Raw genomic sequence first — 72,089 nt, forward strand, 5'->3', positions numbered from 1 at the left:
CCCACCGACCGAAATACAGTGTTTGTGTAATGACAATAAGACTGTATTAATTTTAACAATTTGTGTGTCGCGTGGTCTGAGGCGCCTTGCCACCATTCGGGAGGTTCGAGTCCTCCCTCGGGCATGGGTGTGTGTTTGTTGTCCTTAAGTAAGGTGTAAACTTAGGGTCCGATGACCTCATCAGTTTGGTCCCATCGAATGTAACCATACAAAAAGAAAAAAAATGTGATTTATCTGCTGTCAAGATCGAGGCCTTTGGGTGACCATGGGAAATACAAACAGTTTTAGGCGATAATGAGACCATGGCAATAATAGGCTCATTTTTTGTGTGGTGTCAGTGTTAATCTGCAACTTTGTTGCGCCAAAACTATGATGTGCTTTAGCATGAAAGTTCCATTACATTAATTACGTGATCAACAAGTCCAATTTACGCGCTAAACCATTTTATCAGTTCTCTGTAAGTATGAATACATTACTATCAGAGGTAATGATAAACAATGCTCTGCTTTTAAAGTTTTTTATAAGTAGGTAGTATTTATTTCTATTTAGTATTCATTTCTACTTAGCATCCATAATGAAACCCCACCATCTCATACACAGTAAAAAGAGTATTCTGAGCAGTTTAAGGGTGACATGTGACGAGGGGAGTGTAGTTATAGAAAATACGACGTATGTGGGCCGTGGCTTCTGTTCTGCAGAAGAGTCATCACAATTACTGATGCTAGAAAACAATTCTCAGTGTTCTTCCTACAATCTCTACGATTATTTCTTCTGTGTAGATATTATAATCCGTCATTTTCATATCAAAACGGAAATTTATTTCGCATGTCTTTAATAGGACAACAAGGAAAATTATATTCTAATGCCATTACTGACAAACAGACTGTGAAGTGAAAATAAAATCAGGAAACCGCAGTAGGAAAGTATGTAATCGTAGCTATCAGGAGCTAGTGGGTAAAGGAGGTAGAGATACTGCTGTACTTGTTCAGGCGTCTACAGCAGTCAAGTACTACTCTACAAGCGTCAATAGCAGATAGCAGGTAGCCCGAGTTAGCACGTCTCCTTCGAACTGGCGGGAAGGGGGAGCCTTGGGACGCTGTGGTGGGGGCGAAAGAAGGTATGGGGGAGGGAGAAGACTGGTGTGTATCATAAAAAGTTCACAGTATTCAAACGGCCAATAACTTTAGTCAGCAGTGAGTGGAAGAGGGCGCATGATACATAGAGAACTCGGATAAATCTGACATGTTTTACATCGAGAAGAGATTATCATTTGTGATTTATGGGTACACGTGTCACCTTACAGCTTTCATGTTTGTGGATTCCCAGAATCCCTATTGAAGTTGGTGTCTTCCTAGTCTAAAGCAACGGCTATAATTTTAGAAAAAATCAGACGCTCATGACACAGTAAATTCTCTAAAAATGGTATACTTTAGGTATTAAATTTTCCTTAAGAGACACGTTGAAGCCCGGGGATCAGTTTGGATAGCTCGTTAAGTAAATTTATGCTTGTTTATAGTTTTTACCACATTTATTAACGGTATGGTTTTTTAAGAAATACCTAGAATTTTAGGTAAGTTTTAACATCAGAAGAAGTTGCTTAGATAAATGGAAGTCACTGACTACTGGGAAGGAAATAAATAATTTAAAGCGTATAGGAAACTGACAGGGTGGGAGGCTTACGTGGGAAGTCATTGTTACTTGAGAACAAGCAAGCACGTTCCGTTACTAATCCAGAATCTGAGCGACAATACAGCTACAGACTAGAGCGCAAGTCTGGGATACGCCACGGGGGAAATCAGCCAGAGGCTGCCGTGTGCGCTTGTTTCCAAGTATTAAGGGCGCAGTATCACTCTTGGGGCACGAAATAGCGATGACCTGCGACCTACGCGCTACGCTCGGCTCACCGCCTTTTGCCCTCTTTTATTATGGGTCGGCAAATACTATCATGATCTTCGCAGCGCTTCTTTCAAACTGATGTTTTTGTGTGATGTAATGGTGAAACCTGCTACAGAATCAAGGAATCTGATTATATTCGTACTGTCTAATCCTAGATATAAATATTAATCGGCGGCTCAGTGAAAAAATAGAACTATTAAAGTTAAGCGTCGTGTATTTCACGTAGTATTGAAAGCCACTAAAAAATGGACATATATGGGAGGTCTGGACGGTTATTTGCGGATAGTTTCAGAATGAGAGGGAATTTCATGTTACGAGAATGAAGCAGCCGTGTGTGACATCTGTTGGATAATGACCTTAAAGGCGTGGCCGTAGCATCTCTGAGCTTGTGTGTCTTCGGCTCAGTTGTAGAGCGGAGAGTAGTCGAGTGTTGGACATGGGGTAAGCTGGCAGAACTTTTAGAGTTGAACATATTGGAGGAGAATTTTGCTGAAGGAAATTGTTCGGAATTATTAATCTGACGGAAAGACTTACAGATACAGCATTTTTGAAACAGAGGGAACGGGTTTGCATTGTTGATGTTTTGAAGGTAGTAATTTCTGCTAGCGCGTACTCGTAATGTTATGGATTCTTGCAACCGAATAGTCCAGATCACCTTTTCAGTGTAGGTCATTTCAGTACAGATCTAAGTCTACATATCTAGATCTACACAGTTCATTTCAATTTGTGTAATCGAAAAGCACTGCCTTGTAAGACTTTTGCAAAGAAGGTAAATTTCTGGTTTTCTGTGAGTTTTATGTTCATTTGAAGTAATTTCAGTATGCAGTGTTCCAATCTTTTGGGCAGTGTGTAGTTAGGTTTTGGTAGTGGTTTTTGAGTGACAGTTTGATTTAATTTCCTGCACAGTGAAATCCAGTTACTTTTGTCTTTATGTAAATCGTGAGACAAGCTGTTCGCAATAATAAAATGAGTTTGACCTTTTTATAACAGAGGGAAGTACATTCAGCTTTGGGTAAAAAGCAGGCTAACATTTTAATTCTCATGAAGAAACTAACGATCGAGTCACAATAAATAAGTTTCGCTTTATTACCGCTGCTTCAAATTTTCGTTTGGCACTATTGAAAAACATAATTTTTTTCTGTCTTTCCAGCTATATTTTTGTTCAAATGTTACATGTGAAATTTTCTACGTTTTCATGTACTTGGCGTGTGATGATTATTTATTACGCGTGACAAATATTCAGTAAGTGTGAAGAAGTTACGTTACGGGTAAAAATTTGATTTATGGATTTTGCTGTTAGGCACCGGTTTCGTCATATTTACATTTACAGCATTTTCTTTGGAGCAGTAAACCATATTACAATTATGGCATTTTTTATAACGGTTGTTAATCTCACTTTGTCACAACAATGAACACCAGCTGCGTTCAGTGCAGTGACGAACAGCAACAGAAGCTGACACACTACAGCATAATGAACAGTTACCTTTTAGCATTTATACGGTAACGGAAAGTAATCTAATTACGCGACCAAAGGGAAAGATTCCTACACCTGAAATAGAGAAAAATCCGAGAAGAGCGATATTTGTCAAACCGTACAGGATTCGCTAGGAAATAAGTCGCCAATTTATGATACGCAAACCAGACAACAAAACGTGAATAACACAGATACGGATATGCAGTTACATAATACAGATTAAGGTTTGCATCGCTTGTTTTCCGTATATCGGACTCTGTCAGTCTGTCGAACAATACGAATTCAGATCAAAACGTAGCAATGATATTTCAATCGCTACTTGAACAGCTTAAACAGTCGTAACTGCGACATCACCGAACAAGTGAAAAGATCAAACAGACGCAAGAATTATATAATGCACAGTTTGAACACCTGAGAGAACATAGTGAAAAGTCCCAAGAACAAGCTAATGATCTGTTTAAACAGACCAAACAAAAGGTACAGAACTTATCAGGCAAGCTGAAAGAAGAAATACAAAACGTTTTGGACTATATTAGTAACCGATTACAAGTCTGAGGCACCGACACTGGGCAAATTAAAAACGCGCAAGAAAACGACCGCGCAGAAATAATAGCGAAAGTTAGGGGGGTCGTCCCCAGTGTAATAGATAAAAGATGACACCGCAGTATTACAAGAGAATGTCAAACTAATTTTTTTTTTTAAATCGGAACCTTACACTTATGATCAGAGGTACAGAAAGAACAAATAAGTAAAATCTCCGAACAAATAGATGAACTACTTACAAAATGACACATTGCCGAGAGGGATTAGCCGAGCAGTCTTCTGCGCTGCAGTCATAGACTGTGCGTCTGGTCCCGGCGGAGGTTCGAGTCCTCCCTCGGGCATGGGTGTATGTGCTTGTCCTTAGGATAATTTCGGTTACGTAGTGTGTAAGCTTAGGGACTGATGACATTAGCATTTAAGTACCATAAAATTTGACACACATTTAAAAATTTGAACAAAATGACACATTTGTCTGCCAACAATGATCAAGATTCCGATGACTCAGTGCCTGTGCTCTTCGCCGATTACGAATGTTTGAAACATTTCAAGGAAAATCAGCTGAAAATCAATAAACAACGAATGAATGTTATGGCAACTGTACAGTCACAACTTCCATGTATTGAAGAAAAAACTGAACAATAAGTCATGGAAATTCAGCAAAAACAAATATTAGAAACAACAACAGACAGAAACAAGTCTATACGTCAGAACTCTGGTACGTCAACACCACAACGGCAGGTACAGATAGTGGAAGTTAAATCACCTCGACTTAGTGACAGTCAGCGAGACGGTGAAAACAATAATCAATAACTTCAGGTCCCGGCAGCTGAAGAGAAAAGACAGTAGACAGATGACTCTGCTGCCGTAACCATTAACTTTATGAAATTCGAAGATGTTAGCGACATTGTACTCCATGAAACGAAGTTGAATCAAACAAATTATACGCCCTGTAATCGACATTATCATTCCTAATAATAATTTTATCACAGTTTTGGGCTCAGGTTGCATGGTATCTGTTATCAGCGATTCAGCATATAATAAATGTTCAAAACCAATACTTTGCCTGACACTACTTCTTAGCAAAATTAAAATACAAGGTTGAATTTCGGGAAAAACTGTTTATGTTAAACATGAAATTTTTCTGGAACTTACTTGTCAGGGACATAGTTTTGCTGGGTACATTCTCATTTTTCTGTTGCTCTCTACTGAAGTAAATTTTAGCTGTCAGTTTTTTTAATCAATACAAAGCAATACGGAACTTTAATGATGCAGAAACTAATCTAAAAATTTAGGATCAACATGACGTTTTAAAATCTGAAGATTGGTTAAGTTCACAAGAAAAAGAGATCAACCACCTGTTTTCTATATAATGACTCTTTTTCAATCTCACCCGATTCCGTTGATAGTAATACAGCTTATAATTATAAAAACAACAACAGCTACGATTAGGTAGTCAATTTAAGTACATTAATCCAGCAAAACCTCGAGGAAGCCGAGAATATTGATGAACATGACAGAAAAGAGCTTCCCAAGAACATGCAGTTGTGTTTACACATAGCCTCAGCACCATCAAAGGATTTCCGTACCAGTTACCAGTTAGAGAGCGCAACAGATTCTGTGTAAGACAGTACATAATACTGGTTCAGGAATGAGACAAGGTGAAAGCTGTGATAAACGGTGTTACTGAGCCAGCAGTCGGCTCCTACAACAGTCTATTGCGTATCCTGGAAAAAAGAGGTAGTTTAATAAGGTTAGACTTGGACTTGTGTCAGATCAATACTATTATTCTACCGGAAACAGACACAAGCTATACACCAGAAGAATTATTAATAAACTTCTTTTGCATAAAATCATTGTCATCACTAGATTTATGTTTAGTTTTTGGCAAATAGAGTTACATCTGGACTAGAGGAAAAGCACAGCTTTTATATGCTCTGGGATGTGTTATCGATGGTGTAAATTTTCTTTTCGTTTAAAAATTTCATCATCAGTATTTATTCATGAATTAATCACAATTCTTCAAAAGTGTTTCGAATGGCTCTGATCACTATGGGACTTAACATCTGTGGTCATCAGTCCCCTAGAACTTAGAACTACTTAAACCTAACTAACCTAAGAACATCACACACATTCATGCCCGAGGCAGGATTCGAACCTGCGACCGTAGCGGTCAAGCGGTTTCCGACTGAAGCGCGTAGTATCGCATGGCCACACCGGCCGGCCACAATTCTTCCACTCAATGATGTTTTGATAGCAGGAATAACTTGGTCAATAAATAAGAAAACCTTAGAAAATTTGTTGGACGGTTTTGAAGTTTCAAGCTTGACACTAAACTTAGGAAAATCACATTCTGGTAAAACAGGTCTAAAATTTTTAAGCCATACCATTTCACCAGAAGGTATTGCACCTGACCCTGAAAACCTTGAAGCTACCAGAGCAATCCCACCGCCTACTACTAAACGACAAGTTAGAAGCTTTTTAGAAGTACTAAATTTTTACTGTAGATTCTTGAAATTGTTAATTTTGACAGCACCCTCATTACATTCATTGACTGGTAGAAACACAGTTTGTTACTGGAATGATCAAGCGCAATTAGAGTTCGATATACTGATAGAGGCACGCACTGCTCACTGCACCCATTTCAGCTGACCCTGATCTCTCAAAATATATTTGCTTATCTACAGATCCTTCCAAAATAGGACTAGGAGCTCATCTCTCCCATGAGCATATTGAGAATTGAGTCAATGTCCAAAAGCATATTTCGTTTGCCAGTAGAATATTAAGTAAATCAAAAAGAAATTAATCAGTCACAGCATTAGAGGCTTTAGCCATTACCTGGGCTCTCATGAAATTTAGATACTATTTACTTTGCAAGCATACAAAAGTATATTCAGACCACAAAGCCTTACAGTATTTAACGACCTCCAAGTTAAAACATCAAAGATTACATCATTTCGCACCGACCTTTTGGGAGTATAATTTGGCCATCTGTTGCACTCCAGGAAAAATCAACATCATTGCTGATGCTTTTTCTCGTAACCCAGTTGGTTTAGCTGATAACAACACAGATACTTTACAGGATACAAATTTTAGCTTGCTTTACCTACAAAAAGTAGCTCTTGAAAGTTTATCTCAAATTATTTACTCGACATAGCAGAGGAACAATGTGAAGACTCCTTTCTGAATGATTTTAAAGAATAATGGAAAGGCAGGAAAAACACAACTATCAGACAGTTTGATTTGGTCAGAAAGGGTATCCTCTCTAAACATGGCATTGTGAGTGGCACTCTTTGGATGGTGTGTATTCCAGAAGAATTTGTCAGTAAGTTGATATTGTACAGGAACTTAGGCTACTCGTATTTTGGACCACGGAATTTTTCGACAAATTGCGGCCGACATACTATTTTAGAAATATGGATAAAAGAATACGAAAAGTACTTGGGAAGCGTGAACTCAGTCAAGAAACCAAACCTTCCACCATCTCACATTTTACTCACTGTTTCCAATAATACCATTCAAGATAAAAGAATTGTCAGCCGTACATTTACTAGGACGACTAGTTAGATCCAGAAATAGTTTTTCTTATGTTTTCGTTGGAGTGGAGTTGATATCTAAATATGTATCACTCACTCCTCAGCAGAAGGCTATAGCTGCATGAGTGTGCAAAGCTTTCATTAAGAGCATTTCACACGATGTAGAACATGTTGATGAGGTCATTTCGGGTAATGGTCCTCAGTTTCAATCCACTGTTTGGCTACTACCATTAATGAGATACAAGACCCAGCCAATATTCACTTCATTACATTTTCCACATTCAGACCCATCAGCACGTATAATGAAAGAGATTAACAAGTTTTCCACACTCTATTGCCATAGCCGACACATTAGCCTTGACATATAAATCACTTTATTTCAAGAAATCTTAAATGAACTTCCTCACGACTCAACTTCTTTGCCACCAGTCTTCATGTAAAAGAACCAATAGCCACCAGACAAAATCAAAGAACTCGTACAGCTTTATCTCCTCAGAAAATTACGGCAAGGCATCAAACAACTAGCATTAACAAATATTGCAAGGACAGCTGCAGAATGCGTGAAAACTCATGACATGAAGTTGCAAGCAGGGAATTCCATGATGGACTAAACGTTTCCCTCAAATTTCATGTAATATCAAGGAAAGATAAGTTTCTTAGTCATAAATTCTTCATTCTCTTCAATGGACCCTACAAAGGAATGCACCACACATCACGCATAAAGCAATTTGTCGAATAAATATTAAGTTGGTATATGTATATGAATACAGTGCTATGTATGGAATTTTATGTAATTCATTAGGCATGAAATGAAATTTCGTTGCCTACTAAGTTGGTACATGATAAGGAATATACTAAGAGAGTTGTACAGAATTCCCTGAAGCATGTATGTTTCTTGGATTTAAGTGAAAAATCAAGTAGTACTGCAAATGATTTTCTTAGTAAGCAATTAAAAATGTGGTTTTTCGTATCTGTCAGTATTGAAGACTAAGCAGATTATAAGCGTTGTACTGGAAATGTAATGAAGTTTTATGTGAAATGAAGCTATTTGTGCGCTGAAGCCTCTGATCATGATGTATGATGAAGTCTATGATGAGTAGTACGACAATATATGTTGATGATATTTGAGGTAAAGGCGAATAGGCATTCGTTACCGAGTCTGTTGCCGGCCGAGGTGGCCGAGCGGTTCTAGGCGCTACAGTCTGGAACCGCGCAACTGCTGCGGTCGCAGGTTCGAATCCTGTCTCGGGCATAGGTGTGTGTGTTGTCCTTAGGTTAGTTAGGTTTAAGTAGTTCTAAGTTCTAGGCGACTGATGACCTCAGAAGTTAAGTCCCAAAGTGCACAGAGCCAACTGATCGGACTCTGTTTCCTGCTGACACATGTTGTTGGAAAAATAGTACAATTAGTAGGTTGTAAGCTAAGAAGTGAGAAACTGTTGATGTCATATGAAACGATATCTAAGCTTTACTGATACAAAATGATTTACACACTATATGAAAATTTTCTCTTGAACACCTGAAAGAGTTGATGTTTGAGTTACTGAAATGTTAGATGGAATACAGTTTTCCACTTAGATGTTTCTACTGACAATCAGTACCACATATCTTGTGATTGGTGTTCTGTGTGCATGGCAGCTATATTTCTTGCAGATTTTCATTACATACTTTTATAAACTTCAAAATAGCTTTACCACTTTTTATAAACCTTTAACTTTTCCCATTTATCAGACTTCTTGTAAATTCATGATGACGTATTTTACTGTAAAATGTTTACATACTGAAAGATCATTCGGAGAGACTTACTCGAAAACTACGAGAAATGAGAAAGTAAATCTGACACAAAGAAAAACGAGCAAAATGTTAATACTTTCTAAAGGTCTTTTCAGCAAATACTTTTAATGTATTATGTAACACATATTTAGTATAAGAAGTACCATGGTATGCCAATATATTTAGCTAGTGTATATATTCATACATTTATTCCTGTTTTCGTTTCAATGTCATCTTTCTTCTCTTGACAGGTAGATTGATTTATGGTGGTATGCAATACATTTTGCACTAGTTATACCAATTTTTGCTAGGATGTGATGCATTGTTGTATGTGCTATGACAACTTACTTTTCTATGTTTTTGTGTTTTGGATGTTTCTTTGTGGGAAATTGCGTAAGTGATAAAATTTCTATAAGATGTCATGCTGCATGGTTTACTTGGCGCTTATTTTGCTCGTAGTTAGATGCTCTACTTTTTTCGATGTTGTGTGAATTAGTGTGATATGCTACTCTAATTTTAGCGATACCCCCATACTTTAAGCAATAAATATGAGGTAAAATCACTTGAGTTAGCAATACATTGCCAGGGAAATGTGTTCATATGATGGTTAACTAAGTTTGAGGAAATGAGGGTTAAAGAAACGATTTGAAGTGATGATGCTAGGTATAACGTCTGATATGAGGATGTGGTTTTATATGAGCTACTGATTTGCACTGTTGGGAAAAAAAGATATTGAGGCTATGGTTTTAATAATGTGGATATCCTGAAGTGTAGATATGACGTTTAAGACGCGCTCTGGCCGTCGTGGTGGAAGGAGCTCTTAGCCGGTAATGGCCGGTGCATCGGTAGCTATTGGGGCTTAGGCCTCGCTGACCGCTCTGCTCTACAGAGAGTCTTCTTCCGAAGCGCGACAGTAGCGCCCGGTGGATCGGCGGAGGGTTGAGCTTGCTCCCTTTCGTCGAGAAACCGCGTAGTTGCGGAAAGCAGAATTGTCGTGAAGAGTGCTAGACTCACAGCAACCCCGTAACGTTTGTTGCAAACTCCCCAGAGAGGCTATCTCGTTCTTTGTAGGGTTAATCAGTGCCAGGGGCCCGTTCATGTCGGATCACCCCGCGTACTGTAGGCCGCTTCTCTTCTTCCGCACCTCCTTTAGGTGCCGCGCCACTGCACTAACGGCGCACGCTAGGCCGTAGGGCACTCCCCCCACTTCCGTAGGGTCAAACAATTAGGGCTTTTTCTTTTCAGAAAGAGCAAAATTGTCGTTCCCCCTTTCTCCTCCCTCCCAGAACACCAAGATGGCAGATTCCGCCGGTGCTTCTCCCGCCATAACCCGCAGCAAGGCTGCAGCGAAAGAGGCGCTCGGGTCGACTGTCCCCGTCGACGCCAGCGTCCCGCTTGCCGCCGTGGGGGAGGTATTGGCCGACAAGGATCGGCAGATCGCTGCGCAAGCGCAGGAACTGCTGGACCAACGTCGGCTGATAACCGACCTTTGCGGCGCAAACGACACGCCGAAACGGACTACATTGCACATCACGCTGCACTCGCCTGCTACTGGTGACTCCTGCACGACCGTCCCGCTGTCGCTGCTGACTCCAGTGGCGGAATCAGCGGCGGCGGACGAGGACACAGAACAGCACTACACTGGGCCCTGGCAGGTGGAGGGCCCACCACACAAACGCAGAAACACAACAGGCACAAGCGAGCAACCAAACTCACTAGGCAGCCGAAAGGCGTTGCTGCCTACACCAAAACAGACACTTCCGGCTAGGAACACAAACACTGAAACCAACATGAACCGACCTGCGGTCAGTAATAACACAAGTACACAAACCGCAGCTACGCCCGCACAACAAAAGACTGGTTTTCCCCCAGTCGTGATACGGAACTATGGGGACCTTAGCGTCCTCAACACTACATTCGAAGCGAGGCACACACCTTGCACGCTCCACACTAAATACTCTGGGGATAGGGCCTCACTGTACGTGGCTACTAACGCAGAATACAAAGATCTCCTGTTCTTCCTCAAAGAACAGGGGATCGAGCACTACACGTACAGAACGGCTGAAGAGCGGACACAGCAGTACGTGGTGAAGGGAGTGGACCCCAGCACACCGAACAAAACAGTTCAAGTGGCGCTCAACTTCCTTGGTTACGACTGCCGAAGTGCTAACCGGATGACGGGCTTCCGCACACACACCCGCCTACCACACTACCTGGTCGAGATGGCCGATACGGCCGCCTCCCGCGGCCTTCTGCAGATAAAAAGCCTTCTGCGGATGGACGTAAGGGTAGAGTTATATGAACCACCACTCGTCCCCCAACAATGCAACAACTGCCAGCGATTCGGTCATTCGGCCCTTCGCTGTCGCCTGGCACGCCGTTGCCGCGGATGCGCTGGCAAACACGCATCCAACGCTTGCACACAAGCACAACGAAACGTACGCCGTTGCGCCAACTGTGGTCAAGGCCATGCGGCCAACTAAAGGGGCTGCGACGTGTACAGAGAGGCGCAGAGGCGTAAAATACAACAAGCTAGAGGACTCAGCGCCATACCACGTCCAAGGCCCGCACCAAACCCTGTCAGGAACGGTGTAACGTTCGCCATGGCTACGAGCCCTGGAGGAGCGGTGCGGGCGGCGGAACCTCCGCGCCCATCACACGCGCAGAACACAACCGCTGCGACAACAATACAACCGTCTCAGCCAACAGAAAACACATCAACCACACCGGTTCCAACACCAGCTCCCCAAAACAACACGACCCCACTCCCTGAGGCCACGGCATGCGAAACCACGCAGACCGCACAGGAAGACGCACCCACACAAGGACCCCCAGAACCGAAAACCCAGAGAAGGCGTAGACGACCTCGAGGGAACAGGAACGGGTACACAAGATCGCCACAACAGACCACTCGGCAACAACAGAACACTGAAACGCAGGCACACAGTCAGCAAGCCAGCGACACAAGCACACACACTACTCCACCCGTCACCACAACTGTAACACAGGCACCACAAACTGCAGCACACAGCAGCAACACAAGCGACAGCCCACACACAACGCCAACACCCGCACCAGCGGCCGCTAACACCACAAACGAGCCACAGGCCGACTTGCACAACACAAACACAACACAAGGTGGAATATTGGAAACACTATTCCCCCAGCATACGACCAAAGAGATCCTTCTCAGGATCCTCTCGGTCGTCACTACACTGATCACACAGGTCTTGGATGCCCAACCCGGGCAGTTCTCGGCTGCCATACAAACAGCTTTCACCACACTGTACACATCCCTACATGGATAGTACGCCACACCCGGCCCCCTTCGCAAACAACCAGATACTATCACAGATCCTGTTCTGGAATGCAGACGGGATCAACGACAAAAGGGCGGAACTTGCCGCGTTCATGGAGCGTAAGGGCATCCTTATCGCACTACTGAGCGAAACTAAACTCAAACCGTACAACCACCTAAACTTTACCAGCTACTGCGTCTATCGTACCGACCGACCGGACGGCTCTGGTTTCGGTGGAACGGCCATCATTATACACAAAGACATTGAACACACTAACATAGTGCTCCCTGAACTTAAAAAGTTAGAGGCAACCGCCGTCAGGGTCAAGTTCAACGGAGCCTATACCACACTGGTGTCAGTATACAACAGTCCTAAGAACATTGAGACACGCGACATCAGCACTACACTCAACATATCACCGCGCGTAATAGCCGCTGGAGATCTTAGCGCGAAACACCCAGACTGGAATTCACGTATACGAAACTCCAACGGCAAAAAACTATACGAACACGCGCTAGGACGAAACTACATTACACTAGCGCCGACCGAACCGACGCACATTCCCTACCGGAGGGTACAGAGGCCAGACGTATTAGACATGGCCCTCATCAAGGGCATAACAACGACACTCAACGTTCTGTTGAAAACGATCTGCCCTCAGATCACCAACCCGTTATGCTATACATTGAAGAAACACTGCAGCACATTGACCAACGCAGGATGCTCGACTACAAGCGCGCGAATTGGACATTGTTCAAGGAAACGCTTGACAGTCACATCCCACCTACCCACGCAATTAATGAGACAGCCCAAATAGATGATGCTGTTGAAACCCTCACTAACGCCGTCCAAGACGCAATAGCCGGCACCATACCAATCCGCACACCACAACAATACAGTGCTGCCCTGCCCCAGGAGATCCTGGGCCTTATCTCAATGAGGAACCGCCTCAGGAGGTATTGGCAGCGTACCAGGCGCCAGCACTTCAAACGGCACGTTAACAGGCTCCAGGGAATAATCCGGGACAAAATACAAACATTTAAAACACAACAGTGGGACCAAAAACTCGCAGGCCTAGACACCACGCGACCTGGTGTGTGGCAGATGGTCCGACACTTCACCAGGGAGAAACACTACACACCCACGAAACAAGGGCCCGACAGACCGGCATATTCTGCGGAAGAAAAAGCTTAACTGATGGCCCTCACACTTGCAGCGTCATTCACACCGAACATGGACCCGTCAGATCCAGCGTTCGCACTTGCAACAGACCAGGAGGTCACTCGCATCCTGGCCCAACCAGCGCGCAACAACATCCGCCAGGCTAGCACAGCTGAAGTGAAATGGGCCATCATGCATACCACTGCTAGGAAGGCCCCTGGTCACGATGGAATTCAAAACCGTGTCCTCCAGGAGTTCACGGATAAAGCAATAGAATATCTCACGCACATCACGAATGCCATACTCAAACACCAACACTTCCCCGCCTTTTGGAAGACGGCCAAGGTCCTGATGTTCAGGAAGCCGGGGAAAGACCACTCCCTCCCACAAAATTACCGACCCATTAGCCTGCTGAGCGCGCTCAGCAAGATTGTTGAGAAGGTAATACTAAAACGACTCACTAGGCACTGCATTACAAATGACACCCTGAGGCCGGAGCAATTCGGCTTCAGGAATCACCACTCGACAACACAAGAACTCCTCCGCGTCGTCGAATACATCACACACGGATACAACATGAACAAAGCAACTGGTGCGGTGTTCCTGGACATCGAGAAGGCTTTCGATCGTCTATGGCACAACGGCCTCATACGCAAACTAAACGACGCAGGGTTCCCCGACGGGCTCGTACGTCTCATACACTCATACCTCACGGACAGGAGTTTCAACACTGACGTGCAGGGCAAACAATTAACACGACATGGTATACAGGCAGGGGTACCCCAAGGAAGCATCCTAGGGCCCTTACTGTTTAACCTCTACATTAACGACCTACCAGATACACATAACACGACGATGGCAATCTACGCGGATGACACTGCCATCCTAGCGCAAGATTGGAAGCCGTCTAACATTAACTCACGACTACAGACCGCACTCAGAACGGCAGAGCCCTGGTTGGTGAAGTGGCGTGTTAGAGTAAACGTCGACAAGTGCGAAGCCGTTCTGTTCACCAGAAGACCGAAACTACTGCGCAAACATCAGCACTGCAACCCAATAACACTGCACACACGCCCAATACGTTTCCGCGAGAAAGTCAAATACCTCGGTGTCTGGCTGGACCGGAAACTACTCTGGGGGGACCACATCCAACACATGACCAACAAAGCAAACGCGAGGCTCAAACAACTCTACCCTATGCTTAACAGGCGTAGCACACTGAATAGGAGGGTGTCCAGGTCCATGTACACCACACTTATCAGACCTCTGATGACGTATGCTGCTCCCGTTCGGGGATACGCTGCGCCCACACGTGTGCGCCGTCTGCAGCTGATACAGAACAAAGTACTCAGAATCATAAGCAACGCTGCGCGCTACACGCGCACCGCGGACCTTCACCGGGAATATCGGCTAGATACCATCTTGCAAGTATTCCAAAAACTCTCCACACGGCTATACAGAAACACGAGACACTCGCGTAACCCGTTTATCCTTTCTCTGGGTAACTACGACCACAACCATAGATGGAAACATAATAGACCAAAAACACTATTAGCACGAAACTGAACATCTATGGTCCATAGCACGCTAACATGACAGTACTGGCGATCCCCTGCAACTCAGCTACTACTGGCAACCCCAGATGCTTAACCCGCCGAAATACCGGCAATCGCAGGGAAACCGTACTGCACACAGCACGTAAACCAGCGACACACACCCCCCACACTGTGAGCTGATTTATGACCGATCGCCCACTAATATATGACGACAATGAAATGTTTCAGGGACGCAGCAGCAGCAGATCCTGGAACGAGCGCCAGCAACGACAACGGTAACGATGCACGGTACCTCGCACTAACATAACCACGCCTTGCATGCGCTGTCGCAGCTAGCAATCCGCTACTGCCCTCACTACCCGTCCTACTGTCGCAGAGGTTTTTTTCCCTTGGCGCTTGCCTTGGCACTTTTTTCCCTCTGCCCTTACAACCGCTACCCTTCGATCGTTTTCGACCACTTCTATCTCCTGATGGACCACGTAAATGAGTAATCTTACCCAGACGCATGGATAACATCACAGCCTGCATCCTGTGACTCCTGATTCTAAAACTAACGTTTTATACGGAGGTGACAGTAGAACTTTTGGTTTGGTCACCACGTTGGTCCGGGCGTGGAGGGGCCCCATCCTATGAGATATGACGTTTCAGCAACATTCGAAGTGTAATTTGAGTACAATTTACATTATCTTATTGAAAAATGAAATATTAGGATAATGTAAGTGATAAATAAGAGATTTTGGAAGTAAGTTCGACGAGAGTTAAGAAGTTGAAGGAGGGAACTAATCTGAGGAATGTTTGAAATATAGGTGATTAAGTACACATCTCATGCATGAATTCGGATGTCTGACAGTTTTGTTTGAACATGACTTGTTGACACACTTCACTGTGACAGTTCCCTTTTCCATTTCCTGAACTCATGATCATGAATCTAAGGCAGAAATCTGAAATTTTAAAATAGTGATAATTTTGGTAGGAAAGGATATTTGTTTCTAGAGATAGGTTTTATACTTTTGCTTTCCATGGCTCAAATGTAAAGATGCCAATTTCTAATATGTTTTCGATTTCTTCTGAACTCACATGGCTTTTTTCTTATTACACTACTATGTTTCTTGTTTTGTAGATTTATTATTTGTATCGTTGGCATTTGCTTGGCTTTTCCAGTGTTTAATATATTTTGCTTTATTATGAACATTTTATTTTGAATGTTCGAATTACCATGAGTAGCTATCTATTGTATAACTGTATATGTCATGTTTTACGTAATTTCTTGTATATTTTACGTATTTATTTTTGTGGATACAATTCTGTGTCATGTAAAAAGTTTGTACATTATTTCCACACTTAGTAATATTTTTGGAGGTACCAGGGATAAAACAACTAGTGCATACCTGTCTCTGATTCGTTAGTGAATTAAGGACTGTGTCGTTATCTGCACCGTGTTTTCTGTGCATCATGTAACTTTTTCTCCAGTATGTGACGTTACCAGGCAAGAGACACTTTACCTGCCAGTCAAAAACCTTAGTCGTTATTGCAAAAGACAGTTTTCAGTTACATTAGGAATATGTGTTGGACAAGATGTTAATTTGTTATGGAAAATATTATGTCGGTCTGTAAACATTCCTGATCTTGAAATTTCACTACTGCCAACAAAATGGGTCACTGTTGGCAGAAGGCAATTTTCTATGCTGCCTGCTTGCTTAGGCTTAGCTGTTGCTTAATGTTCCACTGCAATAGGTGTTTCTGTGGGTCAACTGCCCAGGTTCCACACACTATTTAATATACCACTTAAAGATGAGATTTTGCTGGTCTTTTGGATAAACTCCATGCCTCATGGGTCATTCTGCTGCAATATTGGTGATGCTACTTCACGAGTCGAAATCGAGAGACTGAAATGTCAGCTTCCTATACAAACATAGTGATGAATTGTGACTGAGGCAAATCACGGACTGCTAAGACGTTAGTTCTAATAGAAATTTATGTACATGTTGTTAATAAGTTTTGTAAAATTTTGTATAGTTATGTCTCTTAACAAATTTTCGTGGTTTTCGCTTTGTAAGACAACCTAAAAACGTACGAAAATTTTATAAAATTTGGTGGCGTTTTATGAGTAGTGAACGTATATTGACGGACTTTACATATATTTGCGGATCGGTTCAGAATAAATGAAACTTTCATGTTGCAAGAGTGAAGCAGTCGCGTGTGACGTCAGTGCAATAGTCGACTCATGGCAGTGACAGTAGTATCTATGAACTTGTGAACCTTGTGCTCAGTCGTAGAGCGGAGAGTAGTCGAGTGTTCGAAATGGTGTAAGCTGACAGAACGTTTAGCATAGCAGATGCCGGAGGAGGATTTTGCTGAAGAAAATTTTTAGGGTTTATTAATCTGATAGAAGGACTTACAGACGCAGCATTTATGAAGCATAATAAATGTATTTGCATTATGGACGTGTTTTTAATGTAATAATTTTTGCTGGAGAAAACTGATAATGTTAGCGATTCTTACAACAGAACAGTCCTCCTCTTCGCCTCAATTTAGATCGTTTCAGGGTAATTCATTTCAATTTGCATAATCGTAAAAGCAATGCCTTTATAACTGTTGAAAGGAAGGTAAAGTTTTTTTTCTATGAGTTTTATTTTCTTGTGAAATAAGAGTTTAAAATACAACATTCTCATTACAGTAAAATGATTAGTATTTTCCTTTCACGTAAGAAGGTTGTCTTTCTTTCTCTTTTTCCAGTATGAGAAATTCGTGTCACTCTCCCTTATTATGATGCAATTTTTTAGGTTAAGATTCTTTTCGTATTTTGTTGGTTCTTTCTCTTCTTTTACCATGTTTTCTTTGCGCAAATTCTAACCGTTTTCTTTGTAATTCAGATTTTTAATTCGCCTGTAAACGGTGTGTGTTTCATAGTCTTTCTGCGTATTTTCAGTGTTTCATTTTCTCTGGGCAGTGCATAGTTTGAATTTGGTAGCTGTTTTTGAGTAACTGTTTGATTTAAATTCCTGCACAGTGAACGTCAGTTAGTTTTGCCTTTACGTAAATGTGTTCTCTGAGACACGTTGTTCGCAGAAGTAATTTCAGTTCAGTTCCGCAGTACATTCAGCTTTGAGTAAAAAGCAGGAAAACATTTTAATGCTCATGAACGAACTTTCAACACATATCTCACAATGAGTGGATAACACACAGGGCGACATTCAAACGTTGTTCGTGTTATACTGTTTAGGAAATTCGGTCTGTGAAGAACGCTATGTTGAAATGTTTCTGCTTGTCTTTAGTGAGTTCTTTTTCGATATATATCAATTACAAAAACCCTGAAGAAGTGGCCTGACACAAACAGTAAAGTACTCACATGAGAAGGTGTGATTTCAGTAGAACTTCATACAAGAGACACCACCTCAGAGTATGTAAATGATTAGAATTACAGTTCTTTGGCGCAAGTAGAACGACCTCCAGAATTCATGAGTGTTGTTCATATGTACTATTGTTACCAGACTTGGAAGGATATCTAAGAGACATGAACATCATCAGATATTGCTTGACGACTGTGATGCCATGTACTAAAGTGAGTCAGCGTTACCAGTATCTGCTAGAGTTTGGAAGGGGCCTCATTGTTGGTTTCCATTTGGTTGGCTGGTCGGATCGTGCTATACCCAGATATTTAGGGCATTTGATGTGGGCCCGCATCTCGTGGTCGTGCGGTAGCGTTCTCGCTTCCCACGCCCGGGTTCCCGGGTTCCATTCCCGGCGGGGTCAGGGATTTCCTCTGCCTCGTGATGGCTGGGTGTTGTGTGATGTCCTTAGGTTAGTTAGGTTTAAGTAGTTCTAAGTTCTAGGGGACTGATGACCTAAGATGTTAAGTCCCATAGTACTCAGAGCCATTAGATGTGACATCACCACAACATTGGGCTGAATGGAAACGTGTAAGCAGGTATATTGATTGACTAGTTTCCTGTCAACCAAGTCTAATCATCAAAGTGTAAGATCTCCGTATTTTGCACCAGTCACGTCATTGTCCTTTCACATCAGCGCCTGCCATCAAAGAAGAAGTAACGGAATCACTGCAAAATGATGTCTCATCCAGGCCCATGGAAGGATATTAGCAGCAAAAGACTATGGGATTATCGACCTATGTGTAGGCTGCCATTAACACCACAACAGAAACGGCATATGTTGGGAGTATGCTGTGACCGTGAAACATGGAATGCTGCTGAATGGCACCGTTGGGTGGCTTGCGGAGTATGAATGTAGATGTAGATGTTGTATTCAGCAATGAATTGCAGTTCTGCACTAAACAGATGACCATCATCGACGAGTATGTTGGCGACCTGAGGAGAGGTCAAATTCGCAAAATGTTTTGGAGATAAACAACGCTATTGCACCTAGCGTCATCATGCGACGAGTCATTGGGTATGACCTTAGGGGTCGTCTCCTAGTGACTGAGGGAACTCTGACGTCATTTCACGGACATCCCGCAGGCACACGTGTTTGCGACAGTATGATGGTGTCAATTTACAATATGACAATGCTCGTTCACACATGGCGCTTTCTTTATGACTTGTGTGTGTGAGATGTGTGCACTCTGGTGGCCAGCAAGATCCCAGATTTGTCCGCACTAAAGAGGAACGAAGAAGGATTGTGTTTAACGTCCCATCGACACAGAGGTCAGAAGAGGTGGAACTCAAATTCGGAGTGATTCAAAGATGGGGAAGGAAATCGACCTTGCCCCTTCAAAAAGCCATCCTGATATGAGCCTCTAGTGATTTAGAGATATCACGGAAAACCTAAATCAGGATGGTCGTAAGCGGATTTGAACCGTCATCCTTCCGAATGAGAGGCCGCAATGCTATCTACTACTGCCTTCTTGCTTTATCTATCCCCAATTGCACATGTGTGGGATCAGCTCGAACATCAATTCCGTACCATCGCCAGAACATCAAGAAATGGTTACAGCAGTTGCGGACCAGCTTCCCTCAGGAGAGGATACTATGGCTTTACAGCGCCCTTCCCAGCTGAATCACTACCTGTATAGGGGCCAGACGGGGAGCAATGTCATTCTGATAAATGGACATATACTATACTGTCGAGTTCCTTGTAAACACTGCTCCATTTCCTAAAGGCTGAAATAACTTCATGTACCTCATAAACCCATGAAATTATTAATTACTTCAGTTATTTTGTCAGGCAAATTACATACTGATTATGTATGTCTTCGTATCTACGTATCCCACAGTAGTTGGCTGTGTTAGCCAAATTATCAATTTTAGAAAACGATTTTGATACAGTTATTGAGTTGACCCCTGTAAAACCAGGCTGTGCTGTCTACAACACTGAGAAAACTTACAAATACAACAGATATTTATCCCTTTACACTGGACGTACGAATACTTTAGCTGCTGTCTTGTATACGTTATGCCTCTCTGAAGCAAGACTGGAAACTGAAACATATGGATATTAGTGCGAAATATATTACCCAAGGCTTTTATGGTGGTAATACACAAATAGATCTTTATAACCATATTTATGCAGAAGTCGTTGGGAATTTGCAGTCACTCAGTTGAAAAGGAATTAAATTAGGAACCATTTATGTGAAATGTTGAACTGAAACCACAGAAAAAAAGGCTGCTCTGGAGGAAATTTTAATGACGCTAGACCTCAACCTGCGTTCACTGTCTGAACCGGTGTGTTATCGTGTCACTTGATTTTCTAGGGGAGGCAGAAGAAAACAAGGCTGAGATAATTAGTACCGAATAAAGATTTACAGATTGGGTTAAAAGTATTTTTCGTCTATGGTAAAATAATCTTTAAATATGTGTGTCAATGTTATAAGGCATGACTGTATATTGATAAAACTAGTCATTTTTCGCACTTCACTATTTTCTTTCACTTTTAATTATTCTGAGCCAATTCTCTCATGGTATATAAGTAGAGGAGACCAATATATTTCTAAAATTCTGGTAAGCTTGAAGTTATGAATTTATTGATTTGATTTTATTTGCATGGCCGGCCGGAGTGGCCGAGCGGTTCTAGGCACTTCAGATGGAACTGCTTTACCGCTACGGTCGCAGGTTCGAATCCTGCCTCGGGCATGGATGTGTGTGATGTTCTTAGGTTGGTTAGGTTTAAGTAGTTCTTAGTTCTAGGTGACTGATGACCTCAGAAGTTAAGTCCCACAGTGCTCAGAGCCATTTGCACCATTTTGTTTTATTTGCATGATCCGTATTAAGTGCTGAGGCCAATGCTGTGAACAGTTATAACCATTCTAAGATTTTATTCATGTCATCATAGTACATACACTACACAAGTGGATTATTCCGTCTGTTATTATGAGCATCAGTGCAATTGCCCACGGCATACACTTATCAGCCAGAACATTCTGACACCCTATTTAATAGCCGTTATCTCCATGATAACGTCAGCGACGAATCATGACTTATAAGCAATGAGAATTTCTTAGGTTCCTGGCGAGAGTTCTCACTTCATTTCCACACACAAGTAACCTAATTACTTATAAATTCCGAGGAGGTGGGCGATGACCTCTTACACCACATTCAGTCACATCCCAAATGCGTTCGATCGGGTTCAAATATGGCGAGTTGAGAAGGCAGAACTTCAGCTGGAGCTCACAACTGTGTTCCTCGAACCACTCCATTACTCTCCTGGCCTTGTGACGTGGGACATTATCTCGCTGGAAAATTCCACTGAAGGAGTGTACTTGGTCCATAACCAGTGTGTGATACTCCCTGGCCATCATGGTGCCTTGCATGAGATCCACTGGCCAGATGGAAGCCCCCCTGAATGTTCCTCAGAGCATAAGGGAGCCATCGGCAGCTTGTCTCCGTCCCTTAGCACTGGTGTCTAGAAACTGTTCCCCTGGAAGGCGTAGGATTCGCGACTTCCCACTGGCATTATGAAGAAGGTATCGGGGTTCATCAGACCATGCAACCCTCTGCATTCCGCCAACATCCAGTGCCAATGGTCACATGCTCAGTTCAGTCGTAGTTGTCAATGCTGTGGTGCTAACATTTATGCATGAGTCATCAACTGCAGAAGCCCATCGTTAGGAGTGTTTGGTGTACTGTATGTTCAGACACACCTGTACTTTGACCAGCATTAAAGTGTGATATTAGTTCCCCCAGAGATCGCCGCCTGTCCTGTCTTGCCAGTCTACGCAGCTCACGATATACGGCTTCAGTAATGATGGGTAGCCACCCAGTCCCACGACGTCTTCACATGTTTTCATCTTCGTTTTGCCATGTTTTGAAAACACTCACCACAGCGCTCCTCGAACAGCCGGCAAGTCGAACACTTTCTGAAATGCTCATGCCGAGCCTCTGGGCCATAACAATTTGCCTCCAATGAAACTCAAGATAGATCCAAGCGACTTCCCCACTCTACACACATACAGCAAGCTCATTGATACTACATATACTGTGAGCGCGTCTGACAAGTAGTCAATCCTCACCAAATGAATGTGCTATCACCTGGGCAGGATCGGTTCAAATGGCTCTGAGCACTATTGGACTTAACATCTGGGGTCATCAGTCCCCTAGAACTTAGAACTACTTAAATCTAACCAGCCTAAGGACATCTCACATATTTATGCCTGAGGCAGGATTCGAGCCTGCAACCGTAGCAGTCGTGCGGTTCCGGACTGAAGAGCCTAGAACCGCTCGCCCACCGCGGCTGGCTTGGACTGGATTGTATCGATAGTAGGTCGGTGGTCATAATATTCTCGATGATCATTGTATGTATCGTTTAAATAATAATGTTATTGTATTTCTTACTTTGATACTCATTCATTCATCCTTTTGGATCGTTGCCTTTTGTATGTGTGTTTATTGTACGTAATATTTCAACATATGCATACACCTCTTAGGGTCGCTACATAACATGTATAGCTAATCATTGCTGGTCCCTTATATTGTGTCTAACTCCCTACTGTTGTGTTCATTAATGTATTTGGTAATATTTTTGGCTTCATCTACATCCTCTTCTGCTCTTCTGCCTCCAGCCATAGGATGTGTGAGCGTTCTCAGACTCCTTGTTAGTCGCTTATCTGTTTCTAAGAGAGACTGATCATGTTGCAATTGCCCTAATTTTACAAATCGTAATTTCCTTCGAATAGCTTTCTTTGCTTAATAACTTTCCTTTGTCGTTAACATGCTGTTGTATACTAAACCACTTTTGAGATGGCGTACAACTTGTGCATACTCTGAGACTATTGTCCTGCTGAAACGAAATGTATCTGTCCATTGTGCCGACCAATGAGGAGATGGCCACATTTCGTGAACAGATAAAAGCCACTGATAGACGTCTTTGGTCAGCTGCCTCGGGATTAGCAGTTGCAGAGCGTCAGATGCATCGCATGGGAGACCTCAGCTGTCGCTTGTTCCACGCATGGGCTCTCTGACAAAGACACCTTGCAGTGGACCCGACGTGGAGGATCTGCTCACAACAGGATGAGGGGCGGGTGGTAACGCGTTCGAGTTGCTCGGTGTGGAGGATCATTGAGGAGGATGGCAGTTCGCCCTGGCCATTTCATCCTGTGAGTGGACTGGTTACCACCGCTCCAACAGGTTTCGAATAGTCACACATAGAGAGAGAGGTTTCTGGTTATAGGGACTTCTAACATTAGGCATGCTGTGGCGCCTCTTGACGAAATATCGTTCACAGGCGGAAAGAAAACCTGTCTACAGTCGGCATGTCTTCTGGGGAGCCTACTTCAAAATGTGGAGGAGACTTCGTCTGTAGCTATCAAGCGTGTCAATTGCCTGCATGTTGTGGCTCACGTCTTCACCAATAAGTCCTGTCGCTTGGGTTGCGAAGTGATCTTCAGTTCATGCTGCTGCTGGCAGCTGGCAGAAGTGGTGATGAGTGGTGGCCCCATACGTTGGGTGCACACAAATCTCATAATTTTCAGCTTTGTTCCCAGACTTTATTGGTGTCTTTTGGGTCGGGGTCGGAGCAGAGTGGGGGAGGGGGGAGGGCTCACATACAAAGGCTTTGTCGACTCTATGACAGTCTTGGTTGTAGATTTCTGGACCTGCGTTATTGGTCAGACAGTTGTCGGACATCTCTTGATAGGTCACGTGTGCACTGTACAAAGGAAACACCTTTTCAGGTAAAAGAGTAATTGTTGGGTGCAAATGGGTATTTTTTTGGCTAGGCGATATTCTGAGGTACTCTGACGAACACTCTGCAATTGACTTGCAGATATCGAAATCAGGCCAGGTTCGGAGTAAAGGTACTTCGACTGTCGAATTTTTATAACTAATTTGTCGAAGTACTCATAACAAAGTTCCCGCATTTACTGCCCTCGAGGATATTTGTCACTGTCCTGTTGTTCTCAGGATAGAGAGCTGACAGAAACTGCTCTGATATATTTAGTGACTCATGGAACTTGTATCGAAAGGACAAATCAGAAGATACTGGAGATGGACTGTTCGTTGGTGTCGATTAAATAGTGTCTCTAATGAGGTCAATTTTGAGTGTGGCGATGAAGTTATCTGGAAGAGCAAAACAGGTCTGAGTGAATTCAAGTTAATTGCTGGATATTTTTAGCAGCCATCCGTTTTCACCATGACAGATTCAGAGTCGTTCAAAGAATGTCTATGCTCAGTCGAGGGGAAATATTCAGGTCGTACAATTTAGTTGTAGGTGACTTTAACTTACTTGGTAGAAAATGGGAGATCAATTTTATCGCAGGGGGTACGAAGAGGTAGCCTTTCGAAGTACTTTTAAGTACATTTTCTTAGTTCCACTGCAGATATGCAGTGGGATATTTAAGAACTTCTAGCTATAAAGAGGCCTGACCTTATCAAAAGTCTCACTATAGATACACGGACTAGTATTCACGATGTCATCATAGCAACGATGGTTACTAGAGTTAATAAATCAAGCAAGAACTTTAAGAACGTAGTTTTACTGTAAAAAGAAGATAAGCAGTTGGTCTGTTGGTTGGTTTGTGGGGGTTAAAGAGACCCGACTGCCTCGGTCATCGGTCCCTTTTTTCTAAGCAGTTGGTAGTGAAATTAAGGGCAAAGTTTGAAAGGAACGTAAACCCCACTCTGGAGAGGTATGGGCCGCGTTCGTGGATTAAAAACGGAAGAGACCAACCGGGCTTTACTAACAAAATTTGGAAAATGCTGAAGAAGCAAAGACTATTGCACTCTCATTTCAAAAGAGAACTATCAAATGACCACAGGCAAAAGTTAGTAGTGATTCGTGCGTCTGTCAAAACATTGAAGAGCGAAGCGTGCAGCTGTTACCGTCATACCGAAGGAAAGGGTGAAATTCTGATCCTATGTAAATCGCTAAGTGGTTTGAGGGCTCCTATTCAGTCATTCGGTGATCGATCTGACACGGCAACAGAAGATAGAAAAATTAAATTTGATGTTTTAAATGTCGCGTTTAAGAAACCGTTCACATGGTAAGATCGTACAAACAAACCGATGTTTCATCATCTCCCAGACTCCCGTACGGCGGAAATGGACTGAGGTGACATAAGTCATGGAACAGTGATATTCTCATATACAGAAGGCGGTAGTATCTCGTATATAAGATATAAAAGGCCACTACATTGGCGGAGTTGTCATTTGTACTCAGGCGATTCATGTGAAAAGGTTTCCGACGGTTCAATAGCTACTCGACTGGAATCAACAGAATTCGAACGCGGAACAGTAGTTGAAGATAGACGCATGGGAGATTCCATTCAGGAAATCTTTAGAATATTCAGTATTCCGTAATGTAGAGTGTCAAGAGTGTACCGAGAGTACAAAATTTCATTCATTACTTCTCACCACGGACAAAGCAGTGACTAACGGCCTTCACCTAACGACTGAGTGTAGTGGCGTTTGCGTAAATTTGTCAGTGCAAACAGACAAGCAACACTGCGTGAAGTAACATCAAAAATTAGTATAGAACGTACGACCAAAGTGTCCGTTAGGATAGTGCCTCGAAATTTGGCGCTAGTGGTTATGGTAGCACGACATCGCCTGCAGCGCCTCTTGGACTCGTGGCTATGGCAATTGGATCCTTGACGTCTGACAAACCGTAGCCTGATCAGATGAGTCGCGATTTCAGTTGGTAAGAATGGTAGGATTCATATGTGGCGCAGACTCCACGAAGCCGTGAACCCCAGTTGTCAACTACGTACTGAGAACGGTCCAGTCCCTCGGAAATGTAAGTCATTTACAGATAAAAACAAAGGTACAGGTAGCATTGTTAGCCAGTTATCTAGAGGAGAAACACAAGGAGGAGTTCATAAATGTTTGAGTGATAAATTTTTTGACATAGCAGCCAAGCTTCAGAAGAAAATTATATCACTGAAAATGTTTCAAATTAGGCTAATGAGACGCGTTGAGAAAACAGGGCAGAAGGAAAAATTAATACTAAACAGGATTGTTGCCCTGAAAATTGGAAGTACCGAATTAAGAGAGGTATTATACAACACCCAAATGCAAGACACCTATTTAATAACTGCATCCCAGGAAAACATAACAAAAAAATCAGAAATTAAAAGAGGAATTTCGATCTGAACCAATGAGGAAGAAGAGGCTACTTCGTTTCGTCATCGAGAGAAAACGATGAAGAAGTGCCATTCTTGTGCGACAAGAAACCTTTCACAAATGTTTAGTAAATTAGAAATGCTAAACAAGGTAGACACAGGTGTAGAACAGGAATGAGAGAAGAAGAAACTTACACCATGTCATAGTGAGAAGGCCACTATGAAAGTTGAGCCCCTTTGCACTTGTATCAGAGCAGTCACTATCAAGCAATTTTTAATTGTGTCATAATGAGATAACTGTAATGACATTGAATATCTTAGGAAAGTAGGTAAATAAAGAAAAGAAAGAATGTGGTTTTGGTTATGGCGGAGAGAGAAGGTGAATGGAGTGGAAGTGGGTGGGAAAGGGGAGGGTTAAACACCAAAAGCGAGAATACTCAAAAGTTAAGCAACCTCTAAAAAATACACACCCTGTGACAGAAAAGGCAGAAGGTGCCCTCAAAAAAGAGCAACAGATGGTTACTACACCTTAAGAGATCAATCATGTAGCACTGACTATCTTAGAACCACCAGACGCAATTAAGATCTGAAAAAGTTTCACAAATAAAAACTACTGCAGACTAGATTAGGGCAATGTGATACAGTCATGAGTCAAAAGCCAAATACAAATTTGCTGGACATACCGAAAATACTGAAAAATATAAAATACCAAGCTGCCTACTGAATTATTGCCACACAGAGAAACCCTGGACCGCATATGACAGGTGGATGGAAGAAGATTATGAATGTGAAAGTGATAAGGTCCGCAGTTCGTGGTCTTGCGATAGCGTTCTCGCTACCCGCGCACGGGGTCCCGGGTTAGATTCCCGGCAGGGTCAGGGATTTTTCCTGCCTCGAGATGACTGGGTATTGTAGTGCCGTCTTCATCATCATCATTCATCCACATTACGGTCGGGGGTAGGCAATGGCAGACCACCTCCGGTAGGACCTTGGCTAGTAAGCGGTGCGGGTCCCTCGCATCGTCCCCTACGCTCCTCGGAGTATGGGACCTCATCATCGTCCTCAAAGTGATAAGATATGGGGAATTCTTTCAGATTATCATTTCACTAAGGTCAAAATACCCTTCGAATTCTTCCACACAAAACAAACGAAAACCCAGAAAGTAATCAGATACATCTACAGTAGAAAATGGTTCAAATGACTCTGAACACTATGGGACTTAAATTCTGAGGTCATCAGTCCCCTAGAACTTAGAACTACTTAAACCTAACTAACCTAAGGACATAACACACATCCATGCCCGAGGCAGGATTCGAACCTGCGACAATAGTGGTCGCGCGGTTCCAGACTGTAGCGCCTAGAACCGCTCGGCAACTCCGGCCGGCATCTCCAGTAGAAAAAAAACTACAACAGAAAATACGAAAATATTAGAGAAGAAATGGAGACCACATTAGGGTAAGCCAAGAAAAAACAAGACATTGTTGAACGAAGAGTGTGAAGAAGCATAAGAACAAAGAACACAAACGTGAAGGCAGTGGAGATCTTCAATGGACCGAGAACACCTAGAACGATTCAGACAGCAAAGGAAAGAAACATCAGAGATAATTCGCAAAATCAAGTGAACCTTACAACAATCGCAAGGTACAGAAGTACATGCAAATTTCACGTAAAATAATGCTAGATAATTTTACAAAACTCTTAAACGTGTACTTGAAGAGGATAATGCAGCACGTGTTTGCTCCAAACATGAAGATAAGAAAAAATATGAAATAAAAAAGAAAACTGTAAAATATTAGCAACGTTTTTAGTAGGTTCTTCAACAGTCCAGGCCCAACAGTTAAATATGAATTTCGAGCAGTACCAGAGAAAAGTTCATGACGCCATCGAGACACTGAAAAACATCAAAGCTAGTAGTGAGTTCCAAAAGACTCAAATATAGCATTAGTCCTCCCTCAACGTAAAACAGCTGACAAAGAAGATGTCAACATTTCTGACAGTAACTGCGTTAGGAAGAAAATTGTAAAGAACTTGAATTTGATGCTGAAATACTAGGAAATTGAACCTATAATTCTGGGAAAGAAAACAAAGGTAATTAAACTGCCTGGCTTTTTCAGACTATTTTCCAGTACCTTCGGAAAATGGGACAGAAGCAGCCTTCTGGAAAAAACAGCCAATAGAACTCATTTAAGAATTGCAGCAGAGAAAACGACGCATTAACTGCACTGAGATGCAGAGAAATGGAAATCGGTAAACCAAAGCCAGCTAGTAATTTTAAATATGTTGAAGAACCTATACAATAAAATCATTTAGAAAGTTTTACTATATATGTAAGCATTAATAAAAAGGAAGTAGCATTTGCTATGACAAAAAGCATGTACAAGAGACGCATATTTAGAAAAATCAAACCGAAATGCAGTACCACAATGATAAGGCCGTAATGATTATAGGCAAGTGAATGCTCAGCGGTGAACTGCAGGCTAAGCGGAATTGAGGATCTTGAACTATGGAGTGTTATAAGATCAATAGGTGTAATAGAACGTAAAAACGTCAGGGAAATAAAATGTAACAAGAAGATCAAAGACAATGAAGCGAAAATATCGTAAGTGATGAGTAAGCGAAGATTAATCAGCTTTCGACACCTGAACCGAATGAATGCGATCAAGCTAACAAAAACAATATGCTGTAAAACTGGAGACAGAAGTCGATAACAACGTAAATTAAAAAAAATGGTAGAACTAGAAAGAAACAGCATAAATGTGTTACAGATGACAGAAAGAAATATTTTAAGAATGAAATATTAATTTTAAAATGCGTTTGAGGTAGACGAAACAATAAATAGAGACCAACATGGACAGAAGAAAGAAGAAGAACACATGGTGAGAAGATGAAGTACTGAAAGGATGGGAAACATTAAAGAAAGAAGACGAACCCAAGTTGTTACGTGACCTTATTTTATCATTACGGAGATAAAATCATAATAATAATAATGATAATAATAATAAGCAATCACTCATATAAATACATCGGCTACACCATTGAAATTTCATAGCCACGTCTACAACCCTTTAGATCACATAACATCAACAGATACGGAGAAAGTAAATTGCAAAAAGAAAACACTACATGGCAAGCACCCGTATCATCTAACTCAGCCACACATCGATCAAGACACATCCAACACATGGCTAAGAAAAGGCAATATATATAGTGAGACGGAAGGATTCATGATTGCAATACAGGATCAAACAATAAACATCAGATATTACAGCAAGCATATTATTAAAGATCCCAATACCACAACAGATAAATGCAGACTTTTCAAACAACAAATAGAAACAGTAGATCACATCAGAAGCGGATGTACAATACTAGCAAACACAGAATACCCCAGAAGACATGACAATGTAGCAAAAATAATACATCAACGACTTGCCATACAACATAAACTAATAAAACAACACGTTCCCACAAACAAGTATGCACCACAAAATGTACTGGAGAATGATGAATACAACCATTATAACAGATAAAACAACACCATATAACAAACCTTATATCATACTCACCAATAAAAAGAAATTAACAAAACTAATCGAAATATCTGTACCCAATACAACAAATATACAGAAGAAAACAGGAGAAGAAATTGAAAAATACATCCAACTGGCTGAGGAAGTCAAAGACATATGGCATCAGGATAAAGTTGACATCATACCAATTATAGTATCAACTACAGGAGTTACACCACACAATATCCACCAGTACATCAACTCAATACAGCTACATCCAAAAGTATATACACCACTACAGAAATCTGTAATTATTGATACATGTTCAATTACCCGAAAGTTCCTAAATGCAATGTAACATATATCGTACAGTTAAAAGGAAGTCACGCTTGATCAAGGTCCGCGTCACTTTCCATTTTCAACCAGACATAACGTCTGAGACAGGAAAGAAGAAAAATAATCGTAATCTACATGGAACACATCACGTAGCAGTACCTAGGTTACAAGTCGTATGTAAAAACACTTACCACCATATAAAGACGTGAACTATATCTTCTTCTGCGACCACACTGGCATCCAAATTTAAAGCAACAAACTGTTATTTTCGCACCTCGTGTCTAATTCACGATATGATCATACAAACTGTTAACATATGTCATTAAGATAGTGTCCTGCGCGGGAGAGGCATTCCGATCAAGGGACAACCACACCAGCATTGACTTCAGGCCACCTGTCAGGCGGGGTAGTGTTTGTAGGATACTCCCACATCCACAGTCGCTGTCTACACATTCGCAGAGAGGACGCCTACAGACTCTCTGCTGTGACGGCCATAGGAAAAGTGAAAGCAGGAGACTTGCAAACTGATTTAGCCTGACAGCTTAATGCGAATCGTTTTGTTGTTTCTAGCATGAGGTGGTAGTTTATAGAGACCGAACCTGTATCCTGGAGACCAGCACAGGGCGACCACGTGTGGTGACAGAAAGAGTGGACCGTTATCTGGTTGTAAGGGCACGATTGTACCGCCTTACTACTGCGCTGCAACTGGCATCTGATCTCGTAGCATCCCCAGGACGTGTTGTATCGAGGCAAACGATGTGCGGAAGGCTTCAGCAGAGTGCCCTTTCTTGTTTGATACCTGCTGTCTGTCCATCGCTGACGAGTCTTCACAGAAGGGAACGTCTGGACTGGAGCAGTCAACATGCCAACTGGAGGCCCAACGGAGGGTCAATGTTCTTTCCACAGGCGAGTCCCGATTTGGTCTGGAGAGTGAGTCACGATGGATCGCATCTGGAGGGCACGTGGAACACGATTTATGGATCCAGACATTGTGAAAAGAGGCCGATATCGAGGAGGACCCCTAATGGTGTGGGCAGGTATTATATTGAGCACTCGAACGTCTCTTCATGAAACTGTATAGGTGAATCAGCAAGATTTAACTGCTGTCAGGTACCGTGAGATCTTGGGATCTCGTGTGCGGTTATTGCATGGGGCTGTGGGCTCAGACTTCGTACTGTTTGGCGATAATGCTCAACCTCATGGAGCACGGGTGGCTGACCTTTTCTTTGTTGAAACGGAAGATATTGCAAGCATGGCGTAACCTGCTCCCTCTCCCGTTTTGATTCCCATAAACCATGTCTGGGATGCACTAGGGAGACGGGTTGCATCGCGTCAGCATCCTCCTACCACTCTGGAAGACTTGTGAGCATCTCTGCTGGAAGAATGGGCTTTGTTATTCCCTCAAAATAAGATTTGTGACATTATTCAAAGCACGTCCCGTAGTTTTCGGGCCTGTATTGGTGCCACAGGTGGCCACACTTCATAATGAGTACATTGATCAGTTTCAGAATAGGTGTGCTAATCCCCTAAGTTGGAAAACAACCAAGAACATTTTTATCTACCGCTATGCATATAGCACCTGATTACATTTCGATATTTAGGATGAGATTTTCAGTCTGCAGCGGAGTGTGCGCTGATATGACACTTCCTGGTAGATTAAAACTGTGTGCCGGACCGAGACTCGAACTTGGGACCTTTGCCTCGAGTCTCGGTCCGGCACACAGTTTTAATCTGCCAGGAAGTTTCACATTTCGATATCATTTACGTTGTTTCTACTTTACTATCACCTGTTTATACTGTTTTGTGGCAAAATAAACGCAACCTTGCAAACTTTCGTTTGTTGCTTTGATTTTGGACACCAGTGTATGTTAACCTCACTTTAATGTCTCTCCATCAGCTAAATATAACTAGCAATGCGTTCTGGTTGTATTTGTAAATTACATACATTTTGTGCTGCCCTTACTTCTGCACAAAAAAATGTCAGTGATTTTGGCTCAAAGGCAAAATGAAGAAAAGCTGCCCCTTACTGCTGGATTTGAAAGAAAAGAGAAAATTCCAATAAAGTATCACACTTATTTTAAGTAAAAATATGTACACAGAAGGGAAGGAATTGCATCACTAAAGCAAAATTAATATAGAGCAATGAAATTTCTGGAATACATTTCTCTAGGTAATATACTTAAATGAATAACACTGCTAGATTGCAGATTTATGTAAACTCGAGGAAAACCATCGAAAATGTTATGTGCTATTACACTACCAACCGGTTAAACTGTCAGAATGCTGAATACAAGTATACAAACGTCCATGCATTATGTTGTATAGGTGCCAGATGTCAGTTTGTGGGATGGAATTTTTCGCATGCTACACTTGGTCGGTCAATACAGGGACAATTAATGTTGGTTGTGGATGACGCTATAGTTGACGTCCGATGGTGTCCCATATTTGCTACACTGGAGACATCTTGTGATCTAGCAGTCCAGTGCAACATATCGACACTCTGTGGCGCATGTTGGGTAACACCAATGGTATGTGGGCGAGCGTTATCCTGTTGGAAAACATCTCCTGGAATGCCGTTCATGAATAGCCACACACCAAGTCGAATCACCAGACTGAGGTACAATTTCGCATTCAGGCTGCGTAAGATAACCACGAGAGTGCTCCTGCTCTCATTCTAAATTGCACACCAAATCATAGCTCCAGATGTGGATCCAGTATATCTAGCAGACAGACATATTGGTAGCAGGCCTTCAGCTGGCCTCCTTCTAACCAACAAACTGGCCCAGAGGTAGAACCAGCTTACATCAGAAAACACAGCGGACCTCCAACCTGCCCTCCAGTAAGCACTCGCTTTACACATCTGAAGTCGCAAACGACGGTGGTTTCGAGTCAGTTGAAGGCACTCCACTGTGTGTCAAGCTCGGACCTCTCCTTGCAATAACTGATATGTAACAGTTCGTTGTTTCTCAGCGGTGCCAGCTGCTGCTCGCATGCTCCTGCAGAGCCACACAATCAACACGACGGTCTTCCCTCTCGGTAGTGCCACGTGGCCGTCCAGATCCAGGCCTTCTTGCGACTGTACATTCTCGTGGCCGCCGCTGAAAGCAATCGTGTACAATGGCTACATTTATGCCAAATCCTTCTGCAATATAGCAGAAGGAACATGCAACTTCTCGTAACCACGTTACACGATCTCGTTCAAATTCAGTGAGGTGTTGATAATGGCGTCTCTGTCACCTTAAAGGCATTCTTGACTAACATAAACTCACTACTCCCAATCTCAAATGTAACTAACGCCCACGACCAGCATTAGTTACTTTTGTATTTAAAGCAAACGTGATTTGCATTCTCATAGTGCCACTAGTAGCGTCACTCTTATAATAAAACTCGAGTATATATCATCTTTCAGTTATAGAATGAAGCCTACCAGCTTTTGTTTATGTCGCACAACTCCTTCTTGGTGCTGCGACTTTTTTCTGTCTGTGAGTTTCACTCCGTTTAACATTAACCTTATTAATTTCACCTCAATTAATCTAATGTAACTGCAGAGTGTTACACCACTGAAATCTTGACCCATTGATATCGATCTGATACTAGAGTATTTCCAGTGGGTTGTGATTACTAAAAATCAGTATTTTCGGTGCAGAAAAAGCCATTCCTACAAATGAAGAGTGATGTGGGTACAAAATGACTGTTAGCTGTGAAACAAGATGTGTTGGTGCGGGTTCTTTCAGAATTACTACAAGCCAAGAAGATCGCAGTATTGTACGAATAAACAGTGGCCTTGGTTCGTTAAATTCATAGATCACCTAAGTCAAGCAACGTGGTTTCTGGTCATTATATGGATGGGTAACAACCTGGCTACAGCTCCACATGCCCTTGGCTGCTTTCCCTTCGTCTTTACACCGAAGGAGAGGAAGAGTATTGGTGAATGTTCCTGATCACCAGACAGCTACAATACACTCGATTAAATTCTGAACTCTCTGTAATATCTCATGAAGTCAAGGCATGTTACAGCTTTGACGGCGATCAGCTTGTCGGATGGCTTTGTGCCTGAACCAAGATTAATCTTCTCTTTTACCTGATCATCTTTCAACACATATGACACCACACTGCAAATAACCATTACGCCACCCACAATCATAACATAGTCTTAAACACACAACTTTCATACTTTCGAAAGAAGGGTCTTATTGTGAGCAAAGGACGGATAAACCTTCAGAATTAGGCGGCTGAACCTGCCTGTCTGGATCTCCTAGCTAAATTGCCATACGACTTTACTTACTGTCTGAATGGTTCTGACGAATTAAAGAATGGCAACAGCAGAAATGCGGGTGCAGATGACATACAGAGAGTCACCACAAACAAACCGAAGTAGATTACTGGAACCTGGGATGAGATCTTGAGTTTCTATGTGTCGTGTACCGTTGGCGAGATATCCCAGACAACGAAGAGTTGCATTATGTAGAGCCAGAGACAAGTGGGACGTTAGTAAGCATTTTGTGGTCACAAACGATGAGTCTCGCTCCTTGTTTTTCGTGTTCAGGTCGACGCCAGCTTGAACGTAGAAATGTCACACGAGAAAAGATCATCTGTTGTAACATTTTGAGTTGCAAGTAGTCAGACTTGATCTGGTATGACTAACTGCAACTCAGACTGTTTCAATAAATATTATTAAACAATTATACAGTTAATATAACTCTCATGATAAGAGCTCATCCCTTAATAAATACAGTATTTGTTGGACACATGCTAAATATTCCTCAGCACATGGGAATTATGGTAAGTCCTGTTACCATAACTTTTTGACCATATTGTAGCAGGCCAACATGAGACCCCCTACTGCAATTGCATCACAAACTACTGAAATGATGTACGATCCTTTAATTTGGCGTTCTTGGATCACGTCTGAAATGATGTGGAAAGACATATTATTCCATACCACTCTCCAACAAGCAATTGTCATAAACTGACACAGTATGTGACACAAGCAGGTCAAGAATTTCTTCGACAATACATTCCTAGGTAGTTTGCTTCCATGCTACAACGAATACAAAGATTGTTCGTGCCCATTGAGGTAAAAACTCATAATGATGTTGATGGACTTCTGCATGGAATGAAAGTTTAGTTATTTAATACCCGTTATGCAAGGAACCTGCCTACAATATTTGATAAATGTTGGACTGCACCTTCTAGGTGTAACATTTCCATTTCTGTTAGTGTATTAATGTTTCTGTATTAACACTGGCAAATCCATTGACCATTTGCGTGTAAATTTGTGATAGTTCGAGATTTTCTGTTGAAGACAGAACTGTAAGGGTTAGAATAAATAATTTTGTTTGGCATAAAGAATGATTGTTTCAATTTCTCATGCTACTAGCTATAAACGTGGTCATATATAACGAATGACAGCAATACATACTTAGAGCAACAGCAGATCAACGTGCTAGTAGTTGCCCGACGTTTTGAAAATATTTCAGTATTGAAAAAGTCATCAAGGCTCTTGATATCAAGAAATTTATAATGTCATAAAATATTCAATTATCGTCACTTGCCTGCCTAACGAATGTTGCAAGGTCTGCTAGCGTAGTTTCAGGAAAATATGTGCAACGTCTCTGCAGACGCTATTGAAAAGTTGTATGATGAAAGACCTCAACGCTTTGAATTTTCTCAGTCGACGCTTATATCTTCTGAATTCATAGAAGGCGTGCTTTACGCTTGATGAGATATATTTTTTGTTCTGTGAAATATCTTCTATGTGAGTTAAAGAAAGCTTCACGTACTGGATGAGGGTGTAGCAAATAATGCGTCTGAAATAGCAGCACCGTCCCTCAGTTTTTGTTAACGACATAGAGAAAGATGAAAGAAAAGGAACTGTGGTCCTTTATGTCATAGGCAAATGCTACAAAAGAAACAGTACCAAGCTGCAACAACAGTAATGGTTGAAATGGCTCTGAGCACTATGGGACTTAACATCTATGGTCATCAGTCCCCCTAGAACTTAGAACTACTTAAACCTAACTAACCTAAGGGCATCACACAACAACCAACCATCACGAGGCAGAGAAAATCCCTGACCCCGCCGGGAATCGAACCCGGGAAGCAACAACAGTAAACATCTCACTTGTCTCAGAAATTACAACCTACATTTAAGGATATTTGATACACTAAACTCGTACAATATGCATCTTTAATGTACATAATGATAACATTGTTCATACGAACTATGAGAGTGTTCTGTTTCTTCAGATCGCAAGATTTTCCTTTGTAATGCAAAGATGGCACCAAAAATTTCCAATAACCAATGTGAAAGAAACGTATTAATGTATTACTTTTGCGTTTATTATATGCGACGAGTTACAATTGTGCGTTCGACATCAGTCCCTGCCTTCCACTGGCAATGCCTTACTTTTCCTTCGCTATCACACGGGTCGACAAATAAGAAGCAAATGATCACATTTTCCATATTAGAAACTGTAACAAATAGATACTCGTTGCAAATGAACTTCGATCTCAACTGCGAATTAAAGTAAAGTATATTGTCCTCCTCTCAATTCAGATCCATAACTTACGTACTCTAGGAAAAAGTTATTGAATAAACTACTCAATATTTGAGAGTTACAAAGTGTATAGAGTTCCAGTTGTTTGTAGTAACTGGCGCTCTTGGTGTGACATAGGATGAGCATAAAGTAATAGCGCTAGTTACGGCTATGCGACTGATTACTAATGGTAGCTTAACTCATATGGTTCTTTTTATGGATACGCATCCAAGTGTACTCCTTTTGCTGCCCGGAGAACGTCTAGGCGATACTCAATTTCACTCACGCTTTTATCAATATATTTTCTGCAACCGCTTCAAATCATGTCCTGTTTGTGCAGAAAGAGTTTGCACAATGCGAGCTGGTGAAGTAAATACTTTATTCTTAACGTTATGTTTGATGAATGTTGTGAACATGATGCTAGGTCGTCTCTATCAATCAATTAGTCCGCAAAGCTTTCATCCAAGAACTGGCGAACAAATAACCCCAAGTGTGGCAATGCGTCATCTTGTTGAAATTCTATCCACTTCTAAAGTCCCTATAACTGTGGTAACTGATCACATGAAAAAGTGTCTCTGTAAAAACTTTGACCATTGAGCCACTATTTGCAGGAAAATAACTGCATAGGCTTGAGGAAGTGAACCAGTATAAATTTCGTGAGTTAAGTCACTATTTGCAAAAAAATGCATAGTTGTATCTAGGATAGTTACTTAGAAATAATATTTTTTTTGGTAGCCAGGGCATGACTTTATGCCGACGCTACATATAAGACAACACTTTCAGGAACTGTATCACGAAAGTGACGAATAAAGGAAATATGTTTGCTTAGGGCACCCACCCACTCACCACGCCATCCACCCACCTTCACTAACATAAACACCCTCCATTACACATTACACACACAAAAAAATTGTTTGAATGTCTCTGAGCACCATAGGACTTAACATCTGAGGTCATCAGCCCCTAGAACTTAGAACTACTTAAACCTAACTAACCTAAGGACATCACACACATTCATGCCCGAGGGAGGATTAGAGCCTGCGACCGTAGCGGTCGCGCGGTTCCAGACTGAAGCGCCTAGAATCGCTCGGCCACACTGGCAGGCTTTCACACACAAACACACACATACACACACACACACACACACACACAGACACACACACACACACACACACACACACACACACACACACAGATATACGTACTGTTAAACAAAATGTATATATTGTACATACAGTCGGCTCTAAAATTTTGAAAGTTGTACTTCACTCGTGCAGTTACCAGCAAAGGTAATGAGGAGATGACCTATATTTACGACTGCCCTCTCAACAATTGTACGAGGGTGAGCCAAAAGAAAACCTCACATTTGTAATAACAAATCAAAATTTCTTGCCGTTACCCTGTAAGTTGGTAAGCGTGATACAAACAGCGTGCAGAATGGCCTGTAGGTGGCAGCTTAGTGCAGATGCACACATACCGTCGCAGTATCAGTATGAAGATAAACGCCCCACTTGTGACTTGCACCAGGGAAGAATAGCGTTCTGCTATTCTGTTTTTGCGTAGTGAAGGCGTGAAACCTATTGAAATTCGCCGATGAATGAAGGTTCAGTACGGTGATGCATGTTTGTCACAGCAGCAAGTCTATGAATGGAGTAGGGAGTTCGCAAATGGTGTGACTTAAGTGGAAGATGCTTCTCGTCCAGGTCAGTCCTAACGAGTTGTGACTGCAGAACTTTGCAGCACTCGAAGCCATAGTGATGGAAAACCGCCGAGGGACACTGAATGACACTGCAGCATGTTTACAGATTAGTCATGGGAAAGCACACCACTTTGTGTATAATGTAATCCAGTTTCACAAAGTGTCTGCAAGATAGGTGCCACAGCAGCTGACTCTTGACATCAGAGAAGGACCTGTTGATGATTGTGAAGAACTTATTCGGCGCTTTGAATGAGAAGGTGATGGCTTCCTTGCAAGAATCGTTACTGGGGACGAAACCTGGGTTCACTTCCACCAACCGGAAACGAAGAAAGCGAGCAAGGAATGGCGCCATTCCTCGTCACCAGACCTGCCCCCGAGTGATTTCCATACGTTTGGACCACTCAAGGCCGCAATGGGAGGATAGAAGCTCCGTTCTGATGAAGAGGTAAGCCACGCGGTGCATGAGTGGTTGCGTGGACTAACAAAAGAATTTTTTGTAAAGGAATTTATGCACTTTGTAAGCGCTGGAGGACTTACATTAAGCGTGGGGAAGATTATGTTGAAAAGTCATACAGCTTTGTACCACTTCTGCACAATAAATAACATTTAAAAAATATTTAAGGTTTTCATTTGACTCACCCTGGTAAACTGTACTCAGATTAAAAAAACCATTTCCCTGGTTTTTTAATTTGTTCTGCGTTCAAGTTTCGTTTGGAAGTCTTGATCTTCATCTTATCAACACCTCATTTGCGTTCCCAGTCTTTTCTGTTCTCGAAATATCTCCTATTTACTACTTGATTCGAAGGAGACCATTTTGACAGTCAAATATCACATCAATGCAACTTTTTATGCGTAAAGTTGCTAGGCCGTAAAGATATGCACTTTTTGAGAGTTATTTACGTGGCTATAAGCTGTTCTTCAAATATTATAATTTTCCTTGAAATTACTCGTTAAGTGTTTCTTAATCATCCGTATTATTTTCAAGCAGTTAAATACTTTTCTGCAAAACTGGGACTCACGTTGGTCACGTTCATTCCCTATTGGTTGATTTACCACTCTTTGTTTCGCTATGAAAATTCGGAAATTTCCATTGTGTGATTTACATGCAGACTTGTTTTCGCTCCTCTCAGATACCTCACAAAAAATGTCACTAGTTGTGACCTGACTAGATTCTCCTCTCCCAATAGTATGAATCCTCGATTAGTATCCCGTTCTACAGCGGATATCGATAGCAATGGTGACGTAGAATCGCTGCATGTTTCGAGCAGGAATGTCCCCGCACCTGCCCCGCCAAAGTCGGGACAGGCGCGTTGCATGGCGGCTGCCGTTAAAGGGGATATAAGCTGTCGCGCGAACAACGTCGGCCCTAGTTCTGTCCAATTACAGTCAATCGTCATACCATTACTCATACATCGACCTTGCTTTGATTTTGAGCTGTCTAGTTTTCGCTGTTGGTTTGCGTTCAGCGCGCAGCTAATGAAGAGTCTAGATCTGTTTATAGTTCATGCTTTGTTGGAGCCAACAGAAAACCTTGTGTTTGAAGACAGTACCCCATTCCGAGGCGGGTAGGGGTTGCTTCATCCCATCACAGCCACCAGTCGTAGTTTATTGACCCTAACTGCGAACAATTCTCCCATAGTTGCTAGGAAGGCTGACTCAACAACGAAATGGGAACATGCCGGCATGCGGCTAGGACATGTCTTTTGTCACGACCGCTTCATATCTCCCCCGCTGCTTGGTGTGCCTGCTCGTTTCCCCGCATTCCTTTACTGCCCTGGCAGCCGGTTGAATGATGCAAGTTACCATTCGTTTTGAAGAAGGGGAAGTGTGTCAGTTATAGTGTCAATTACAGTATGCATTATTTTCTCAATTGGGTGTACTGGTTGCAATGCCAGTAGGGTGAAAATGGGTTCAGAGAAGATGATAAACTTTTTTCTTCGAAAACACTTCACATTCTTCAGAGCCTTAAGAATTTCACGTAGGTCTGTAGCAACTTCGATGAATTAATTGGGAAAGTGAAACCTGAAAAAGCTGTAGGAGAATACGACGGAACCAGAAGTGTACACTATCTTAAAAACCACGATTATTGAAACGCTTTTCATTGGGCGTGAACATCGGTATGCTATTGTAGTGACTGCTAAAGTATTACAGACAGTGCGTGACTAAGATGCACCGGCTATACACACAAAAGGAATAGCTAAGTGCTTGTTGCTAGTCTCTGGCGACTCTCCTTGGAAACTCAAGCGATGGACAACGCGTACGCACGGAGGAGAGCACCGTTTAACCACTGAAGAGGTCTCATGGTGGAACGTTCATGATTACCAGTCTCCGAAAAAAAAATCATTCGCCAATCCTGCTCCTCCGGGCGAAAATTTATTGGAGTGCTAGCTTTCCTGTGCCTATGTGACTTTTCTGGAGCCAGCTGAATGCTACTCAAATCGATATACTTATCTGCGACATGCCACAACCCGTCATGCTGAGGGTAAAGATTGTGAGAACATTTACTGGACGTGAAAATTTGCACCCTGGAACAATACAATCTCGAGGAGAAATGTTCCCTTGGAGGAATAGTCTATTGGCCAGCATAGATATATCGTAAGCCTATGACAGGATGTGACGACAAAACTTCAGCACTTTGCAGGTGCAGGGGGGACAAGATTTAGATAAAAACCGGTGTGTGGAGAGTAGGGTTTTTTCAGTAGAGTGATGAGATTCAGGGATGAAATTCGGGGAAATTTTTCTGTTGAGGCACTCCGTGAGCAGTGAGACTTGGTGACAAGTCTTTCAAGAGACTTGGGACCTCACCTTAAGACTTGGTAGTCAGGGCTTAGTCTGTACCTGCCCGTGGTCTCATCCGATTACGTGGTAGCTCCAGTCTACTCCATGTTCTTCTGATTTCCATTTCAGCCATCACTAACTAACCTAAGGACACCACAAACATCCATCCCCGAGGCAGGATTCGAAACTGCAACCGTAGCAGGTTCTGGACTGAAGCGCCTAGAGCCGCTTGGCCACAGCGGCCGGCAGTATACGAGATTCTATGAATGACTGATGCTCCATCTGAAGGATTCAGTATTGTTTTCTTTTCTAAAATCAGTCTTCCCTCTGTAACGTAGCAAATTATTACGAGCTATCATCTTGCATTGGAAGCGTAGCTTGCCGCGGTGCCGCGGGGAGAGCAGGTCTTGGTTCTCCGCTGTCACGGCTGACGCTGGCCACTGAGTCGAGCGAGCAGTGTACTTGACTATTACTGCGTGTAATACGTTGCACATAGTCTACATGAATCTGAAGAAGTAGTATTAAACATCAGTCTGTCTGTCTCACACTTAGTATATCAAATCGTTCAAGTGGCTCTAGGCACTATGGTTGGGTTGGGGTTGTTTTGGGGAAGGAGACCAGACAGCGAGGTCATCGGTCCCATCGGATTAGGGAAGGATGGGGAAGGATGTCGGCCGTGCCATTCCAAAGGAACCATCCCAGAATTTGCCTGGAGCGAGTTAGGGAAATCACGGAAAACCTAAATCAGGATGGCCGGACGCGGGATTGAACCGTCACCCTCCCGAATGCGAGTCCAGAGTCTAGCCTCTGCGCCACCTCACTCGGTATAGGCACTATGGGACTCAACATCTGAGGTCATCAGTTCCCTAGACTTAGAACTACTTAGACCTAACTAACCTAAGGACACCACACACATCCATGACCTAGGCAGGATTTGAACCTGCGACTATAGCAGGCTCGTGGTTACGGACTGAAGCGCCTAGAACCGCTCGGCCAGAGCGGCCGGCTGTATACCACATTCTATGAATGACACAACCATACTGTTAAAATTAAAAAGCAGTAATCAGTACTTTCCGAGATATAATTTTTACCTAAAACACAAAATAATCGTGCTGGCATTGTGACACGGCGTTCGGGATTATAATGTATTCATCTATAGCATCAACATAAACTACTACCAAGAGGGTAGAATCATACTATCTAATTTTCTGGAATTTTCTTCAGTTTCATTACTTCGAATTGCTGACGTTGTTAAAAGGATTTCCGAAAATTATTATTCAATTATGTTCTGGTCGTGTGAATGTTTTGACGATGATGTGAGAGTGAATGGAGGACATATGTAAAGTGAGAATGTGGTATTTTATTAAAACTATGACAAAATTGTTGTGCATTAGGGTAATTTTTGACGTACATCCGAGTGAGCTTGATTTTGTAAATGGCAGTTAGAAGGGGCGCGGACTATTAATCTTATCACTAAGTTTTTTTTTCATCAAATTTTATTTACTTTAGGGATTACGATATTTCTACTCTAAATTATTTGTGGTGTTCTGATTGGCTGGCATTATAAATAAGGCAAGCATAGAAGTGCTCGAGATGATCTGATTGGCTGCTTAACATACTAATCAACATGAATTCAGTACTTCCCACGCGTTTGAGAAGCGCTTTGTGATTCAGATCGAGGAGTCGAAAGAGTTTCTCGGGAACTGTCTTCTGATAAACACATATGTTCAAAAGCACTGATCAAATTTCTATCAAAATGAAGAAATTCTCATGTTTGATCAGTTATCGTGCCATTGACGAAAAGTGACTACGGTGTTCAGCTTTGTGAGTGTTTTATGTTAGGAGATATTCCCGTGAGAACATTTTATGTCGTAAATAAACTCCGTGTGGCGTGTTTCGTGCAAATTACGATATATTATGGCGAGCAGTTCTTCACAACAAGCCTACTGAACGACTGAATGTTGACTCGCAAGTAGTCGGGGATCGAACTAAATATTCTCTGCCCGCTTTTTGGTGTGAACTTGTAACGGAGACAGTCAGTAACATTGCATCATTGATGTCGGGATACTAAAAACGGATTTACAGCCATTTTCCTTGCTTTAGAGACAATAAACCAGCTAAAAGGAAATTTTTGAGGTTTTCTTCAAACGACTCAAGAACTACGAACGCTAGATAGTTTAATTTTCAGTTGTTTATGGTATAGCGAGAGATCAACCCGAGTCGCCTCTCATTTCTCATCCGATGCTATTTATGCTGTCTAGTTCAAGTACTGATCAGTACCGCAGACTTCCGGTTGAAATCTTTGATTAGACCCAAAAGACAAGCCTGCTTTCCAGAGAAGCAATTTGTGCCCTGCCTTGTCTGTCCAGTCCAAGACCGCGAGGCCCTGTTCTTAATGATATTTATTGTTTTTTGTTGTTTTAATAAATTGTTTTCAAATTAATACTTGTGTTCACCCCTTCAGTGAGTGATTCCCATGTTTTACACATATCCAGTGAAGACTTAACATCGGACCTGATGAATGTTACTCAAGCCTGGCAACCGCTTAACATAAAATCAGGGTTTTTTTCTCTAAATTCCAGGAAAAATTTCTTCATTCATAGCGTTTTAGCACCTAACATGGGCTTGATATTGGGCGATCTACCACATTTTTGGTACCCAGAACAGAGCTCGCACTCGAATGACCAGTCCTTGGCACCCAACTTGGGACTCGATATTAAGCAGGTAACTTCAGTATGCAGGCATCTAAGCCGTAAATACTGTCTCACAAGCAGTTGCAACACGAATGGTCACGATTTGATGTTCGACTAACCAGCCTCAACACAGTAGCTTGGTACGGATAGATTCTACACTACTGGCCATTAAAATTGCTGCACCAAGAACAAAAGCAAATGTTAAACGGGTATTCATGGGACAAATATATTATACTAGGACTGACATGTGATTACATTTTCACGCAATTTGGGTGCAGAGATCGTGAGAAGTCAGTACCCAGAACAACCACCTCTGGCCGTAATAACGGCCTTGATACGCCGAGGCATTGAGTCAATCAGAGATTGGATGGCGTGTATAGGTACAGCTGCCCATGCAGCTTCAACACGATACCTCAGTTCATCAAGAGAAGAAGTGACTGGCGTATTGTGACGAGCCAGTTGCTTGGCCACAGTTGGCCAGACGTTTTCAATTGGTGACGGATCTGGAGAATGTGCTGGCCAGGACAGCAGTCGAACATTTTCAGTATCCAGAAAGGCCCGTGCAGGAATTGCAAGATGTGTTCGTGCATTATCCTGCTGAAATGCAGGGTTTCGCAGGGATCGAATGAAGGGTAGGGTCACGGGTCTTAACACATCTGAAATGTAACGTTCACTGTTCAAAGTGCCGTCAATGCGAACAAGAGTTGACCGAGACGTGTAACCAACGGCACCCCATACCGTCACGCCAGGTGATATGCCAGTATGGCGATGACGAATACACGCTTCCAATGTGCGTTCACCGCGATGTCGCCAAACACGGATGCGACCATCATGATGCTGTAAGCAGAACCTGGATTCATCCGATAAAATGACGTTTTGCCATTCGTGCAACCAGGTTCGTCGTTGAGTACACCATCGCAGGCGCTCCTGTCTGTGATGCAGCGTCAAGGGTAACCTAAGCCATGGTCTCCGAGCTGATAGTCCATGCTGCTGCAAACGTCGTCGAACTGTTCGTGCAGATGGTTGTTGTCTTGCAAACGTCCCCTTCTGTTGACTCAGGGATCGGGACGTGGCTGCACGATCCGTTACAGCCATGCAGATAAGATGCCTGTCATCTCGACTGCTAGTGATACGAGGCCGTTGGGATCCAGCACGGTGTTCCGTATTGCCCTCATGAACCCATCGATTCCATATTCTGCTAACAATCATAGGATCGGCCAACGCGAGCAGCAGTGTTGCGATACGATAACATGCAATCGCGATAGGCTACAATCCGACCTTTATGGAAGTCAGAAACGTGATGGTACATATTTCTCCTCCTTACACGAGGCATCACAACAACGTTTCACCAGGCAACGCCGGTAAACTGCTGTTTGTGTATGAGAAAACGGTTGGAAACTTTCCTCGTGTCAGCAGGTTGTAGGTGTCGCCACCGGCGCAAACCTTGGGTGAATGCTCTGAAAAGCTAATCATTTGCATATCACAGCATCTCCTTCCTGTCGGTTAAATTTCGCGTCTGTAGCATGTCACCTTCGTGGTGTAGCAATTTTAATGTCCAGTAGAGTAAATGTCCTGATGGGCAGCCTAAAGCCTTCATGGTGTAAGGTATCACACAGGTTTATATCATGGGATCCATGAGATCCATACACCCTGCGCCCTTAAACAAGCCGGGATCGCACGAAAGCCCTGCGAAAATGGAGTATACAGGTCTGCTCCCCATTAGCTATGGTTAACAAGTTTTAAAATATTTACTGGTTTTAGTGATGCCGTTTCACGCCCCTGAAGTATGGCAACCAGTTAAGTTTCAAATCAAATGTCAAGCAGAAAAACCTCACTCTTCTTTTAAAATGAATAACAGCTTTTATTATCCTTATCTCAGCAATTTTAACAACATAATTTAGACAGTGAAAGAAACAGATATAGACTGCTTGATCAAAAAAATAAAACATTCCTCCTCCGCCTATTCCTCCAGGCTTCAAATTTACAGTTGATTTCAACGGGCTGTAGATGCAAGGTTGGAGGAGAACCAAAAGCGGAGTAGCCATCCAATAACAACAGACACAGGTCATGTCTTCTTACTAATGTAATGATGCTAGTAATGGCTGTGAAAATACAATTACACTTAAAACACTTCGTTGAAGGACACTGTTCTTGTGATGTAAGCTGTCAAGGAGAACTTCACCAGCACGGCATTTGAAATGACGTGTATATGGGAAGGATCATGTAAAGACTGGTAGACGTCATCGAAATCCCCATTTTTAGAGATGATCGAAGATATATTCTCAAGTAATATCATAGTCCTTTACGATGTAAAAATATATAACTATTAAGTTATGCCTGAGAAGCAACGTCTGTTGTACGAAAGCTACTTGGAGTGCTCAGTTATCAAAGATGTAGAGATACCTCTTGGGAGCACACTGAAAGTAATTAAGAGACTGTCAATATTGTAAGAACCAGTCAAGGCAACGGTTCACCATTTTCTCCAAGTTCTTCTCAACAAAGCAAGTGAGGGCAACAGTACGATAACTATGCGGCATGTGCGGTCCTTCCACGGTTTCAAGAGCGCGTTTAAAATAGAGTCCTTCTACGAGTTGGGGAAATTTGCATAGTATCAAATGATGTTAAAAATGCTGGGAGCCTGCTGTAATAGACACATCCATTTACGACATGGAAAACTGGCTGTACCTGCTTCACTGGTGTTGAACGGATTAAATGTTTACGGTGAAGAAAGGAATTTGAAAAGTGAACCATGGAATACCGTCAGTGTAAAAATTCTCCTGTCTCTATTTTTTTAATCCGTCGCATTGTTTTCGAAACACGGCGCCCTTAGCGTAAGTGAATCTACGAGCAACATTAAAAACAAAGAGAATGTACAAGAATGCAAGACCTCCATGTAAAGACAGAAATTATGACGAGCATGAATCACATAGGCTATTTAATAAACATGTTCAGAAACGGATCTGGACATCTGAGGCAACGGCTCATGGCCGTTCTGCTACGAGGTAGCGGGCCGAGACGACGAGGAAAATGGAGAACATAGCAGTTGTGGTCGATCGACGAATGGAACGGTTGGCGTGTGCGTGTGCACTGATCCCCGTGGTAACGTTTAGGCTCTAAGGCGCCAAACAGAAACACAGTTCGTGGCTGTAGTACTGTCTCATTGTGGATTAAATATTTCCACCCTTCTATTAACCACTTGTCTTTTGTCTATTACATTTGACATTGAGCCTTCAAGTGCAAGCTTCCATCGCCTCTATTTAAGTCATATAGCGAATGGGTGTTTGACTAGGTGAGATAAGCAGTTGCTTTGAATATAGCCTATGAGGTTCAGAACACACAATTGTATTTAGTTCACAAACGAGGGGAAAAAATCAATGATCCACTGCTCTAAAGCTGCAGCTGCCACAAAGTAGTTTTAAAACAAAAGATAATTCATTATTCGTACTTCAGGTCCACATCTTACTTCACAATCGTCAACAGCTGATTCACTGTTTCGTTTCTGCATACTACCGGCCATTTATCTGAGAGCTCATTTCCTGTAGTGGTTACATCGACCACATCTGCCGCAAGTGAAAACTGCTGCCTTTCAGTGCACCGGTTACCTCAGTTAACAAGTATACGGCGTATGATATAGCAAAGCCCAATGGACTTTACGAACTCTACGATAGCGTTGGCTATCGATAATTTCATTTGTGAACTTTTCATACACAACTTGTGTTTGCTAAAATATCATTTTACGTATTAGTACCTGCATTCATAGTGAATAGAAACTTACCTCTAAATTTTATTACGGCTTTTACAAACTATTTACAAGGAGCCGTACATATACATACAACACTTCTACTATATTTTTGTTACTTCTCACGAAAAATCCTAGTGAACTGATGGTTATCCGCTCAATATTTGTTATACTATCTTCAAAGTAAACCGTTTTCTATTATAGAAATTATTATGGACGTAGCACATTTTTGAAATGGGTGGTCTAAATTTAAGCCTTCTATGATTAAATCTCACATATATCCCACAAAGTGCTCAATAACTTATGATATAAAGCAGTAAAATATTTAGGAAGGAAATTGTTCTCTTTTGTACCGGTAATGTTCAGTTGACACTAAATGTTAATCCCGAATTACGGAAAACATCAGAATTGAGAACACTGTTGTTTATAAACAAAAATAATTACTCATGCAGAACCTTTGACTACTTTTCATCGAAAGTGTAAATTCAGGGAACAAATTTTTAAAACACTTATACATTGTTATCTATAACTTTGCTTGTAAGAATTACATCTAATCACCTTAAAAAAACGTAATGTCAGTCTTATCAAAAGCAAACTTACAAATTACAATTCGAAGTAATAAATCCCTGTTTTCTTAAGAAGAATCGATAAAGAATAAAATATCCGTGAAGAGCCACATGGGGTACGAAATTGTGCAATGTTACTCTTGTTCCTCTCTGAAGGGGGATAACAATCGTCGAAGTTGTTGCACAAATTTTTCAGAGAATAAATTAGTAAAATCAGGGTTTTCAAACACATTTCGTTTGTGAAAATGTAGAATGCATGACCCACAGAACATGGTTTACTCATTGCACTCACAGGTCAAGGGCACAATTCCATTCTCCGTAGAGCACTGAAGGATCATTCAATTGTGCATGTAATTACAAGTAAAACAAGAGCAGTTAAAACAGCCCTTTTTATGGCAAGGAATCACTCTTCGTGTTTATCACTAATATCACTGACCGATAGATTTGTAGGTATGTCTGATCTCATTGGCCAAAATTCATGCCACAGTGTCGTTTGTGATCAAAAGCTAAGAATATTATACTATTTTGAACCGATCTGCTTCAGGTAACACTTAGTTTGGCGTTTTAAATTATCAGGCACATATTATGCCACTGCATACGAATTATCTTGTGTGTAGTTTTGACAAGAGAAATACTGGTAGCCACTCAGTGCACATGCTTGTGTGAGATACGGGTAGGAAATTGCAGAGTGAACCTAATAAGTATTGTAATCAGACAGAATCCGTAAAACACAACTTACAGAATTGGCAGCTACCTATATAGCCTTCGTTACCCGAAACCAAGTCGAGAATACCGGAAGATTGGTGTCGGAGGTGGATGGTTTTGCAGGTGAGAAAGGACTACTGGAGAAGTGTCTGGCGAGTGTAAAGCTAACTGTTCTTCCACCTTCTTATGCTGGAGGCATATATTGTTTCCATCCTAAGTCAGAATAACTTAGAAATAGAGTCAGCGGACGACTTGTGACGCACTGTTTACAGTTTCACTCAACTGTCGCTGACTCCCACCTGGCCATACAAGCCTGAAAAATACACATGAGCCTTGTTTCTGGGCTTAGCCAACTTAAGTCCACGGGTAAAGCCTCATTGGGAGTCTGAATGTCTGGGCCTGACAGAGGCGCTCCCTTTTTAAATAAGTACTGTATAACGCACTAAACTAACTCACGAAATTCGCCACACAGGCTATACCTTCTTTCAGCACTATAGAATGACGTAATGTCCTCAGCACACTGAAGGCAACTAAACTACTGCTCAAGCATAGCGCAGTGCACAGGGTAGAGTACGTGTCGTTCTGTGAAGCCCAATAATGTTCGAAAAGCGCTGCTTTTAGCTACTGTTCATTTTCTTAGATTCAGTGATAGTTAAACTTTATTGCTAAGAGCCAATGCTGACACTGTAAGGCAGCAGCTCGAGTCGAATTTATACCGATGTCATTATTAATTGGTAACCAATATAGATTAATATGATATGAGTCCCAGGACCGGTTCCAGAACGTTTTCCACTCAAGCAACATATCATTAGACGCTCCCTGCCACATTTCCCCTTTCTCCTCGTACACGTCCTCCAGTGTCAGTCTTCGCTACTGTGACTCGCACTATGTACAGATCTTGCATTTGGCACGCCAAGTGGCACCACTAACAATTGTGATAGGTCCTATACAGAATCTATTGTGTGGCTCCTGCTGCCCCTCTCAGCTTTAGGCCACAACGGGCGGCTTATGTCGCTTGCGCTTAAAACAGGCCCTAATGAGCTCCCGACAGACTACCTATAGTAAGTGTGCGATAAGTTGGACGCCAGCCTCTAAGTACTGATCATTAAAAGTCGGGGCCATTTGTAAAACTTTTTGTCGGTTGTATTCTTTCGTATTGCTGCCACCCGCAAAGACCCCAAAGTTGTGACACTGAAACTGCACGACGAAGCGTTGCGCGAATCCCGTGTAAGCGAATGTTTAATTAATTAATAACACTAAGTATACTTCTATTTAAAAGTACTATGCAATATGAGATACGGTTAAAATGTTTACTAACAGTTTCCACTGTAATTTTTTTTCAGCCATTGCATTGTACACGTAGGTGACAAAAGTCATGATGTACCTCAAAATTGTTCAAATGTCTCTGAGCACTATGGGACTTAACATCTATGGTTATCAGTCCCCTGGAACGTAGAACTACTTAAACCTAAATAACCTAAGGACATCACACACATCCATGCCCTAGGCAGGATTCGAACCTGACACCGTAGCGGCCACGCGTTTCCCGACTAAACCGCCTAGAACCGCACGGCAACACCGGCCGGCTGAAATACCTCCTGACAGTCTTTTGCCTGGCGTAGTGCAGTAACTCGACGTGGCATGGACTCAAAAAGTCGTTGGAGGTCACCTGCTGAACTATCGAGCAGTGCTGCCTCTATAGCCATCCATAATTGCGAAAGTTTTGCTTATGCTGGATTTTTTATGCGAACTTACTTCTCGATGACAACTCATAAATGTTCCATGGGATTCATGTCGGACGATCTGGGTGGCCAAATCATTCACTCTAATTGTCCAAAATGATCTTTAAACCAATCATGAACAACTGGGGCTCAGTCACATGGAGCATTGTCATCTACAAAAATTCCATCGTTGTTTGAGAAGATGAAGGCCATGACAGGCGGCAAATACTCTCCAAGTAGCCAAAAGTAGCCATTTCTCGTTAGTGAGTGGTTCAGATCGGGTAGAAGAACCAGTCCTTTCCCTTGTCAACACAGTCCACACCATTATGGGCCACCACCAGCTTGAACTTGAGTCCTTGGCATCCTGGTGTCTACGCCACACTCCACCCTTGCCATCCGTCAAATCAACTGAAATTGGGTGTCATGAGACGACGGTAAGGTTTTCCTGTCTTCTAGGGTCCTACCGATATGGTCACCAACCCAGGAGAGGCGCTGCAAGCGATGTCGTGCTGTTAGCAAAGGCATTCGCGTCGGTAGTTTACTGCCATAGGCCAATTAACACCAAATTTCGCCGCACTGTCATACGGGATACGTTCGTCGTACGTCCCACATTGATTTATGTGGTTATTTCATGCAGTGTTGCTTGTCTGGAGCTGTGACAACTCTATGCAAACGCCGCTGCAGTCTGTCGTTAAGTGGAGGACGTCACCGACTGCTTTGTCCTTGGTGAGTGGTTATGCCGGGAATCTGGTATTCTTGGCACATTCTTGACAATGAGGATCTCGGAATATTAAATTTCGCAACGATTTGCGACATGGAGTGTCATGCGTCTAGCTCCCACTATCATTCCGCTTTCAAAGGCTGTTAATTCCCGTCGTGCGGCCATAATCACATCGGAAACCTTTTCACACGAATCACCTGATTACAAATGACAACTCCGCCAATGCACAACATTTTTATACCTTGTCTATGCGATTTTAGTGCCATCTGCACATTTGCATATCGTTGTTTTTCTTCACCTGGGTGTAATACAACAGCCTTAATTTAATTTCATATTTTTCGGTGTAAAAAGGTATACATTAAAAGATGACCGTCTCTACAACGTGCATTCAAGAATCCGTGTTACTTCCGATTAAAGTTATGCCATAGCAGCTGATCGATATGAGGCACACACGGCAATGAGTTGTTAGCTGTGGAGGACAAATATCAACAAATTCCCCATTTCACGTACCCTCATCACGCAACGACAAACGTATCAGCACCTATACCCATTCCGCAAGTTTTCATCGTATCTATTGTAATTTCTCCAGTATATTTTTGATTCGACATGGATGGCAGGTTCAGTCAACAGTTACAAATGGTAATTATTTATTCATTACTAGTTTCGGATGTACAAAAGTAATCCTTCTTCAGAACCTGTAAGCCATTAATACTTCTTATAAATGGAAACATATACTCGAAACCGGTGAAGACTGAATCCTTACCATTTTAACTAAGTACTGTACTTCACTCCTTCGTCTAGTAAAATTATTTTGCAGTTCATGAGAATGATCAGCCATGTTTGTGATATTAAAATCATCCACGACAGCGGATAAAATTCATACATTTCCCTGAACTACACTCCTGGAAATTGAAATAAGAATACCGTGAATTCATTGTCCCAGGAAGGGGAAACTTTATTGACACATTCCTGGGGTCAGATACATCACATGCTCACACTGACAGAACCACAGGCACATAGACACAGGCAACAGAGCATGCACAATGTCGGCACTAGTACAGTGTATATCCACCTTTCGCAGCAATGCAGGCTGCTATTCTCCCATGGAGACGATCGTAGGGATGCTGGATGTAGTCCTGTGGAACGGCTTGCCATGCCATTTGCACCTGGCGCCTCAGTTGGACCAGCGTTCGTGCTGGACGTGCAGACCGCGTGAGACGACGCTTCATCCAGTCCCAAACATGCTCAATGGGCGACAGATCCGGAGATCTTGCTGGCCAGGGTAGTTGACTTACACCTTCTAGAGCACGCTGGGTGGCATGGGATACATGCGGACGTGCATTGTCCTGTTACAACAGCAAGTTCCCTTGCCGGTCTAGGAATGGTAGAACGATGGGTTCGATGACGGTTTGGATGTACCGTGCACTATTCAGTGTCCCCTCGACGATCACCAGAGGTGTACGGTCAGTGTAGGAGATCGCTCCCCACACCATGATGCCGGGTGTTGGCCCTGTGTGCCTCGGTTGTATGCAGTCCTGATTGTGGCGCTCACCTGCACGGCGCCAAACACGCATACGACCATCATTGGCACCAAGGCTGAAGCGACTCTCATCGCTGAAGACGACACGTCTCCATTCGTCCCTCCATTCACACCACTGGAGGCGGGCTGCACGATGTTGGGGCGTGAGAGGAAGACGGCCTAACGCTGTGCGGGACCGTAGCCCAGCTTCATGGAGACGGTTGCAAATGGTCCTCGCCGATACCCCAGGAGCAACAGTGTCCCTAATTTGCTGGGAAGTGGCGGTGCGGTCCCCTACGGCACTGCGTAGGATCCTACGGTCTTGGCGTGCATCCGTGCGTCGCTGCGGTCCGGTCCCAGGTCGACGGGCACGTGCACCTTCCGCCGACCACTGGCGACAACATCGATGTACTGTGGAGACCTCACGCCCCACGTGTTGAGCAATTCGGCGGTACGTCCACCCGGCCTCCCGCATGCCCACTATACGCCCTCGCTCAAAGTCCGTCAACTGCACATACGGTTCACGTCCACGCTGTCGCGGCATGCTACCAGTGTTAAAGACTGCGATGGAGCTCCGTATGCCACGGCAAAACTGGCTGACACTGACGGCGGCGGTGCACAAATGCTGCGCAGCTTGCGCCATTCGACGGCCAACACCGCGGTTCCTGGTGTGTCCGCTGTGCCGTGCGTGTGATCATTGCTTGTACAGCCCTCTCGCAGTGTCTGGAGCAAGTATGGTGGGTCTGACACACCGGTGTCAATGTGTTCTTTTTTCCATTTCCAGGAGTGTATTATGACAACAATCAGATTTTTAGTGAAGTATATTAGGGTTAGCCGAGTGTTGGAGCAAACTAGAAAACTCCAGCCAGAGACAGACAAATAATACGATTCCACACTCACACAATGTTACGGAGTCGCTGCGGCTATGTTTGCGAATGCATTAGGCTGCTGCTACGTTTGCGAACGTACAAAATGGCACAAAGTGATGATGATTAGATTTCAGAAAACGAAAAGAAAGAAGACAGTGCGCCTGTCTGATTCAACCCCGGTCACCTTATCCCTTGAAAATAGAGCGCCTGTCTTGCATAGTCTTACACTATGTGATCAAAAGTATCCGGAAACCTGGTCGCGAAAGACTTACAAGTCCGTGGCGCCTGCCACTGGTATTGCTGGAATTCAATATGGTGCAGGCCCACCCTTAACCTTGATGGCAGCTTCCTCTCTCGCATGAGATTCTGGTCAGTCAGGTGCTGGGGAATGACAGCCCATTCTTCACGGAGTGCGGCACTGAGCAGAGGTATCGATGTCAGTCGGTGCGGCCTGACACGAAATCGGCGTTCCAAAACATCCGAACGGTGTTCTGTAGGATTCCGGTCAGGACTCTGTGCAACTCAGTCCATTACAGGGATGTTACTGTCCTGTAACCACTCCGCCACAGGCCGTGCATTATGAATAGGTGCTCGACTGTGTTGGTTGAAAAGATGCAGCCCCCCACCCCATGAACACGACCACACCGTAACACCAACGCCTCTTGAATTTTACTGTTGGTTCTACACACACTGGCAGAAGACGTTAACCGGGCATTCACCATAATCACACCCTGCCGTCGGATCGCCACATTGCGTACCGTCATTCGTTGTTCCACACAACGTTTTTCCACCTTTCAGTCGTCCAATGTTTACGCTCTTTACACCAATCTAGGCGTAGTAGGAGATAACCGGGGTGATGTGTGGCTTATAAGCAGATTCTCGGCCATGAAATCCATGTTTTCTCACCTCCCGCCTAACTGTCATAGTACTTGCAGTGGGTCCTGATGCAGTTTGTAATTGTTCTGTGATGGTCTATATAGATGTCTGCCTATTACACATTACGACCTTCTTCAACTGTCGCGTTCTCTGTCACTCAAAAACTCTTTTGTGCTGTACGTGTCCCTTCACGTTTCCACTTCACTATCACTTCAGAAACTGTGGACCTAGGGATGTTTAGGAGTGTGGAAATCTCACGTACAAACGTATGACACAAGTGACACTTAGTCACCTGACCACGTTCGCAGTCCGTGAGTTCCGCGGAGCGCCCCATTCTGCTCTCTCACTGTGTTTAATGACTACTGAGGTCACTGATATGGAGTACCTGGCAGTAGGTGGTGGAACAATGCACCTAATATCAAAAACGTATTTTTTGGGGTATCCGGATTCTTTTGGTCGCATAGTGTGTAATGTGCATGACGCTTGACAGATGCGTGGGAAGGTTGCAGGTAATCCTGGGGTTCATTAGTAATTCGGTCATTTTGCGTCGCTGTCAATATTCAGTTTGAGGTCAGTGCATTTTGTCCCCAAAATTGTGTTCAGAGCACTTCTCCAAAGAACAGCCAGATGTATCATTAAAAAGTATGTCACGTTATTCAAGTGACCACATAAACTTAATTCAACTGCCATTTATGGCAAACTTTCAAAATGACAAATAACTGATGAACCCCTTTGTTTTCGATACTCTTCACATGCCAAAGCTATGTAAAAATGCTATAGGTTTGTTCTTGAAAGTGAATTTCTTTTCATTCTAATGGCAAAGCAAACGTAATTACAAATATAAGGATATTAAATAATATGGGTAATGATGTAGTTTTTTTCTGCTGTCTCGTCTGTGTTAGTCCACAGGTCGTGATGTAGTGACTAGAGTTGCTGCCCCTGAATCCTGGTCCAAGCTTCGATTCCCGGCAATGTTGGGGATTTTCTCTGGCCAGGGGCTGGGTATTTGTGTGGTCGTCATCATTTCATCATCATCATTATTCGTGATAGTGGCTAGATTGGACTGCGTAAAAAACTGGACTGTGAAAATTGGGTCGTTGTAGGGCGCTGATTACCGCGCAATTAAACGTCCCACGAACCATACATCATCATCGTCGTCGTTTGTGTTTGCGTCGTTTGTACTGAATGCTGTGCTTTCCTAAATGACAGGAAAACCAATTTTGACATTTATTTTTCAAATAGTTCATTTTTGAAAACGAAGTTTCTCAGAGAAAAGTTGAAGGAAACCGTGTTTAAATAAACAGCGCATAGCTTCTAAAGTTTCTAAAAATTGCTGTGCATCCGTCTCCAAAATTCATTGTACACCTGCATTTCACGATATTTTCTAATTTGAGCTTTAAGCTAGCAGTCGTGTCGTACCTGGAATATTTCACTTATCAAATGAGTTTTATGAACCCCAGATTGACATAATTATTTGGGATTATCACGCTGGATTTGCTATGAGGAGGAAACGCCCTCGTATAGTAACGTTTGCAAATATGTTTTTTATATCTTCAAAATATTCTTTCAAATAGGACGCCATGTCCTGATAATATTATTGTCTCTTCAAGAAATCTTATTTGTTACTGCGCAGAATATAACACTCTTAAGAAACTCTTAACGTAGGATGTCATTTTTACGTTCGGCTGATAGTTGCTAGATACATAGGCCTATTATTATAAAATATGGGTGAAAACTGCTGGCCGCATGAATTCCTGATTCGGGCAGCATGCAGCGCACTGTCCGCAGTTTGATCATCACTGTGTAAAGAAGACTAAGATGAGAATTTGAATCTACTACCGCTGAGATACGCGCTTCGTAGCTAACTGAACAAGATTACATGGAAGAAGTCAATTAAGGCGGTCGGCGTATGCAAACAACTGCGGCTTTTTTTCGCATTCGCCTGGTCCGAGGTAAATCGTTTCGCTCATTATTATGGAAGCGAGAACGACTCACAAACGAATGAAGGTCGTACTCCATAATCGAGGGTGTGGTGTTACACTTTCTAAGCAGGGTATGGTAACTGCCATACTGTTGTCTCATTGTCAATAACTACATAATTCTACAATTCGCTAAACGTGATTTTTTGCAGAATCAAGCGTAATCAGGTCCAGATGTATGTGAGAATTATGTAATAAATAAGATGTTTGTACTCTCGATTTCTGTGGAGTTGGAGGGCAAGTGGTCCCTGATACCTCGTCTTGAAACGCCGTGCAGACGCCTATGCCTGGCTTGGGATGCTGAAATCGTGCATATTAAATGAAAGTGAAGACATGAAGGTATCCAACATTGTCCTCAGAATTTTATCATAACTTTACACAGCTACCCAACAACAAAATTGCCACCATGTCAGACAAATGGTCAGAACATAGATATGTAGTACCCCCCAAGCTATGATGATGATGTTTGGTTTGTGGGGCGCGCAACTGAGGGGTCATCAGCGCCCGTACAAAGTCACAAGTTTTACACAGCCCAACTTTTGTACACAGTCCAGTCTAACCACTACCACGAATGATGATGATGATGAAGATGATGATGCTGATGAAATGATAACAATACAAACACCCAGTCCCCAGGCAGAGAAAATCCTCAACCCTGCCGGGAATCGAACGCGGGACCCCGTGATCCAGAGACAAAAACGGTTCAAATGGCTCTGAGCACTATTGGACTTAACGTCTGAGGTCATCAGTCCCCTAGAACTGAGAACTGCTTAAACCGTATTAACCTAAGGACATCACACACATCCATGCCCGAGGCAGGATTCTAACCTGCGACCTTAGCGGTCACGCGGGATCCAGAGACAACGAGCTGCGGACTGCTCCCCATGCTAGGCTGTGCTTTTCTACTTGTTATACTATAAGCAATGTTTTAGAAAACTCATTTATGAACCATGGACCACGCTGAGATGGGGTTGGTTGCGTGGTTCAACGATATGGAAAACCGTACTGTAGGTGCATTCGGAAGGTGGAATAACTGTGCAGAGGTGGGGCAAATACGTAATTTCTGGAGATGGACCACAACATTTCCAGTAGTTGCAGGAGGAACAGTTTCAAAGATTGTTTGATCTGTCCTTTTAATACTAGCCAACATCGACTTCCTGTCCTGGTACTGTAAATGGCTAAAAGCGAGGAGAAGCTCTAATCGTAATTCTTATGCCCGAGGAGATGCAACTCTATTAATGCCTTAATGATGATGGCATTGTCTTGGCAAAAATATAACACAGTTTGAAATAGTTTCCGATTCGCATCTCAGGGCGTGGACCACTCAACAGCTTGTCATCATCAGGAGAAACAAAACTTACGTTGTACGGGTTGGATTACGAATGTGAGATTATTTAATCGGGTTGTTAGTTGGAGAATTTAAAAGGGAAATGTATAGACTGAAATAAGATATGGTGGTAGGTAGTTAAGTGCGTTAGCAGGATGTGCACTCGCCCCCTACATCAAAGTCTGTGCGGGAGAGTCAGTGAGATATTTTCTCTGCCCCCCCCCCCCCCCCGAAAGAAAAAAAAATACAGATTTACTTGACCTACATGCAGACTCAGCGCTAGAGATTACTCGTATGGTACATGGTACAGGTCAGTACATATGCCATTTGTATTTTGGTTGACAGCGATTTTTGTTTATGACTGAATCATAATATCGCGCTTTTGAAGCTACTGTCTGTCAAACACTGTTAAACGTCTAATAACTCCTTCTACATCTTCTCTAACTATAGAATGAGTGGTAGAAAACCACAGAACGATAGCTTTTGCAATTGGAAAAAGCTACAGAAAATCTCATAATAGCTGAGAAGAATCTTTTTCATTAAGCGTGTGTTACAATTATCCAGTAACGTGAAAATGGGGGACCTGTGATCGCCTAGTCAACATCATCTGTTGATCGATCAGAAGACAGCTAGAACCGCTGTACATTTTGCTACCAGTCACTCAAGGTCATGCGTTTTCTTGGCAAGCTCTGAGAAGAATGACGACGTAGCAGAACTCAAGACCTACCTGGAGCGCTGCGACACTTGATTGGCTCCTGCGGTACAAAATGAATTATAGAACACGTGACTCACAGTGGTAAAGGTTATTTAATTTTGCACTAGAAGAGGTTTCACGAATCTTGGACCCATTGTGGGATGTCTTAGTAACTGTGAAATACGTCTGAGATTTAATGCTGGCATCTGTAAAAACTTACACAGACGTTGGGCTACTATCTGATATCATCGAGACGAATCCGAATCCGTGAATTCAACGAACGCCTGATGCCAACATGTCCGACTCGACTAGCTGTAGGATTAAAATTTTTTTTAAAATGTTTCACAGAAAGTGACGACCGTGTTGAGATAACTGTGAGACAGGTTTGGAACTTACAGAGCTCAATTAGAGACGAAAGACGATCATTCCCGCCGAACAAACGAAGCAGCATGCAAAGTGTAAGACTCTTTTCATACGGCAGTCGTTATCGTTATGTTCAGACCATGCGAAATCTGACCAAATATCTATAGAATACAAAGTTTACTTCAGCGGGAGTGATACATGCGGTAGGTGTTCTCATAGAAGAAACTGTCCAATGGAGCATAACACGAATGCATGTCTATTGTGCTAACGCCTGCGCTACCCCTCTCGGTTCAGAGATCCTCCATCAGGAGATGTCTCTTACGTCTTGTTACCAATGATCCCAACTGATTTATGCATTTACTTTAAGCAACTTCAGAACCAAACAGAGTTTCCATTGGCCATAACAGTAACCGGGACTCCAGACCTGAGAGAGCGGAAAAGAGCAGGTGTATATGGAGTGGGGACTGGGAGCGCGAGGAAAAGTACATAGAAAGGGGTAAGGAGGAGATAGACAGAGATGAAGAGAATGACAGAGAGGACGAGGAGGCGATGGAGAGATACAGGGAGGAGGAGAGAGGGACAGAGAAAGGGGAAAGAGGTGATGGACAAAGAGAGGAAGGAGAAGGAAATTAGGTCTTACATCCAATGCTCAGACATATTTAGCAATTGCAAAGCGTATCCGGGTTGGCTAGTACTCCATATACCTGCCTCGATTAGATATATCAATGAAGCGACTATCGCTCCGCTGAAGGCCTTCAGTTAGTGCTCGACGGTTGCCCCCCTAGCCCACAAACAAGTCACTCTCACTTGAGAGTCTGATATTGCACACCTCATGCGGCTCAGGCACCGCAAATTTCTGTGCACACACTTCTGTCATCATCTAGTCTTCCTGTCTGCTGTCATCAGCAGTCACACATTAGCAAGGATAAATCGGCCGCCATGTTCTAAAATACTATATGTCATTTCGCAGTACACTATAAACAATGTTACATTTTATTTTCCAGCCGGAGTGGTCGTGCGGTTCTACGCGCTACAGTCTGGAACAGCTACGGTCGCAGGTTCGAATCCTGCCTCGGGCATGGATGTGTGTGTTGTCTTTAGGTTAGTTCGGTTTAATTAGTTTTAAGTTCTAGGCGACTTCTGACCTCAGAAGTTAAGTCTCACAGTGCTCAGAGGCATTTCAACCATTTGAATATTTTATTTAACAGAGAGGAATTTTAGTTTCCGCATTAAACCATGAAGTTTGCCTTACCTGTCAGTGCCAAGTTTCACGATGGGCCACGCTCAGGACAACAGGGTGGATAACGTCTTCATGTCTGTTCTATTTACTTCTGAAATCATGCCAGCAAATTGATTTGGTTCGTTAGAGCATAGAATATGGTGGGGAAATACCTTCACAGTCATTATGTTTCTTACCGTACAAAGTAGATACTGTTAATATTACCCCAGATTTTAAATATAGCTTAATACTTTTTTAAAGGTAGTAGCAATGTGAATACTATATATATTATTTTACAGGATACTATATTGTATTTCTTGTTGACTAATTAGTATTGCTGAGCTACGATAGTACAGAATATGTATATTCTCTGTTAATATTAAAAAATAAAAATTGAATAAAATTTGGCATTTACATATAGTGTTTTATTTCAAATTAACCATTCAATATGTGGTCAAAGCTGCTGTGGCCATGGTTAGATACTTTCCATTCTTCCAACAACAGCACGTAAGTTTCTTCCCTCTCAAAATGTAATATCTCAGAGTTATCTTTGTGTCCATGTTGGGCCATGTATGCTCCAAAAGTAGAACTATTTAAGTTCATTAGCCTGACAACATAGATGTGTTACTGGTATCATATGCTTTAACGCCTGTCACTGTCACCTACATAGAATTTACAACACTCATAAATTTCATTTTCTTAACATCTGATTTGTGGAAATATTCTCTGAATTTAAGTTACGAATTTTATTAACTTTAATTTAATTGTTTTTGGAAATACTATTCTGGATATTTGTAGTATGGAACAATTTTTCCATGTGATATGAAAACTTAAGTCACTGTTATTTTCTCACACTTCAGGATCAGTGTTACGTTTTTAGGCCCGTGCTCACCAAGCTTTAACTCACAGTCACAAATGAAGAAGAATATGTAATTCTGTCGAAGAATCAACGATCAAAAACTGGTTCGGAATGGGTTTTTTTACGTTATGCCACCTAATAAACATTTGTAGACACTGTTACGTCCTATATTATTTCAATTTTGATGTATGTTGTAATGGGAAAAATTAACTACCTGAAATCTGCTTTTTGAAGCTCATCAAATTAAATCACGCATATTCGTTACAACAGATCTAATTAAGTCCATGAAAATTTTAAAGGTCTAGATTCCTTGAATATATCCACAAACCTTTGGGGAAGAGCACCTGGTCCTTGAAAGCGCCAACCGGATCTTTGAAATAGGACCTGGGACCTTGAAATTCGAAAATAGCACCAACATGCAATGAACGTAACATACTTACGAGGGAGCATAATGAACGTATTGATACTTCGGTAACGCAATTAAACGAGGAATAGTCGAGGAGGGTGCTGAGATCAGTTCAGAAATCGACGCCATTAGCAAATAGATGTTTAATAAATCAAGTGCCTGTAGCTGATAGGTGGAAACTGTAATGTGATATTTTTTCAAAAATTTAGATTGCTATCGAAATATATAAATGTATGGAAAGTAAGAATTCACTGATAAATAATAAATATTGAAAAACTTCATTAGAACAGCAAGTTTATGGCTACCATACGCCCTACAAGATATCTGAATAACAGTAATGCACAAAGTACACTGAGGGATAGCAGACATCTCAGAAAAGGTCGTCTTATCATTCTCCTATCAGTTCGTAAGACAAAGAACACAATAGTGTTGTTCGTCGAATGGAATGAATGGTGCATGTGCATGAAGAGATCATCTTGAAGTTAAGGCAACTGTCAGAGTTCTCATCTATTTTGCTAAGCGACTATTCTGTAATTTGGAATCCGGAACATCGTTCCTGTAACAGGTTGTCTAACGGATCCAGGGGGCAACAAAAATTTGATTTCCAGTATTTCACGTAATTACAGGCCGAATTTAAAAATTTAGAATCCTGACATTATCCACTCATTAAAAGGGAGAATTGTAACTTAAATGTTTGACACTGAAAGAAAGGTATTGCGGTTTAAATTATGAGTTTGTCTTGCGGCAGTGTAACTGACGTCGTACAAATACCCGGAATTTATTCATCCAGTATTTGGCCATGAGACCACTTAGCGAGCTTCAAAAAATTTTGCACATAGTTGTGAACCGTTGTGAAGTTTTTTATAGCTGACAATCCCCGCAAAATGTTGAAACGAAAAAAAGTTTAGCGCTTTCTACATTTTAGCCGTTCATGCAAGAAATATTCATCATCGGATATGACGTTTTAATTTATTCTGCCATCAGTAACTAATCCACTCACAACTCAGTTCGCAGACAGTGTTTACATAAATCACTGAATGTACCTGCAAAATTATGCCATTGTACAACACATATTTCAGGAGGTAAACACAGAGATGGATGGAAAATTTAAAATCGAGCCCTAATTTCCTGGTTCACATTCATCCAGTGTTCCGTAATGAGAGCACTTAGCAACATCCAACAAACTTTAAAGATAATCGAAAAACTTACATAATTTTTTTCTTGCATTTTTGCGTAACGTCAAGTATTTAACCCATTAACTCATTTGTAAAGGAATCTGACGTTTGGAGCAGTTTTATACGCGTGAGTTCGATTCCATGAACATACGGGATTATACCGTTTTTCGGCTAAAGTGCTACTTTGTTCTATAATTTCAAGGTGAAATCCGAATGTCCGAATGAGGATAGAGCGTTAGAGTAGATATTGTTGCTGTGGTTAAACCTCTTGCCTTCTCACCGCCTTTACTTCGCTATTCAGAACGGAAAGAAATGTGAAACCCACCATTCAGTTTAGTAATAAAGATTTATTGTTAAAGTGCATAACAAACAAGAACATATTTCTTTGAATTTTTAACTGCCTTTTGGAACTTAAAGTGTGCAACTAATTCTTGATCGCTAAAGTTAGTTTGCGAATCCTGTTTCGCTTCGGTACAGTCATTTCAGTAGCTGTATGTGCTGGACTGATACAGGAAAAGAAAATCACTGTGTTCCACAGCAGTGCCCAGTGCCGCAAGTGTAAGTCCTCTATAAAATGAATAAGTTTGGTGTAGTGGCCAATGTCGATGTGGTCGCTCCTCTGTATTTTATGAAGCAAGTAGTTACTTCATTGGGGACCTTAGTTACACAGAAGTATTTAGAAAACATTATCAGTCAAATATATTTAGTAAAGACCTAGTTTCATTTCACCTTTTTGTAGTAAAGTGTTAAATGGAAGTACAGACTTAAATTAACGTTAACCGTCACGATAGAATCACTGAAAAAAACCACTGGCGAAACCGCAGGTACTGGAATCTTTTCGTTACTGAGTGTTTACATGTACTTGTTTGCCGTAGATTTTATGCTACTGAGGTGCAGTTTCAGCCTTGTTGACCAACTGTTTCTTTCACCAAAGTAAATAAGAAATCTGCATGGATAGTAGTATAGTTTTCAAAAGTAATCGTATAGTCTGTAAAACTACACTCTAAACTATTGGTAAGCTCAGTTTTACAATCAGTATGGGAGAACTGGAAATTATATAAACTATATTCAATTCCCAGAGTTTAAATTTTCAAGAGCTCACTGCCTTGTAAAGGTTTGGAAAAACAGTCTTCCGCAGAAGACGTGGCGTATGTGACACGTTTATACTGGGATTGACGATCGCTTCAATTCGAAAATGACTGATCGCAAGAAATCGTAGTCACCTACCAGACTGTACGATAATCTGTGAAAGTTGCTATTCGGTTTAGATACGAACTATCTGCTAGGACACTTTGAAAACTCAGGGAGAGTATTATCATGTTCTTCATTTCGAGATGCTTCCTTTTTTGAGGATAATCCGATTTCTACGAAACCTTCGTTTCCTAAACAACGTTTAGGTAATAACTGTGGTAATAAATGTGACAACCACCACAAAGCTAAAGTTGCACTTTCATATACTACATGTAAGTTAACTACCCTATAACTGATGATAACCGGAAACAATTATAAAAAGTGTCCAAAATGAAGTACGACAGAACGGACGAAAGGTTGTAACAGCGGAATGTGCTCTCAACTAAACTCTGTCTCACCACTGCAGAGCTTAGGCACTGGTGTGAAATTATTACACGCTGTCGGAGGTTGGTTTTCAAGCGTACTTACATTACTCAAATTTATGTCTTTCACCTATGAAGTCTTCCAATGCGTGCATACATTATCTTGGGTGTCTAGGGCTGCTATGGGCTGCAGTCATCACGAAATTACAATTATTGTTCACTTTTAAACACTAATGAGGGGCACTTTGCAGATTTTACAAAGCATAGGAGCTTTACATGGAATTCTTAGGAAAATACCGGAAAATGTCTAATATTTCCATTTCAGAGAACTAATGCAACGAACACATTGTATTTCAGGGAATAATTAATGCGTATTGTATGTAGTCAAGTGATTTTCAATAAAAAGTATGTAAAGCAACGTTTCTTAACCATTTTAAACCCAACTACCACTTTTCGTTCAACTTAAGGGGGGATGTAATGGATTTTGGTCCTAAAAATCGACTTTACGAAAATATTATTTTCTTGATCACAATTTAATCTCTGTTGTGTGTGAGTTTTATCGTGGTGGCAGCTCTACAAATGCCTTTAAATTGTTAAACTGTATAACTCTGCACTGGTGCTCACTCCCACTTTCTCAGCCATTTGGGAAACTGCTTGCTTAAGCGGAATTTTTGTCAGTCTGAAGGCTATTTTCTTTAGCTATCTTTGACTGACATCTATATCTCTGGCTGATATCTATATATTTGCCTGAAAACTTCCTTGCATGCGTTTTATTTGCGTTTTTACAATGCTAACACATATTAGCAGGTGGAAGGTTGAATTCAAAAACTTTTACGTGGAAGTCAAGATTAATGCTTAATGGGTGGTGGAAAAACGGTGTTTAGGAAACGGAGGTTTCATGGAAATATTTTTACCCACAAAAAAATGGAAGTATCTCGAAATGAAGATAAGCTCTCAACTTCAGCATCGAAACTTGCGACAGGCGAATTGTACAGGTGAGTGAATGATGCTGTTATGGATTCCACGTGATTCAGATATAAAATGCCAGGCTAAGAAGTTTCATGGTCATGTGTTAGCTGTAAAAATGCGGAATGCGTGATTGTTGTTGAAGAAAGAAGAGTGGGAATAGCTTATAATTTTAAATTAATTTGTAGTTCTTGTGGCTATGAATTTGCAATTTTCTCCTCCAAAAAGCTGACACTGGTACCTATGAAAGCAATTTTAGGGTAGCATATGCACTGAGATAGCTTGGACAGGGCAGGAAAGGATGTAATTTATTGTGTGCATTTCTGAACATGCTTCCACCTTTTGCAATATACGAAAAAAAGTCTGATTCTGTATGCGATACTGCCGAAGTTTCTATGAACAAAGCAGTGCAGGAATTGATATAAATAAACGAAAAAGAAATAGATCCTGGGGTAGATAAAGGTGACAGTGTATGTTCTACAAATGTTACTGACCTGTGTGTGTCTGCAGATGGGATTTGGAGGAAAACGAGTCACACACCTCTGCATGGAGTAGCATCTCCTATTGGTATTGACTCATGTTCAGTTTTAGATGTAGAAATTATGTCTAAATACATCAGTCTGCAACAAGGAAAATGGCCAACAATGAAGACAGTGAGAAACTGTGACAAGAAAAGTATGCAGTAGCCTGCTCTAAAAATTATAGTGGCTCAAATGGGGGCATGGAAGCTGCTGCAGTTGTGAGGATGTTCTCCAGATCTTAGGACTAGTATGGTGTTAGGTATGCTATATACCTTGGTGATGGGGACTCCTCTTCTGTCAAAGCCGTAACAGATAAAAATCCGTACAATACAACAATAGGAAAGTTGGAATGTGTTGGCCACAAGCTTTGTCGCTTGCTGAAAGAGAAGAAAGGTGAAGTTCTTGAGGATGGAAAGCCACTAGGAAGAAAAGGCAGGTTTACTCTGAAAGAAATTGATTCTCTTCGGTTATTTTATGAGACAGCTACCAGATAAAACATACATAATTTAGAGGCAATGAGAGTGCTGTGAGGGCAATTTTTTCACACAAACTATACTGACCTAACATCAAAGCACAATCTGTGTCCGAAAGACGATTAGTGTAAGTTCAACAACAGAAATGAGACGTATTCAAATAAACACTCATTACCAGAACCTGCTATGAATGCAATAAATCTCATATCTTGGTTTCTTGAAAACCCTGATTTATTGAGGGAGTGTCTTCACGGAGAAACACAAAACGCAAATGAAAGCCTCAATAATTTAATTTGGATTAGATGCTCAAAAAGGGCGTTCTTTGGGCTTTAAGTACTCAAAATATGTGTATTTGATGCGGTTTTATGTTACAGTAATGGAAATAAAGGCAGAATTGAAGTGCTGAAGAGAGTTGGTATAGATTCTGATGCGCTTACAACAATTGCGTTTTACACCATCGACGAGAGCAGGGCGAAGAAAGCTAATATATCAGTGTCTTAGCTGCAAATACAGGCCCAGCACATTCGTACAGGAGAGAAGAGGAACCAGGAGGATGAGGAGTATCAGTATGGAGGATTTTAAAATTGACTTAAGCTTATTACATGTAGAAGTATGAAAAGAAAATCTTTAAACCTCATTTTCTCTGTTTTTCATTTTTTACTTTATTAGAAGCCTTGTCACAAAAACTATATGCGTTAATGCTATGAAAATCAGGAACTGTTCGCAACGTGTTGCTGTCTCCTTGAAACTAAAAAATAAAAGATCCCGCAATTACATTCTGATTTTTAGATGATTGTATGTAGGAAAAATGTTTATATTGCACGTGCAAAATTGAAAACTCTGTTAATGATACAATTTGTACCATAAATTAATAACTGTAGTTCAGTGTTCTTATAAACTCCTCAGGATACTACAATGAAATTTTCAGAATAATTGAATGATTAGAATTTGATTTGTGACTTTTTATAGAAAAGCAATAAAAAAATTAAAAATTCAAGTTTCTGGCCAAACACTAATCCTGCATATCTTATTATATTCCTCCGTTAAAACGCACCTCTTTTGCTTTACAAATGCAAAATGTTAGATTTACACAGTAATAAATATGGCTGTAGTAAGTTTCTAAGTAAATGTGCACATTTGAGCCATTATAATTTTTAGAACATGCTACTGCATACTTTTCTTGTCACAGTTTCTCACTGTCTTCGTTGTTGGACATTTTCCTTGTTGCAGACTGATGTGAGTATTTAGACATAATTTCTTCATCTAAAACTGAACAAGAGTCAATACCAATACTCCATGTAGAGATGTTTGACTCGTTTTCCTCCAGATCCCATCTGCAGATACACACAGGTCAGTATCATTTGTAGAACATACACTGTCTCGTTTATCTACCCCAGGATCTATTTCTTTTTCGTTTATTTATATCAATTCCTCCACTGCCTTCTTCATAGAAACTTTGGCAGTATCGCATACAGCATCAGACATTACTTTTTTTATTGTTTCGTATCTTGCAAAAGGTGGAGGCATGTTTCATGACTATCCAATCAACAAATAACAAACTTTCGAACTGTACTTTTTCCCGAAATAAATATTTAACATTCTGATACGTTGTTTATACCTTACGTTACTAACTACTTTCATCTGCCCTCGGATTAGCTTTCCATTTACCACAAACTTACTGAACATATTATAATACAAAATTCCCCGTCGTCTGTATTCACACTGCCTTAAAAATTTGTCGCGCTAGTTCATACAGCATTAGTCAGTAGAATAATGATCTATTTATTTACTTTTGACCATATTCACGCATCATTCACACTACTAAAAGCACATATAAACTGTACAAACAAAATAAACAAAAAAGCCTTCAAGAAATAAATATAACAATATACGAAAACATTCTCTCTAGCTGTTTCTTGAATGTCTCTGTGCACTTCTGTCCTCTAGCAGATGAAAATTAGAACTACTTACTCGTCTGAACCCACTTCAGACCATCTGTCACTGTGCACGCATTAGTCATTCTGCCGATACACAGGCTCTAGACACGAGTGGTATTAGGTGCTACGCCTCAATTGGTAATTTATTTCAAACACCTAAATGGGGAACTGCTGCAATAGGCGAAGCCGTGAGTCGAAAGTTTTTAAAATCGTAAGTTATTGAAACTTACTTTCTGAAACTTATGTGTACTTCTTCTAATCTGGTTTCAACATGCATAAGTATAAGGAAAGAACAGTTCCATCTACGTTTAAAGAAGCTGAACAGTGAAAAACAAAAAGGGTATAAAATACACTGACGGAGAAATTCATATCACCAAAAATAGTTAATGTAGAGTAATGAAATTTGTGGCATACATTTGTCTAGGTAACGTGTTTAAGTGATTAACATTGCAAGATGACAGTGTAATGTAAGCCAGAGAAAACCCATTTCATATGTGAGTTGTTGGTACACAACAACCAGTGCAACCGCTAAAATGTTGAATGCAAACATGCAAACGTGCATGTGCTGTGTTGTACAGATGCCGGATCGCAGTTTCTGAGAGTGAATTCCATGCCTGTTTCACTTCGTCAGTCAGTACAGGGATGGTTAATGCTGTTTGTGGATGACACTCTAGGCGTCGTCCGATGATGTCCCAGATGTGCTCGACTGAAAGCAGATCCGATAATCGAGCAGTATGTCGACAGTCGGTAGAGCACGTTTGCTTACAACAGTGTTACGTGGTTGAGCGTTATCCTGTGAGAAAACATCTCGTGGAATAATGTTGACGAAAGGTAGCACAAAAGGCCAAATCACCAGACTGACGGACAGTTTTGCATTCACGATGAGTGAGTTAACCACGAGAATGCTCCTTCTCTCATACTAAATCGCATCTCAAACCGTAGCTCGAGGTACAGGTCCAGTGTGTCTAGCACATACAGTGGTTGGTTGTAGGCCTTTAACTGGCCTCCTTCCAACCCATCTAACCAAGATGGCAACGACGCAGAACCAACTTTCATCAGAAAAGTCCGCAGCTCGTGGTCTAATGTCTAGCGTTGCTGCCTTTCGATAACGGAATCCCGGTTTAGATTTCCGGCCGGGTCTGACATTTTCACCGCCCGGGGACTGGGTGTTTGCATTGTCCTCATCATTTCATAATCATTCGGGAAAGTGGGGAGACTGTTCGGTGAAAGGATTGGGAATTTCTACAGGTGCTGGTAACTACGCAGTCGAGAGGCCCAAGAAACCAGATATCATCATTATCATCATCACAACAGACATCCACAATGCTCTCCAATGAGCTCTCGCTTTACGCCACTGAAATCACAAACTACTTTGGTGTATAGTCAGTGATTTGCGCGCAACAGGACGTCAGGTTCGGTGCTGTCCTTGAGGTAAACGATTTTTAACGGTTGTGACACTGTGGTGTCTACTGCCCAAACTGCTGCTGCAGACGCAGAACGATAAGCCACAGCCAGACACCCTCTCGCTAGTGCTACGTGGGCGCGGGGAGTCCGGTCTTCTTGCGACCGTACATTCTCGTGACTACCGCGGCCAGCAGTAATGTTCGGTGGCTGCATTCCTCCCAGCCTTTCTGCAATATTGCTGAAGGAACGACCAGTTTCTAGTAGCTCTGTTGCACGACCTCGTTCAAACTCAATGAGGTGTTGATAATGGCGTCCTCGTCACCTTAAATCCATTCTTTACTAATTTCAGTTCACTTCGTCTATTCTCAAAGGAAACGCTCACGACACTAACCCCGTGTATTTAAATCTTACCTGATTTGTTTCATCTTAGTGGCGCTACTGGCGCCATTCTTATGCGACCGATGCGAAATTTGGATAGACATCGTCTTTTAGACTTAGAAACGCGTCTACCAACTTTGTTTTATGTCCTACAACTTCTTCTAGCTGCTGCGATTTTGTTCTCCGTCAGTATTTAATCATTTCTGTTTCAAACTCCGATTTACTGTATGTGGAAACCAGTTGCAGTACGTTGTGGGTTGTGAATTGTTATCTGCTGAAAATGCAAAGCCTCCTCAAATAATTCGCCATTTAGAAGCAAAATATGAAACTGCAACAAATAAACGTTTTGACTTTTTCAACTCAGTGTCGGCACTTCTGAATTAACAGGTAAGCATTGTAAAAATAGGTAATTGTAACTAAAAGGCTCTTTATGTATCATTTCAAGTTGTGTTCAGTGCTGAATCTGCAGCGAAATTGAAAACAATCCCCTTGCCTAATAATATCGCAGCTGGGCTTATTGATTATATGTCTGATAACTTTCAGGAACAAATAACAATAACAATAAATACCACTGAACAGTTTTCTATTGAGGCTGATGAATCTGTTGTTGCGTTACACCGTGCCCAATTTTTATATTTCATCCGTTTGGAATCAGATATATTTAGCAAGGTGTGCGAATAATTGGATGTTTTTCACAAATCACCCTTTTTTCATACTGAAGTGAGGGGGCTTTCTCGCGGGAGAGTTTGAAATAGACTGTTTGAATTCAGGTCAGGGATGTTATTAATTTTACAAACTAATAACAATGAACTTGCCGAATTGTTCATCCCACAGGAATGGTTGTTTCAGCTGCCATATTTTTCTGACATCTTTACACATCTCAATAAACTAAATATTAGTTTACAAGGAGCGTGAAGAAACGATACTTTTCAAAAAATCAAATGCTTTTGTCAGAAAACGCAACGTTTGGGTTAGAAATGGAGATTATGAAAACTTGACACTGACTTATACGTTTTGTAACTTCGATACTAGACTTCAAAACGACACTCTTGAAGTAAGATCAGTGTCGAAGATGGTATTTTTTCATTTGAAACCACTTCGTAATCAGGTTAATGATTATTCTTCTTGCAAATAAAATATAGGTTAAGACTGATTCTAAATCCTTTTTGCGACCAAGCTGTGGAAAAGGCAGACGTAAATTCACAAGTTCACGACAAGCTGATCTAGTTATCTGCTGACAAATGCTTAAAACTACAATTCAGCAGCGAAAAAAATCTACACTTTACGGCTACAAAAAACAAATAAAGGTTCTGGATTAGTATCAACAGTTTCAAAAATACTTACTCTTTCGCTATTTCGTACCCCTTTGAGCTCGGATTTTCTTGAATGATGAACATAAAAACAAAATGAAGGAATAGTTGTCTTCTGAAAACGATCAGATTTTGTGTGCTACACGACTTGAGCTGGACATTACAAAAGCAATTAAGAAAAACAGTGTCAAGCTTCATACTGAGTGGCAGTTACAAAACAAGTAAAAAGTTTCTTATAAACTTCATGTGCATTTATTATGTGTGTTCTGACAGATTTGAACCAGACATTATAGAACTACATCGTTGAAATTGAACATTGTGAAATTTCACACCAACTTTAATGATTGTTACAAAATGAAATGAAATCTTCCTTATATATTTTATTTCTACTATTCATTTATGGCTTATTAAATTATTAAATTTAATTATTAATCAGAAAATTAACGTAACGTTTAAAGGACCCAGGCGATCCCCCATCCCTTTCCTTCCCGCATACACTGCCTTTGACACCTCTATG

This window comes from Schistocerca gregaria, chromosome X, assembly GCF_023897955.1.
Source record: "Schistocerca gregaria isolate iqSchGreg1 chromosome X, iqSchGreg1.2, whole genome shotgun sequence".
In the NCBI taxonomy this organism is placed as follows: domain Eukaryota; kingdom Metazoa; phylum Arthropoda; class Insecta; order Orthoptera; family Acrididae; genus Schistocerca; species Schistocerca gregaria.